The sequence below is a fragment of the Anomaloglossus baeobatrachus genome, chromosome 6 (genome assembly GCF_048569485.1).
Source record: "Anomaloglossus baeobatrachus isolate aAnoBae1 chromosome 6, aAnoBae1.hap1, whole genome shotgun sequence".
NCBI lineage: Eukaryota > Metazoa > Chordata > Amphibia > Anura > Aromobatidae > Anomaloglossus > Anomaloglossus baeobatrachus.
In genome coordinates, this window is record NC_134358.1 from 530,752,955 (window position 1) to 530,825,043 (window position 72,089).

A 72,089-nucleotide genomic window follows, 5' to 3' on the forward strand; every position below is an offset into this window, starting at 1 on the left:
TGTCTCTGTCTCTTTGTCTGTCTCTTTTCCTGTCAGTCTGTCTCTTTGTCTGTGTCGGTCTCTTTGTGTCTGTCTCTTACCCTGTCTATGTCTGCTTCTTACCCTGTCTGTGTCTGCCTCTTTCCCTGTCTGTGTCTGTCTCTTTCCCTGGCTGCATTGTGACACGCCAACATTCCATATAAGGGCGTGGCTGCGCATTCTTCTGAAGTTCTGGCTGCACTGTGGCTCCCAGCTCCATTTGCTTTAATGGAGGCAGGTTTTTTGGTGAATAACTGTAAAGCGCGGGGTTAAAATTTCCCCTTAAAACATTGCCTATGACGCTCTCGGGGTCCAGACGTGTGAGTGTGCAAAATTTTGTGGCTGTAGCTGTGACGGTGCAGATGCCAATCCTGGACATACACACATACACATTCAGCTTTATATATTAGATAGGAATAGATCCCTTAGTGTGTAATGACTCTTTATAATATATAGGAATAGATCACTCTGTGTGTAATGACTCTATATAATATATAGGAATAGGTCCCTCTGTGTGTAATGACTCTATAAAATATATAGGAATAGATCCCTCTGTGTGTAATGACTCTATATAATATATAGGAATAGATCCCTCTGTGTGTAATGACTCTATATAATATATTTGTTTCCCTATTTGTATTGAATTATTGACATAAATTAACTTTTTGATGATATTCTAATTAATTGAGATGCACTTGTATAATATCTGGGAGGACCTATCAGTGAGTGTTCAGATAATTGCAGCACTCCTACAGGTGAAATGAAGCATTACACAATTCCTATTGACGTGACACTGTTATCTATGTAACGCATTGACATGTTGGGTCCTCCAGACTCCTCCAGATAATTTCCTTTTAGAACCCTTTATTCAGTATTCTATGATGGGCCAATAATCCAGAAATGCAATAAAGATTTGGATGGTTCTATATATTTTTTATCCCCATAAATGAGCCCTGGGGCCCCAAACCTCTGATGTGTGACAAATGTAAAAACTAACATTAACCGGTGATACCAATCCACATCCTAATTAACTCTGTACATTTCTCTCATTAAATGAAGTTGTACAGAAAAATGTGACCATCTGTTGTACCGAAATGACTGAGATTCGTTCTCATTTCCCAAGTCGTGATTTCCTGTCTTCAGCATCTGATATCTATTCCTCCAATTACCCATGAAGATGTATGATAGCTCCTACTTACAAATGCATATGTTCTGGGCTTTTTATAGAAGTAGATGGCAAACGACCATTTTTTAAACATAGCCCTGTGCATTGACAATTAGGTACTAAGATTGAAGAGTATAAAGTTGTCAAGAAAGAAACAACAAAAAGGCCAATGACTATATGATGTTATGATGTGACCTCTACATCTGCGCAAGTGTCTTTATGAAGTATCTCATTGGCATAGAAGGTATGGTGCCTTCCGTAATTTCTGTGGACCAATACCCAAACAAACTATTAGCAAAATACCCCTATAAAGGTATTCTTTCACTGTAAAGTGTATTTCAGTTGCCCGTGATTTAAGATTATGGGCCACATTATACATGTCAGTTTTCCTAGAATGTTCACGAAGCTTCCAGAAATATGAACTTCAGAAGAATTGTGACATCTTATGGATGCAAGAAATCTGTAAATATGCATACACCTAACATTCTGTAATACTCGTGGGTACAAGCTGGGAGTGGACCTGCATTCTAGAGGGACTTGACTGAGGTTTCTTACCAGGTTTTCACCAGAGCCTTTAAAGGTGAGGGTGTTGAGCTGAAGGGTGGTAACCAGGTGCTGCTCAGGAAGACTGGTACCGCGACATCTGGTCCCAGGTGTATTGACACAGAGAGTCACTAATATGATAGGAATAGTCGGGATGGCTGCTGAGTGAGGCTCAACCAGAATGGAACGATACAGCAGCATCCGGTGCAGCAGGCTTGACCGATAGGGTAGGACGCAGTAGTGGCCGGTATAAGAGACTTGGCCAATACGTTATGATGAACTGGTGGCTGATATAGCAGGTTTAGCCATCAGGGTACGATGCACCAGCAACGGATTTGTCAAGTACTGCAAAACAGAATGATATTAGGACTGTGGAACACAGCACTAAGCAGCAGTAGCACTAAGGGATCTATACAACATATAGACCACATTGCCCAGGCACCTCCCTTAAGGGGAAGGTGCCTTAAACACCTAATGCCTCTCACCCATAGGCTGTGAGGCACTTTCGGGTTAAGGTATACCAGTCATTTCAGACAACATGCTCGTGCCATAATAGCACTCCCAGGAGGACTGTGTGACATGTGCAGGCAATTGGAAGGGGTGGCAGGTGATAGGGACAGAGCATCCATAGCAGAGCGGCCAAGAATGTGAGAGTGTCTGGCATCCCTGCCGGGAGAGGGCAGCAGGAAAGTGTGGAGATGCCTTTAAGGGCATTACACATTTCTTTCTCTGTGATGCTAAGCACCAGGTTATTAGATGAATGGAGGACAGGAACATGGTAGATGGAGTTAGCATGCTCTGAAAAGGGGCATGATCTATCAAAAGAGAAAGATTTGTGCAAAAAAGTTTGACATTTCACTTCCCGAGCTGCAAATCCAATGTGCCCAGACAACACATTAGAAAAGTTGGTAAATATCTCCAAAACATGATCTGCTCTAGTCTATTCTGATTAAGTGTTTGCTGTATCCAGTGTCGCTGGTCTCATCCACGTAAATTTAGGCCTTGTTCACATCTGCATAGTTGCTTCCATTCTCAATGATACAAATTATCACAATGATGCTTGATGAACCTCATTGACTTATAATGGTTCTGTTGTCCATTATCTTACCAAGCTAGGGTGAAAACCCAACTTAACTGATGACTACAAGCTAGCTAGAAGCAACATATCTTTCTTCCAAAGCGACAACAATATTACCTAATAAAGCTAATTGTTAAATAATCACCATGCACCAAAGTCCTGGGACCACCAGAGTATAAAGACCTAAATGGCAAGACCACATAGACACAAAAAATAAGGGTGAAGGGTTTGGTCAATTTTTATACTTTCTCTCGACATCTACGTAGGATCTTTTTCCAGTTTTTGATAACACATGAAAAATCTTGAGGTCATTTGCCTATAAAATTGCCCTTTTCCTGATGTTGACTCCTACGACACTTTCTCACAACAGATGAGTTTGGCTCTTGCTCATTTTCTATGATTTGCCATCTTCATATTTCATTTTTCCTGTGGTTTCAGTGCCTCTGAGCTGTCACGCAAGGAATAGGAAATGTCCATATATAAAGCGTGACACACGCGTTCAGACCAACGGGCGTCTTACGCACTACAAAAAAAAACACAACAAAGAAGGGTGGAATACCAGGGTCACGATACAATGGAGGTCCCTGCCACTAGGGAGAGGGGTGAGGGGGCACCTCCTGAACTCACCTCCAGCTGACTCCTGAGCTGCCTAGCATCCCTATACAGGGTCTTTCAACCTCTTGGCGAGCAGGATACCGGGGTCTTTCAGCTGGTCCTAAACTCACCCTGTCTAATGAGTAGTGTGACGAATACACTAGACTCCCCACTACACTAATAAACACGGACGGAAAGGAAAGACAGACGGGGGAATAAACAGATGGATAAAAAACATCAAACGTCACAGCAGCAGACAGACTCTAAAGTAGCAGATGGATAGGCACAGGAAAATTCCTCAGCAGCTCCATCCACCAGGCTGGCCAGAGTAGAAATGAATTCTAGCTGCAGCAAAGTCTGCTAGGAAGGCTCCAGTATTTAACCTAAATGGGCATGAGCCCAAAGCAGCTACAGCTAACCTGCCCTGCTATGAGCTGCTGGCAACAAAACTGACATTTAACTCATGAGACGCCAAAGGAAAGGAAATTTTGTTTAAATGAGGATTCAAGATGGAGATGGGAGGCTCCAGTCCTAAGGCTGTCACAAGTCTCAAAACAGCAGGGAGTTCAGGCCAACATGAGTTGGGACCTCGGCACTTTATGGATCTTAAAGATAATATTGGAGATGCCCTTGAATCTCTTGAGCAAAAAAGCAAAATCTGTAAATGGGTCTCCCTGCTAGAATTTCAGGTTCAGCCGGACTTTAGATAAAGTTCGGTTTTGGACCTGGACTTGACCTGAACTCCATTGGAATTCACTGATTGGGCAGTTCGGATCTTCGCCCACATACAGCCAGCCATAAACAGATCACTTCCTGGGGTGGGTGGGTGAGGTTTTTCCATTTTATTTTTTGTTTAGTGCACACTACATCTGATCACTATGTTGTTACCCCACATGCAAACCATTGAGACACTGCAAGAGGCTCTCTCTGGGTTGAGCACCGAGCGCACATCATGCGAGTGGTCAGCATATGTAAAGTTTTGGAACTTCAAACTTGGACACTGATTTTTTTGTAAATACCATGTTTGGTACAAACACTAAACTTTATTGTTCGGGTCCGCTCATCTCTACTCCCTTCCATGTGAGAATTATAATACTAGTGGCATTGTATGTGTGGCGCCCTGGGCAAGCCAGGACGTCACAAGCACTACACCAACACACCCCACACTCCCGGTCAGGCACACCAAAGTCAGACAAAAACCCTTGTTGCCTTCCTCCAGGGGCTGATGTCCACACCAAAGGGTGGGCCAGGTGGTTGGTCCCGCCCACCGAGGAGTTCACAGTCCTGGAGGCGGGAAAAGCAGGCAGATAGAGTTTGGAAGTGAAAGTGGAAGGAGGGAAGTAGCAGTTGAGAGGCCTGAAGTTGGGTGTGTGGCCCGGACGGAACAGCAAGGTTGGCAGACGGTGGTGACCGTCTGCAGGAGTGGCCGTAAGGACCGTGGACGGGTGGTGGCCCGGCGGTACCGGACCAGTACGCAAAGAGAAGCCAGCACCATCCGGCAGGGGCTTACGGACCCCGACAAGGCTAGGAGTCGCGTGAATTTGTCAAATCCGTTAGCGAAGGGAACCTCCTGGGTTTCCCAGCAGCCAAGTCCCGACAGAAGGCAACAGTCCAACCGAGAGAGGGAAACACAGTCACCACCAAGGCTAAAGTTCCCAGGGCCAGAGCCTGCGGGCAAAAGGGGCTCCTTCAGCACCCATCCAAGCTGGGTAGCGGGTTACCGGTGGGAACCAATTGGAACCGTACACACTACACAGGTGCAGGGAAAGGCAGTAACCATCAACCTGCCGGGAAGAGAAACACCGCGGCCGTCTGTGGGACCCGTCCATCCAGCCGTTTGTTTTACCGGAGACTCTGTGTACATCATTGGCTGAGTGAGTACCACCGTGCCGTGCGGCACAGCGCTTCCCTCGCAAAACTGCACCTGGCCAGGTCCCGTAACCCGCCTGCCATCAATCCCTACTCCCTCACCGGGCCCCGGGACAACCAATCCCCCTACCCACGGAGGGGAGGACTAACATCCAAGCTGCTCCCTGTCATCGCTCCCGGGATCCCCGTCCAGAGCAGCGGTGGTGTCACCAATCTCACCACAACCGTGGGTGGCGTCACGGACAATATCTAATCCCCACAATCAAACTCCCCTTTTCACTCACGGGCGAGGAACGCCGCTTGAGTCCCCGGGATCCGGCCCACCGCTCGAGCCACCACCGAGCAGCAGCCGCAGCAGCAGCGGCCGGACCCGAGCAGTGGGAGAGCGCCGCGTCCCCTCCTCCGCCCACGACAACTTGGCGTCACGAATCTTACCGCTCTGCCATCTGGTAGAGGTGCGCCTTGTGACTGCCGGAGGTGTCCGGCCGAAAATTTGGAGAAGCCGCCATCTTGGGCGCGAAAAATTCCCGCTCGAGTGTCTCCTCGAGCAGTGGAGGCGCGAAGGCCTAAACCCCGCCCCTGTAGAGGAGGAGCCGGAAAGAAACTAAGGGGGACTGATGGCGTCTGGCCGCATGTAGCCCGCGGCTATGGAAGCAGGGACGCAAGGACCCTCCGGCCATTTACTGGTTCCTGGAAGAGGCCGCTGCTAAGGATGCTGAGTCCGACCAACAACACCGTGGTCCCCGCGCCTGGCACCGCAGCGTGGGTGGAAGTCCGGACCGTCCAACTAAGCAGCCGTCTGCAGGTCCGCATGCAGCTCCTCCTGGAGGAGTGGGAGGCCGACATGGCGGAAGTGGTGGCGGCCATACGGAGACGCGAGGTGGAGGGAGTCTTGGAAGGGAGGGTAAGTGACCCACGCCCCTGTACCCCTAGTGGGTCGGTCATCGCGGCCGAGGGACCTGGTCCATACCCGCTCGCCCTGCTACCTCCCCCGCTACCCGTGTCGGCTGCTGCTGCCCCGCCACTAGGCCCGCTGCCACCACCACCGGTAGCGGTACCCTGCCAATCCGCCCCGGCGGACCGACCTGCAGCAGAAGCTCGTGACCGCCCTGATCCGCTTCCATGGAAGAAGCCGAAGGCTGAGCCCGTCAGCAAAGATGCACCGAAGGCACGGCAGGGATGCAGCTGCCAGGAGGCAGAGCAGGCCATGTCACAGCGGGGTCCCTCATTACCGAAGGTACCGGTCGTAGCCGGCACAGGGGGACTCCGGCTGGGCCCGTCCCCCACACCGCCTGAACCAGAGCAAGCAGAAAGTGCTCCGCACCGGGAGCGGCAGCAAAGGCAGCTGCGCCGCGGGATTGCTGATTAAGAAAAAAAAGTTAAAGCATGGTAGCGGTTTCCGGTTACCTTGCTGTCGGTCCCCATTGGGACTCTGCTGGCGTTCCAGACGGCCCTCAAGGCTAAGGAGTCCGGTTGGAGGAGCAGTCGTACCCGCATCATCGGCAGCTGAAAATGGAGTCCTGTGGGACAGTGTCACCCCTGTGTGAGGGTGGCGTTGGGGGCTCGTGCTGTTCGGTGGTGGACTGTGGAAAAGCTGCAGGAGGAAGCTGTACTGGAGCCAAGCGTTGTGGATGGCCCCTGGGACCTAGCTGACAGTCCCTGTCGGGACCCTACGGCAAGTCTCCGTTGGGACCCCTTACAAACCACTGCGTATGAACTACTACGGACAAGCCCGAGAACTGGCAGGGCAACCACGAACTTGTGGTCTGTAAATAAAAATGTTGGCTTTACCGTTACCGCCTCCGGAGAGGCTGATTTGGAGAATGGGCCTGGAGGGAAGTGATGGCCCAGGCCCGCCACTACCGCAACCGGTGGCAGTCCTCTGGGGGTTTCAGGGGTTCCCCATGGACGTGGGTCCCCTGAAAAGGACAGAACCCGCTCGGGTAACTTGTGCTGGACAGGGGTCAAGGGGTGCTGCCCATTTGCTTAGGGGCAGCATCAGGGCCAGGTTGCTTGGGTGGGAGAGAGCGGAAGCCGTTACCGTTAGCAACGTTTAAGTAATGTGCCTCCCGATGTGGGAAGAAGTTAATATACTTGTAATACCTGTATACCGTTTTAAATCTTTTCCAGTTTGTGAAAATAAAACCGGTGATGGACGGGCAGCCCGCGGACGGTCTGCATTTTACTAAGGGGGAATGTGGCGCCCTGGGCAAGCCAGGACGTCACAAGCACTACACCAACACACCCCACACTCCCGGTCTGGCACACCAAAGTCAGACAAAAACCCTTGTTGCCTTCCTCCAGGGGCTGATGTCCACACCAGGGGGTGGGCCAGGCGGTTGGTCCCGCCCACCAAGGAGTTCACAGTCCTGGAGGCGGGAAAAGCAGGCAGATAGAGTTTGGAAGTGAAAGTGGAAGGAGGGAAGTAGCAGTTGAGAGGCCTGAAGTTGGTCCGGGTGTGTGGCCCGTACGGAACAGCAAGGTTGGCAGACGGCGGTGACCGTCTGCAGGAGAGGCCTATTGGAGCTAGCCGTAAGGACCGTGGACGGGCGGTGGTCCGGCGGTACCGGACTGGTACGCAAAGAGAAGCCAGCACCATCCGGCAGGGGCTTATGGACCCTGACAAGGCTAGGAGTCACCGTGAATTTGTCAAATCTGTTAGCGAAGGGAACCTCCTGGGTTTCCCAGCAGCCAAGTCCCGACAGAAGGCAACAGTCCAACCGAGAGAGGGAAACACAGTCACCACCAAGGCTAAAGTTCCCAGGGCCAGAGCCTGCGGGAAAAAGGGGCTCCTTCAGCACCCATCCAAGCTGGGGAGCGGGTTACCGGTGGGAACCCATTGGAACCGTACACACTACACAGGTGCAGGGAAAGGCAGTCACCATCAACCTGCCGGGAAGAGAAACACCGCGGTCATCTGTGGGACCCGTCCATCCAGCCGTTTGTTTTACCGGAGACTCTGTGTACATCATTGGCTGAGTGAGTACCACTGTGCCGTGCGGCACAGCGCTTCCCCCGCGACCCTGCACCTGGCCAGGCCCCGTAACCCACCTGCCATCAATCCCTACTCCCTCAACGGGCCCCGGGACAACCAATCCCCCTACCCACGGAGGGGAGGACTAACATCCAAGCTGCTCCCTGTCATCGCTCCCGGGATCCCTGTCCAGAGCAGCGGTGGTGTCACCAATCTCACCACAACTGTGGGTGGCGTCACAGACAATATCTAATCCCCACAATCAAACTCCCCTTTTCACTCACGGGCGAGGAACGCCGCTCGAGTCCCCGGGATCCGGCCCACCGCTCGAGCCACCACCGAGCAGCAGCCGCAGCAGCAGCGGCCGGACCCGAGCAGTGGGAGAGCGCCGCATCCCCTCCTCCGCCCGCGACATATGTGTTGCGGGCGGGGAACAGATCACGGTAGGGGGCTGCTCGAGACGCTCAGATCCGGGAGGTTGCTGTGACTCGAGTGGCAGCCGAGTTTATTTACAGGGGAGAGTTTTGTCAGTGACGCCACCCGTGGGTTGCGGTGATTGTTGGTGACACCGCCACTGCCTTCGTATGGGGTGCTCGGGGCTGATGGAGCGGGGCAGCAGGATGGTATTTCCACTACGGGTAGGGGAGGTGTTGTCCCGGGGCCCAGGTGTAGGTGTAGTGCTGGGACGCAGTTTACAGGGCTGGACCGGATGATACCGTTGTACTATTTTTGAATAAAGTCACACAGAGTGCAGATAGTAAACCAAGTGCCGGATACCAGTAGCCTCCAGAGGGATGTGCTCGGGTCCCGCACACCAGTAGACAGGAAAGGGGCCCTTCTTCCTGCACATCTGTGTTGCTGTCTCGTGTGTTGACTAATCCACATGAAACGGGGTAAGTTCGCTCCCAGTGACTTTTCTGTGGGAGCTGTGGCCCGCGAGATCTGACCCTTGGAATTTTAACAGGCACTTGCAGACGCCCTATCCCCCGCGTTGGGCTTTCATCTTGCTCTATCTGGGCTGGTAGTGGGACAAGACTTGGAATCTTGTCCCCCGTTGGTCAATTCGAAAGGTGCTTGCAGCTGTCCTCGCCCTGGGGTCCAGGTACCCCAGCCTGTGCACGGCCTCCAGACCGGATTCCCGCTGTCGGCACCGGCGGGCTACAACCCTGCCCTGGTCCACTTAAGGTCTCCCGCGACCGGATCTACGTCGCCTGTGGCCCTGCTCTGCCGTCTGCCACCTAGTCAACTCAGGTAGTCCGGGAGCTACAACCCCCGACTACCACTTCACTCCTCTCCCTTCCACTCCTTGACTCAACTCCTCCACTCTACTGACTTGTTCCCTCTCCTTGACACCTCAGGACCCCTAGGTGGGCGTCACCATCTGCCTGGCCCCGCTCACTGGTGTGTCCCTATTGTCCTGGGGGGGTGACTAGGCTTTTGTGGCTGGTGTTTGTACCTATGTGGGGTGGTGTTGGAAGGCCAAGGAGGAGAGAATCCTGCATCTGGAAGATGGATACAGTTTTCTGTGACAACCTGATTTACATATGTAGTAGAGGACTTTCTCCCCTCGGCACCATGTTTCTTGTGGGACTTCTACATCTTCATTCACCTTCGCAAAAATGCGCAAAATGACTGAATAAAATACAGAATTTATGAATGTGTACATATATAAACAATACAAGCAAAAACTAGTACTAATAGTTGTACTAGACAGATCCAGGGTGGGAAAGCCACAATGGGAGTACAGCACTGAAAAAATATCCAAATTACACTCAGGAGGGCACAGAACCAAAAGGGCGAAAAAACCACATGTATTAATAAGTATGTAGAAAAGAGACTATAAAAAGCCCTAGTAATCAGTAATACAAAAAGAATCATATAATTCTGGTAAAATCCTAGGTAAAAACCCTGGTAATCACTAGTATAATATGCAATTGCATTTGCTAGGGCTTTTTATAGTCTCTTTTCTACATACTTATTAATACATGTGGTTTTTTCGCCCTTTTAGTTCTGTGTCCTCCTAAGTGTAATTTGGATAGTTTTTCAGTGCTGTAGTCCCATTATGGCTTTGTCGCCCTGTACCTGTCTAGTACAACTACTATTAATATTTTTTACTTGTATTGTTTATTTATGTTTTATATACACACTAGCTGTAATACCCAGTGTTGCCCGGGACAGTAACTGTCTCTCTGTCTCTGTTCCAGTCTCTGTCTGTCTCTCTCTATTTATTTGTCTGCCTCTCTCTCTGTCTGTCTCTTTCCCTGTCTGTCTCTCTGTCTCTTTGCCTGTCTGTCTCTTTGTGTCTTTCCCTATCTCTTTCCCTGTCTGTCTCTGTCTCTTTCCCTGTCTGTCTCTTTCCCTGTCTCTGTCTCTTTGTCTGTGTCTATCTGTGTCTGTCTGTCTCTATGTCTGTCTGTCTTTATCTTTCACTCTCTGTCTCTTTACCTGTCTGTCTCTTTCCCTGTCTGTCTCTCTATCTCTTTCCCTGTCTCTTTCCCTATCTGTCTCTCTCTCTTTCCCTGTCTGTCTCTTTCCCTATCTGTCTCTCTGTCTCTTTCCCTGTCTATCTCTGTCTGTCTCTTTCCCTATCTGTCTCTCTATCTCTTTCCCTGTCTGTATCTGTCTCTTTCCCTGTCTTTCTCTTTCCCTGTGTCTGTCTCTTTGTCTGTGTCTATCTGTGCCTGTATGTCTCTTTGTCTGTCTCTATCTTTCACTGTCTGTTTGTCTATTTCCTTGTCTGTCTCTGTCTGTCCCTTTCCCTTTCTGTCTCTTGCCGTCTGTCTCTTTCCCTGTCTGTCTCTTTGTCTGTGTCTGTCTCTGTCTCTTTCCCTGGCTGCATTGTGACACGCCAACATTCTTCTGAAGTTCTGGCTGCAATGTGGCTCCCAGCTCCATTGACTTTAATGGAGGCAGTTTTTTCGGCAAATAACTGTAAAGTGCAGGGTTAAAAGTTCCCCTCAAAACATAGTCTATGACGTTCCCTGAATCAAATGGTGTGCCTGTGCAAAATTTTGTGATTGTAAATGCGACGGTGCAAATTCCTTTAGCAGATATAAACAGACACACACACACACACACACACACACATACATACATACATACACTCAGGTTTATATATTAGATTAATAAATAAATTCTGTATTTTATTCAGTCCTTTTGTGCATTTTTTGTATCAGATGAACAGTTCAGTTTTGCGCTGATTTTCAGCATTTTTGCTCTTGTACTCTCAGTACTGTAATGTTGTGGTAGCTTTATTTCTGCCCTGCGCAAAGTCGTTTTTTATCTCCCTAATTACGATATAATTATTCCTCATCTTCTGTGCTTTATCCAGATAATTGTGCTACAATGTTTGTTAGGGGGAAATGTTTTTTTTTCCCTTTCTGTAAATGGAAATATCAGAATAATTATAGCTGTGACCTTTTCTTCATTTCTTATTTTTGACAGAACATTCTTCTAATAAAATTGGAGCATTTCTACATTCTTGTGATTCTGCTGTTCACGGCCGCTTCTCCAGACACTTCTATTTATACTCATGCGATACGTGGATGTCCTTTATTGTCATTCCAGTCTACGTCCTTTGTGTCAACAGAAATATGAATCCTTCTCTGCCACAAAGATAAAGCTGCGGACAGTTCTGAGGAGCCTCACCACCACAGCTGGAGGAAAAGATTACTTCATCCAACTCCAGACATCTTGTAGATATAGAGTCACCCCATACTGTGGGTGCCGGTACCCAGCAAACCCATGCAAGTGCCGGGGCCGACCGCGCTATTGGATCCTTTTGGCACTGTGCACACTGATCCTTTGGATAAGGGTCAGAATTTGAACCTGCCTAATACAGACAAGGTTTCAAACAGTTTTTTATGCTTAAAAGAGACACCAGTCCAGCGTGGAAATGTGTTATAGAATAAAAACCGCTGTATTATAATACAAACTGCATACATTACAAAATATATCACTTGGACCTGGTGAGCCTGGTGTACTTACTGTATAAATCCATGCCAAAATGGCTGTATAATTCTTTTTGAAAGTTTAAACTTAATCTCCTCAATGCCCCTCCTGTGACGCCCTGGGCAAGCCAGGGGTCACAGGTCATCACACCACCACACCCTACACCCCAGTTAGGAACACCAAGGCTACCAAAATCCTTGTTGCCTTCCTCCAGGGGCTGATGTTCACACCAGGGGGTGGGCCAGGCGGTTGGCTCCGCCCACCGAGGAGTACACAGCCCTGGAGGCAGGAGGAACCAGGCAGATTAGCTCAGGGGGAGCTTGAGTGAGGAGCTAAGTGAAGGAGTAAACAGTGGAGTTCAAGTTTAGGAAAGTGAAGTGAAGTTGCAGTACAGCTAAAGAGAGAAGCTGAAGTGACAGTAGTAAAGCCTGAAGTTGGTCTGGCTGTGTGCAGGACAGAGTCAGCAAGGTCAGCAGCGGCGGTGACAGTCTGGAGGGGGACTGCTCGGAGGTTGCTGGAAGGACCGCGGACAGGTAGTGGCCCGGCGGTCTGGAGCAGTATACAAAGACCAGTCAGCACCAGGGCAGGGGCCTCTCGGACCCCGGCAAGGCTAGGAGTCGCCGTAAATTTGCCAAATCCGTCAGTGAAGGGGACGTCTGTCTCCAAACAACCAAGTCCCGATTGAAGGCAACAGTCCAACCATTGAGGAGAGACACCGCCACCGCCAGGGCACCAGTTTCTCAGGGCCAGCGCCTGCGGGCAAAAGTAGGGCTCCTCCGGCCCATATCCAAGCCGGGGAGCGGGTTACCGGTGGGAACCCATCGCTACCAACACAGGAACATTAGGTGCAGGACAAAGGGACATCACCGTCACCTACTGGGAGAGCAAGTGCAGCCATCCGTGGGAACCGTCTTTCCAGCCGTGTGTTTTACCGAGAACTGTGTCATCATCTCAGGCTGAGTGAGTACCACAGTGCCGCAAGGCACAGCGCTGCCGCCCCCCCCGCGTCCCTGCGCCCACCAAGCCCTGCATCTCCCAACTCATCACTGGGCCCCGGGATCACCAACCCCTACCCACGGAGGGGCAACACAACAACTGGCTGCTCCATACCATCCTTCCCGGGATCCCCACACAAGAGCAGCGGTGGTGTTAACAAATCACCACAACCGTGGGTGGCGTCACGGACAATAACCAATCCCCACACCCAAAATCCCCTTTCACTCACGGGCGAGGAGCGCCGCTAGAGTCCCCGGGATCCGGCCCATCGCTCGAGCCACCGAGCAGCGGCAGGCTGCAGCAGCCGCGGCAGCCGGACCCGAGCAGTGGGAGAGCGCGGCGTCCCCTCCTCCGCCCGCGACACTCCTCCCTGCTGCAGTTCAGCACCCACACTTGCGTTGTAGACTAAGACAGCTTGTTTATCATACAAAACTGATTACATTGCAATATATATATATATATATATATATATCTTAGATCTATATAAATCCGTGCCAAAATGGCTTTATAGTACTTTTTGTACGTTTAAACTTAATCTCCTCAATGTCCCTCCTCCCTGCTGCAGTTGAGATCTCACACTGCAGTTGTCAGTCAGACTGGGTACGAAGAGGCTGAACATACTTGGACTCATGATTAGGTGATCACTGAGGCAAATCTAAAATCTACAGTCATTGTACAAATGTTGAAGAGTTTGTTGAAAAGATTTAGCGTCGCTCTGAATCCATGACCATGACTGCTGTTAGCTTGATTATAGAAGTAATAGCACGGCACTTGGTAAGTGACAGAAATAGCTGTGACGTGTCTTAATTCATGAGAAGCAGAATGTTAATCACTGAGAATCTGCAGTCAGACGCACAACCCCGAGCCTGGAGATCCAGCCTTCACTTCCAGCTAAATGCCTCAATCTGTTTAATATCTTATATGAATAGGTATTACCACCAGACAGCTTTCCTAATGGCCTTCATTTTTCAGACATTGAAGCAATAATGAATAATAATCAACATTACATTACTGCGATGATATACTGAAGAATCCAGCTGTAGAAAAATAGAGCAAATACATCAGAAAATATGGCACCTGAATTGTGAGCCATTATTATCTTTCCAAAATATGAGTTGAGCTGCAGGTTTTACCTAATACAACAGAAACATAGTCTGTACCCCTGTACTATGAGATCACTGTGCACATTATCCCTGTACTGTGACATCACTGTGTTTATTATCTATGTACTGTGACCTCCCTGTGTGTATTATCCCCGTACTGTGACATCACTGTGTTTATCCCTGTACTGTGACATCACTGTGTTTATTATCTATGTACTGTGACCTCCCTGTGTGTATTATCCCCGTACTGTGACATCACTGTGTTTATCCCTGTACTGTGACATCACTGTGTTTATCCCTGTACTGTGACATCACTGTGTATTATCCCTGTACTGTGACATCACTGTGTTTATACCTGTACTATGACATCACTGTGTATTATCCCTGTACTGTGACATCACTGTGTTTATACCTGTACTGTGACATCACTGTGTATTATCCCTGTACTGTGACATCACTGTGTTTATCCCTGTACTGTGACATCACTGTGTGTATTATCCCTGTACTGTGACATCACTGTGTGTACCCCTGTACTGTAAAATCACTGTGTGTATTATCCTTGTACTGTGACATCACTGTGTGTATTATCCCTGTACTGTGACATCACTGTTTATCCCTGTACTGTGACATCACTGTGTGTATTGTCCCTGTACTGTGACATCACTGTGTGTATTGTCCCTGTACTGTGACATCACTGTGTGTATTATCCCTGTACTGTGACATCCCTGTGTGTACCCCTGTACTGTGAAATCACTGTGTGTATTATCTCTGCACTGTGACATCACTGTGTGTATTATCCCTGTACTGTGACATCACTGTGTTTATCCCTGTACGGTGACATCACTGTGTGTTTATCCCTGTACTGTGACATAACTGTGTGTATTATCCCTGTACTGTGACATCACTGTGTGTATTATCCCTGTACTGTGACATCACTGTGTGTATTATCCCTGTACTGTGACATCACTGTGTGTATTATCCCTGTACTTTGACATCACTGTGTGTATTATCCCTGTACTGTGACATCACTGTGTATATTATCTCTATACTGTGACATCACTGTGTGTATTATCCCTGTACTGTGACATCACTATGAGTATTATCCCTGTACTGTGACATCACTGTGTGTATTAACCCTGTACTGTGACATCACTGTGTGTATTATCCCTGTACTGTGACATCACTGTGTGTGTTATCTCTGTACTGTGACATCACTGTGTGTATTATCCCTGTACTGTGACATCACTGTATTTATTATCTCTGTACTGTGACATCACTGTGTATATGATTCCTATACTGTGACAACCCTGTATTTATTATCCCTGTACTGACATCACTGTATTATCCTTGTACTGTGACATCTCTGTGTGTATTATCACTGTACTGTGACATCACTGTGTGTATTGTCTCTGTACTGCGACATCACTGAGTTTATTAGCCCTGTACTGTGACATCACTGTGTGTATTATTCCTGTACTGACATCACTGTGTGTATTATCCCCGTACTGTGACATCACTGTGTGTATTATCCCTGTCCTGTGACATCATTGTGTGTGTTATCTCTGTACTGTGACATCACTATGTGTATTATCCCTGTACTGTGACATCACTGTGTGTATTGTCCCTGTACTGTGACATCACTGTGTGTATTATCCCTGTACTGTGACATCACTGTGTTTATTATCCCTGTACTGTGACATCACTGTGTGTATTATCCCTGTACTGTGACATCACTGTGTTTATTATCCCTGTACTGTGACATCACTGTGTGTATTATCCCCGTACTGTGACATCACTGTGTGTATTATCCCTGTTCTGTGACATCACTGTGTTTATTATCTCTGTACTGTGACATCACTGTGTGTATTATCCCTGTACTGTGACATCACTGTATTTATTATCTCTGTACTGTGACATCACTGTGTATATGATTCCTATACTGTGACAACCCTGTATTTATTATCCCTGTACTGACATCACTGTATTATCCTTGTACTGTGACATCCCTGTGTGTATTATCACTGTACTGTGACATCACTGTGTGTATTATCCCCGTACTGTGACATCACTGTGTTTATTAGCCCTGTACTGTGACATCACTGTTTATTATCCCTGTACGGTGACATCACTGTGTGTATTATCCCCGTACTGTGACATCACTGTGTGTATTATCCCTGTTCTGTGACATCACTGTGTTTATTATCTCTGTACTGTGACATCACTGTGTGTATTATCCCTGTACTGTGACATCACTGTATTTATTATCTCTGTACTGTGACATCACTGTGTATATGATTCCTATACTGTGACAACCCTGTATTTATTATCCCTGTACTGACATCACTGTATTATCCCCGTACTGTGACATCACTGTGTGTATTATCACTGTACTGTGACATCACTGTGTGTATTATCCCCGTACTGTGACATCACTGTGTGTATTATCCCTGTACTGTGACATCACTGTGTATATTATCCCTGTTCTGTGACATCACTGTGTATTATTTCTGTACTGTGACATCACTGTGTTTATTATCCCTGTTCTGTGACATCACTGTGTGTATTACCCCTGTACTGTGACATCACTGTGTGTATTACCCCTGTACTGTGACATCACTGTGTGTATTATCCCTGTACTGTGACATCCCTGTATGTATTATCCCTGTACTGTGACATCACTGTGTGTATTATCCCTGTACTGTGACATCACTGTGTGTATTATCCCTGTACTGTGACATCACTGTGTGTATTATCCCTGTACTGTGACATCTTTGTATCATTTTTGTCACTGTTAATAGTTTTCTCTGTAATCTGTGTGGTCTGTGTGCACTCCTCACGCCAATATCAGTTGAGGCAGAGACTCCTGTTCTTTTTAAAAAGTATAATACAGTCGAAGAGGAAATCGGGAATATGCCGCGCTAATACTCCAATGTGATGGTAATATAATATTCCTTTACTGTTGTACAGGTCGACGTGTTTCAGAGACATCCGTCTCCTTCATCAGGACATAAAAGGAACAGAATCAAGATATTTGCCTTCTATATAAGAACGTGTCTTGATTAATAAGCATTTCAGGTAGTGGAATGTGGCTGTGAAATTGTTGACTACCAGGGGGCACGAAATGTAAACTTTTCTGACACCTCTTCCACACGCTGCCTGCTTTTTGAAGTGATCGGTGCCTGCAAGAGCACAGTGAGTGCCTGCCTGGAGATCCTTATGCGAAGTGCAGCAGGTGTGATGAGTGTGTCATTGGTTGCTGTGCTCTGCATAGGCAGTGACCAAAATGTTAAAAGTGAGTAAATGAACTGAGCTTTGTCATGTTCATCGATGACTATGCACAGCACATCAGCTGATGACAAACCCCGACACACAGGTGGGTGACCCCGACACACAGGTGGGTGACCTGATACGAGGGATGCCCAGACCTGTGACAGCCTAATCTGTGTATAGCGACTGTGTATAACATGTTACTTCTACTATGTGTTATGTGCCATGTGATATATATAATTTTCATGGGCTGTATTTGTGTGTGTGTGTGTGTGTGTGTGTGTATGTATGTGTAATATATATATATATATATATATATATATATATATATAAATATATATATATAATATGTATGTGTGTGTAATCACACTTATTTCTATATTGTGTATATTACATGTAAGGATACATGTGTATGTGGTGTATAATATCTGTAATGTAATATGTCACAAACCACCGGGGGGGTCACTCAGAAATCCCCCGCGCTGGCTACCAGTACGTCACAATCGGGGGGTAACAAGTGGGGGGTCACCCCTCCTTTATACCTCCCGACCGACAGACAGAGCACGTGACGCGCTCTCTAGCGCCCCTCTTATAGTCAGGCCAATTATGGAATTGCCCGACAATAAGCAAGGAGGCCGCTATACTACTTATGCCGATTATTGAAGGGTCCCCGGTGAGAGTAGGGTATATATTCCCCCGACCTCCGCGGGCGGAATATATAAAACCTCCCCGAATCTCACTGGCCTCCCCACAATAATCCTTGGCACAACTCGCTGCCACCAACCGATTTACGGTAACTATTAGCCGAACACACAGACGTGGGATTCAAGATCGAGATAACAGAACAGCCCAAGATTAATTATATAATTTAATCAGCCTAACGCACACTAGAAAATACAATATATACAATAGGGGATCTACAGAATATACATATGTCAGAGTACAGTTACAGATAAAGCATGGTTTACAAACAGGTATGCAATTCAATCAGTTACCTTGTGCGTCTGGCCACAGGGGGGCGCTGTAGACCAGGTTTCCAGGAACTCCCACAGATGTTTCCTACACGTGACCCCCAGCGAAAGAACACTGGAAAATGGCCGAAGTAGGGTTATCAACCTGGGCAACTCCAGGTCCCCTCCTACCTTAGTGACCTCAGAGGGAGCACTGCTCCACCCCTGGCTGGAGTTATGGACAAAATCCACAACATGGAATATGGCCATAACTTGGCCTGGGAGCGTCGTAGGCGGACGCCGACGCTCTCACTGTGACAGCTATGAATTTAGCTACAGAACAAGCCTACAACCTACAATAGCCCTCAGCCCAGTAGACCACTGCGCAACCAGCTCTGTCCTCACCTATTGTACCATCACCCATTCCCTGTAGACTGTGAGCCCTCGCGGGCAGGGTCCTCTCTCCTCCTGTACCAGTCTGTCTTGTACTGTTAATGATTGTTGTACGTATACCCTCTTTCACTTGTAAAGCGCCATGGAATAAATGGCGCTATAATAATAAATAATAATAATAATAATAATAATAATAATAATAATAATAATAACTCACCTCCACTGCTGTGCTCTGTATGAGCAGTGGTGAAGAGGACAGAAGATTAGCATGTAATGAATTAAGTCAGAATTGAATCCAGTGCAGCGCACATCATTCAATACTTTCTTCATTCATTACTAAGACTTTTTCTAAACCTAATTAGGTTATGGTTAGTGATAAGGTTAGGGCTAATATTAGGCATGGAGCTAGGGTTAAGGTGGTGTCACACATAGCGACGCAGCAGTGATCATGACCAGCAATCTGACCTTATCAGGATCGCTGCTGCGTCGTTACATGGTCGCTGGTGAGCTGTCAAACAGGCAGATCTCACCAGCGACCAGTGACCAGCCCCCAGCCAGCAGTGACGCGTGGAAGCGTAACTAAGGTAAATATCGGGTAACCAAGGAAAGCACTTCTCTTGGTTACCCGATATTTACCTTAGTTACTAGCATCCGCCGCTCTCACGCTGCCAGTGCCGGCTCCCTGTTCCCTGCACTCCTAGCCAGAGTACACATCGGGTTAATTACCCGATATATACTCCAGCTATGTGTGCAGAGAGCAGGGAGCCGGCACTGGCAGCCTGAGAGCACACTGCTTAGCGCTGGCTCCCTGCACTCCTAGCCAGAGTACACATCGGGTTAATTACCCGATGTGCACTACAGCTACTTGTGCAGGGCAGCGTGAGAGCGGCAGACGCTAGTAACTAAGGTAAATATCGGGTAACCAAGGACAGGGCTTCTTGGTTACCTAATGTTTACCGTGGTTACAGCTTACCGCAGCTGCCAGACGCCAGCTCCCTGCTCCCTGCTCGCTTCAGTTTGTCGCTCTCTCGCTGTCACACACATCAATGTGTGCGTCACAGCGGGAGAGCAACGTCCAAAAAATGAAGCAGGACATTCAGCAACGACCGGTGACCTCACAGCAGGGGCCAGGTCGTTGCTGGATGTCACACACAGCGACAGCGACGGGACGTCGCTGCTACGTCACAGAAAATGGTGACTTAGCAGCGACGTCGTTGTCGTCGTCACTATGTGTGACACCACCTTTAGGCTTATGCATATGGCTAGGATAATGTTTTGGGATAGGGTTAAGGCTAGTGTTAGGCTTGGGGCTAGGATCAGGCTTATGGGATACAATAATGGTTCGGTATAAGGTTAGAGCTAGTGTTAGGCTTGGAGCTAACGTTAGGCTTATGCTTAGGGCTAGGATAATGTTTAAGGATAGGGTTAAGGCTAGTGTCAGGCATAGGATTAGGATTAAGATAATGGTTAGGTATAGCGTTAGGGCTAGTGTTAGGTTTGGAGATAGGGTTAAGCTTATGCTTATAGCTAAGATAATATTTAGGTATAGAGTTAGGGCTAGTGTTAGGGGCACTTTGCACGCTGCACCATCGGTAACAATGTGTTACCGACACTGCAGTGATAGTCCCCACCCCCGTCGCACGTGCGATATCTTGTGATTGCTGCCGTAGCGAACATTATCACTATGGCAGCTTCACATGCACTCACCTGCCCTGCGATGTTGCTCTGGCCGGCGAACCACCTTCTTACTAAGGGGGTGGGTCGTGCGGCATCATAGCGACGTCACACGGCAGGTAGCCAATAGAAGCGGAGGGGCGGAGATGATCGGGACGTAAACATCCCGCCTACCTTCGTCCTTCCGCATAGTCGGCCGGGACGCAGGTAAAGAGATGTTCCTCGCTCCAGCGGCTTCACACACAGCGATGTGTGCTGCTGCAGGAACGAGGAACAACATCGTACCGTCGCAGCAGCGGCATTATGGAAATGTTGGACCCTACACCGATCATACGATAACGACGCTTTTGCGCTCGTTAATCGTATGTAAAAGGCTTTACACACTACGATGTCGACAGCGACGCCGGATGTGCGTCACTTTCGATTTGATCCCACCGACATCGCACCCGCGATGTTGTAGTGTGTAAAGTACCCCTTAGGCTTGGGGCTAGGGTCAGGCTTATGCTTAGGGCTATGAAAATTTTAAGGGATAACAATAGGGCAAGTGTTAAGCTTGGGGTTAGGGTTAGGCTTATACTTCAGACTAGGATTATGGTTAGGGATAACGTTAGGGCTGGTATTAAATTTGGTGCTAGGGTTAGGCTTATACTTAGAGCTAGGATAATGTTAAGGGATAACCTTAAGGCTAGTGTTAGATCTGGGGCTAGGGTTAGTCTTATACTTCATATTATGATTATGGTTAGGGATAACATTAGTGCTAGTGTTAGGCTTGGGGTTAGGGTTAGGCTTATACTTCAGACTAGGATTATGGTTAGAGATATGGTTAGGGTTAGTGTTAGTCTTGGGTCTAGGATTAGACTTATACTTAGGACAAGGATAATGGTTAGGGATAACATTAGGGCTAGTGTTAGGCTTGGGGTTATTGTTAGGCTTATACTTCGGACTAGGATTATGATTAGGGATAACATTAGGGGTAGTGTTAGGCTTGAGACTAGGGTTAGGTTTATACTTCAGACTAGGATTATGGTTAGGGATAACATTAGGGGTAGTGTTAGGCTTGAGACTAGGGTTAGGTTTATACTTCAGACTAGGATTATGGTTAGGGTTAGTGCTAGATTTGAGGCTAGGGTTAAGCTTATACTTAGGGCAAGGATAATGGTTAGGCATAACATTAGGGCTAGTGTTAGGCTTGAGACTAGGGTTAGGTTTATACTTCAGACTAGGATTATGGTTAGGGTTAGTGCTAGACTTGAGGCTATGGTTAAGCTTATACTTAGAGCAAGGATAACGGTTAGGGATATAGTTAGTGTTAGGCTTGAACCTAAAGTTAGGCTTATGCTTCTGACTAGGATTATGGTTAGGGATAATACTAGGGCTAGTATTAGGCTTGGGGCTAGGGTTAGGTTAACACTTAGGGCTAACTAGGGTTAAGTCTAGGGTAAGAAAATTGTTCCATAAAAAAAGGGACCAAAAAAACAAAACAAGACAATATTAATTTATTAAAAATATATATTAGAAAAATAAAGCATAACTTTCTTCAGATAAAATATTATCAAAAAGCTGAAAAAAACCCCTAAGAAGTCAAAGCGCAAACTATAATCACATTAGTATTTTCTCACATTGCAATACATCTGTGTATAAGGAATTCAATACTAGATTGGTGGAAGGATCTTCGGGAGAACTAACGGTTCATGGTTTAGGGGGCACAAAATACTTTCCTTGCTCCGGACGCTGACAATCGACGCTGTACCCCTGATTTTAGGAAACATAATCTATCATTATTCATACCCCGCTCGCCATCTTTTATACACTGGTTATAAAGTCTCATGGATTATGAACCAGAATGTGAAAAATGTTAAACTAATTCACATTTTCTTTAATTACATTTCCCTATTATCCTGGGCTTATTATTAATTAAGTGACTAGAAGAGAGGCATTGATTTGTCTTTCGCAGCATATCCTGCCCTTTATTCCTTGGTAATGTAGTAGAAATTCATTCTTTCCTTTTTTTTTTTTATTCCCCCGGTGCTGAAATGTTAATACTTGATCTCATCGTCTCTCGTTTTGACTCCTTTCACCTCTGTCTCGGCATCTTTTCCGGCGCTCACGCGGCTCCTCTTCATTTTGCTCCTTCTGCCGCATTGTCCCTTCAATCAGTTTGTTTTCCTTGAGTTAAAAGCTGTTCCCTGACACCTCCTAAATGTTGCAGTAAATAGGATCAACAGGTCATTTTGTCAGGCTTCGGCATATCTATGGTAGCTAATAAATGTTTCAAACCACTATCTGCTGCAGATGTGTTCTCTGTAAGCTGTGTGCTCCGGAAAGGGTTAACGTAACCACTTTTGCAGATGTGAACACAGCGTTAACCGTTAAGGCTGTGTTCACATCTGCCTTCTTCAAAGTGGAATCTGAATACTGTGCTGGAGCTGCCACTCAACGGACCTAATGGCGCCCATTGGTGTGTTCTATCATGCGCCCCATTATTTTGATAGGAATGCTTATGATAATTCCGAAGCGTATGATCCCTGAGGATCCAAATACCCAACCCAGTGGCCACCATAGTTTATTCTGAACTTGGCAAGTTATCACTTGTCAAAAAGATGGGGCTCTAAAATGCCTCCTTTAAAATGATGCAGGGGCTGCACATGCAACTCCATTTATTGTTTATTGGTATCATGGGTGACAAACAGTTCTGTGGTGTCCAGCTATAGAAGGTCACAACATTTGGCTGTGCAAACTGCTCCCTGATCTACTATTATTTATGCTTGGTGTATTTGGTATCCCATGTATCTCCTTTGCTTGATTTTCTTTCCTTTCCCTTTAGGACCCTGTGGAGATCCTCACCCTTTCAGCTACTTTGTATCACCACTTCCCTTGGTGTCTTTCTATACCTGTGTTCCCCAACTCCAGTCCTCAGGAGCCACCAACAGTGCATGTTTTGGATTTCCTTAGTATTGCACAGGTGACAATTTAATCACCAGCACAAGTGATTATTCCAACACCAGTCCAATGCTAAGGAAACCCTGAAAACATGTACTGTTGGTGGCTCCTGAGGACTGGAGTTGGGGAACACTGTTAGATACCCTCATTCCCCCTTACACTATGCTGCTGATAGGTCTAATTCCCTTGAGAAGTCTTTGGTGCAAGCAGTCGGCTTGCATACATCTGGAGAAAGTTTGTTGTTGCAGTTCCTCTCCCTGAGTCATCTGTAGATAGGTTATTTCTTTACTTTCCCCCCTCTTTGTTATCCCTGTGTCTTCTTTAGAACTTACTGGGATTGACTAAGCGCTCATACCATCCTCTCCCTACCTAGGGCCTAATTCAGGGTCAGCCAGGGTCAGGTATCCTGCTTGGCGCATAGGTGTGGAACCTATCTAGGGTGGTGAGGGAACCAGACCCCAGCGGTAGGCTTAGTCAAGGGTCACCATCTCCCTCTTCCCTAGACACACGGTTTCCCTTCCCTTTCACCATTCACTTGGTAGTTCCCCATACATAGCGTGAAATTGGGGTTGTCTAAACCAGGCAAGCTGTGTGGATTGACGATAACTTGCCAAATTAGTAATAACCCTTTAACCTCTTCCAAACTCTTATGTACAAGGGTGGAATTATCATTAGTGCAATTTTTTTCAGCCGAATAGGGACTCAAGAGTTAAGGGGGCACATTTCCACCTAAAAGAAAGGTGGAATTGTACATCATGAGGGACTATTTACCTGGAAAGGGGCCCCGTATACGGTTCTTCCATAGGGGCCCTTTTTTGTTTGTGTCTGCCAGTGCTTGTGTACATGTATCTGGTAGTAGTCTGTTGATTGAAAGCCACTCTCAGGTGGGCTTTGCACGTTGCGACATCGCAAGCCGATGCTGCGATTGCGCACGCGATAGTCCCCGCCCCGTTGCAGGTACGATATCTTGTGATAGCTGGCGTAGCGAAAATTATCGCTACGCCAGCTTCACATGCACTCATCTGCCCTGCGACCGTCGCTCTGGCCGGCGACCCGCCTCCTTCCTAAGGGGGCGTGTCGTGCGGCGTCATAGCGACGTCACACGTCAGGTGGCCAATAGCGGCGGAGGGGCGGAGATGAGCAGGATGTAAACATCCCGCCCACCTCCTTCCTTCCATATAGCCGCCGGAGGCAGGTAAGGTGAAGTTCCTCGCTCCTGCAGTGTCACACACAGCGATGTGTGCTGCCGCAAGAACAAGGAACAACATCGTACCTGTCGCGGCAGCATAATTATGGAAAAGTCGGAGCCTGCAACGATGATACAATAACGACGCTTTTGCGCTCGTTAATCGTATCATCTAGAATTTACACACAACGATGTCGAAAGTGACGCCGGATGTGCGTCACTTTAGATTTGACCCCACCGACATCGCACGTGCGATGTTGCAACGTGCAAAGCCGCCCTCATAGTAATGATTGGATCCATCATGGGCGGACATATCATTGGGGTAACCTGTGCAGCCTTTCAGAGGCACAAATGACAAAGGGGCCCATTTATATCTCCAAAACAGATGGAATTGTGCATTATGAAAAACTCTTGAGCTATAAGGGACCCATATATTGTTCTTGTACATGGGCCCTTTTCTGTCTGGTCCTTGTAGCATCTTCAGATAGCTGTCGCTCGCGGCTCTGATGAAGTGCAGGAGGGTGTTGCTCAAGTTTGCACCAAGGGTCATGAGGTCATAATTTCATGGCATATGCCATGACCTTGGACGCTCATGCACAGAACTTTCCCAGCCTAATCAAGAGCAGAAGCCCAAGCCCAGAAGGGTCAATATGAGCAGCGGAGATCTAAAGATGCAACGCGGACTGTGACGGGTGAAGATGAGGAGTGGAGGGGCCAAAGAGGTTAGGGGTGAGGTGAGTATACGCACATTATGTTACAGTTTTATGGTTTTTTATGGTTTAGAAGACTGCCGCCATTTTGCAAAATCCTTGCAGAAGTGAATTAAAAAAAATCTGCATTTTGCTGAGTGTGTATGTTTATAAAATAAAGTAGAATTCAATTCCGCTCAAAATTATTTGCTCGTCTCTATTAGCAGTCCCTTCACTCCTATTGTAAAATCATCAATAGTTGCAGTTGGGAGGCAAGAATCTCAGTGCTGAAATGTCCTAGTGTCACTTGTCCTAGTGTCATTTTACTAATTTCTCCGATTGTCATCACAGCGTAGGGATCTGTTCAGATTACTAATTATGATGTGAAGCCCCGCCGGTGTTGTATCAGTGCATACCTTCAGGGACTCCACGTAGCTGGTGCTGGTCACAGGTAGGGAATCTTCAGTTTTGATCGTGACGCCACTCTCAGATTTGCGGTCAGAGGGGACCGCCACTGCAGATTAGGAGGCACCTGGGGCTGATGGTGGGTGCAGTCGGGTGTAGTAGCCTCCTGAGAGTGAGGCAAGCCCCAGGGCCCTTTGTAAAGCTGTAGTACCACAAGTCGCAGAATGACCACACACAGGCAGAGTGTCTTTCAGGGTTTTTACTCACTTCAGGTGGCAGGGTGAGTAACCCGGGCGTAGCTGGGATGAACCAGGTGGGAACCAGGTATCCTTCCGGCTGACTGTATGAGGGTGACTACAAACTCGCCTTCCTTAGCCCTTGGTGGTTTGGGGTGACCCCGACTTTGAGTCCCTATGGGGGTCACCCAGGGAAGATGCTCCAAGCCTCTCTCCCCTTGTTGTTTTGCCGTGTGCTTGTTCCCCGGACCAGGCCACTCCAGCCTCTTGCCTCCTGTGACCTATGGGCCCAATCTTGCGGTTACGTGGCTGCGGCTTTTGTAGTGTTGTGGTGTGGGCTTTAAGAGCCCCACACCGGCAGGTTTAGCAGGGAAAGGTAAATCTATCCTCGCTTCGGGATCTGCCGCCCGGTTGGGCCTGGTGCTCTCTAGAAGTCTCCTTACTTCCCACTCCGTGCACTCTCTAGCTGAAGCTGGCTTTCAGGCAGCACTTCTAGTTGACCGTTCTCCCCCGTCTGTAGTCACTGCGCGGGCGCTGTTAGACAGCATCAGCCCCACAGGTCTGCTCCTCACTGAGCCCTCTGGAGTTCTCCTTCTAACTGACTCACTGCTCCTCCTCTCCTGTTCTTGCCTACGCCACCTAGCAACCAGACTCTCCACCACACCCCTTGAGAGGAGATGGAGGCTTTTTAACCCCCTGCCACTATTCCAGTGGAGGTATAGGCTTTGCCCCCTCCTGGGATCCCCAGGGGTCCTCTCATGGGTACATGTGTGAGACCTGATCACTATGCGCCTGTGTTCCACACCCCTGTCAGCCTTCTGGATTACCTGTATTGTGCTGTTCCCAGCATGGGTGCAGTACTCAGTGGTGCCTGACCAGGTCAGGGGCGCCACATTCCCCCTTAGTTATCACCAGCACGTCCTCGGGCTGCAAGACAACATTTTAAAATGCATAAAACATTAAAACATGTAAAACATTTAAAAGCACCAGGTATCAGACATCACCACCCTCCACCCACAAGTCCGTTAACCCACCCAAAACCCTCTCACGTTGGCCGCGGCTTCAGCCACTTCTGGCAGGATGTAGAGGCGGCTTACATGGGCTGGTGGTTTCAGGGTATACCTGGCCTGGTGGATCCGCGCCGTCAGCCTCTTCTGGCAGGATTCAGAGGCGGCCTCCACAGTTGGTGCTGACCAGGTACCCTCTTTGTGGTGGTGAGCCAAGGCCCCATAAACAGGCGTGCTCTCTGGTCGCAGGTGAGCCAAGGCCCTTTTCTACGGACGGGCCCCCCCTGGTTGCAGACGAGCCAAGCCCCTAAACAGGCTGGCCCTGGTGGTGGTGCCACTGGTGTAACTATTTACACTGCGAGAGTTTGTGGCTATAGCAAGTTCATAGCCTTAAAGTTTGTTTCTCACAATAGTTTTTGTGGGCGCATTTCTTAAACGTTGCAAACAAAACTTTCAAAACTTTAACTGGTCAAATCTTCTTACTTTACTTTACTTTTCTTTACTCCTCTTTTTCACTAGGGCGAGGGCACGTTGGGCACTGGCACCTGTGACTTTCTTGCTCTTTGTCTCTTTCTTCATCTGTAGGATCTTTATCTTTCCGTTCTTGGTCTTCATCTGTTTCTACATCTGGTTCTTTATCTCCATCTTGTCTTTCTTGTCTTTCTTGTCTTTCTTGTCTTTCTTGTCTTTCTTGTCTTTCTTGTCTTTCTTGTCTTTCTTGTCTTTCTTGTGGCATGGGATGGCTGTAGGGTTTGCTGGGACATAGCGCTACATCCAGAGCATACAATCCTCTTTCGCCTTGATGCAGGGTGAACTGAACGGAATCTCCCATCTTTAGATTTCTGCAAGGGTGTCCTCTTGGCAGATGAGCGTTCACATCTCTGCGGTTTACAAATATCCCTTCTTTTATTCCTGGTGCTACAATAAATCCATAGCCGCTTTTCAGATTAAAGTCTTCCACTACGCCATAACACAGGGGTCCTCTAGCCTGGGCTTTGGACTCTCTCAACATACGCTTCTCCTTTAGGTCTCTGGCGGTGACTGCTCTCTGTTCAGGAGACTGTGGTGCTGGAGCAAACTGTGTTCTTCTGCGCCGTGTCTTGCGGGCTGGATCCATGCCTGTGGGCTCCCAGGTGAAGCTCTTAGGCAGCTCTTCTTCTGCAGAGGGGGTCAGGTCCTCCTCGTCCCAGCGGGAGTATGGCAGCATTTCCGGCTCTGAATACACATCTGCTACTGGTGGCACTGGAGTCGGAGTCAACCCTTCTGCTTCCTGGCCTCCTCTCCCCCTTAGTTCTTCCTGGCACTCCAGCTGTGGCAGTGCCGGGGATGGATGCTCTTCAGCCGGCCCAGGTGAGGGACTCCTTGGTGTAGCTGCTGCAGGAGTTAGCAGGAGACTCTTTGGGGTATGCGGAGGGGGTATGTATTGGCTCACCAACCATTGTGGAAATTTGGCCTCCAGGTCAGCCTTCATCTGCCAATATGCAGGGTCTTCACCCACCGTGGGCTGCCTATCAGGGACCTCTGTGGACCGGGGAGCGGTGTCTGCTCTGGCCTTACAGGCCGGGGTAAATGCTGAGGTAGTCTTTTCTTGGCGGGCCGCGCCTGGCATGGCGGCGGCCTGGTCTTGGCGGGCCGCGCCCTGTATGGCGGCGGCCTGGTCTTGGCGGGCCGCGCCTGGCATGGCGGCGGCCTGGTCTTGGCGGGCCGCGCCTGGCATGGCGGCGGCCTGGTCTTGGCGGGCCGCGCCCTGTATGGCGGCGGCCTGGTCTTGGCGGGCCGCGCCTGGCATGGCGGCGGCCTGGTCTTGGCGGGCCGCGCCTGGCATGGCGGCGGCCTCGATCAGTGTCGCTGTTGCAGGGGGCCCTGTGCAGGCTGGGCTGGACGTCGCTGCAGCAGTCTGGGCTTGGCGGGCCGCGCCCTGTATGGCGGCGGCCTGGTCTTGGCGGGCCGCGCCCAGGATGGCGGCGGCCTGGTCCTGGCGGGCCGGGCAGGGCATCGCTGCAGGGACTGGGTCTTGGTGGGCCGAGCAGGGCATCGCTGCAGCCGCTGGGGCTTGGAGGGCCGCACCTGGCGTGGCTGCGGCCTGCTTCAGCGTCGCCGCACCGGACGCCTCTTCAGGGACCGCGGACGTGGCAGCAGGGGTCGGGGCACTTGCGCGGGCCGGGGCATCATTCGACTCACCCGTTGTTGGTAGCACTGGGGTCTGCGTCGTCGCCGTCCCGCCTGACACCCGGCGCGCAGCTCTCCCTTCATAGGCCCGAACCGCCGCGGTCATCTCCTGCAGTTCCATCCGTTCCTCCCGAATCTGCTCCACGACCCGGGTCTCCAGCCGGTTGCAAAACTGGGCCAGCTCTCGGTACCACCAGGCAGCGGAGCCTGGTTCTGGGTTCCTGCGGTCAGACGCCATTTCTTCTGCGCCGTCTTCTGCACGGTCTCCCAGCAGTGGACTCTTCGCTGCCTCCTGTAACAAGCTGTCCAGTTGCTGCTCTGCCTCTTTCAGCAGCTCCTCTCCCAGCAGCAGGCTTGTGGCTTCCTTTCCTTCCCGCCGTCTCTCGACGCTTCCACTCTCATAGCTGGCAAGGTCAGAACTCTGCAGAGGATCTCTGGGTAGCCACGCCTCTTCGTGGGCGGTAACTTCTTCCAGCGCGGGCTGCTGTTGTTTTTCAGCGCGCTTTTCATGGTGGCAATATGGCGGCGCTTCCAATTTTTCAAGCGGACCGCCCAGGCACATGGTCACCTGTCTGAACAGGTCTAGTCCTTATCCTGTTCGTGACGCCAGATGTGAAGCCCCGCCGGTGTTGTATCAGTGCATACCTTCAGGGACTCCACGTAGCTGGTGCTGGTCACAGGTAGGGAATCTTCAGTTTTGATCGTGACGCCACTCTCAGATTTGCGGTCAGAGGGGACCGCCACTGCAGATTAGGAGGCACCTGGGGCTGATGGTGGGTGCAGTCGGGTGTAGTAGCCTCCTGAGAGTGAGGCAAGCCCCAGGGCCCTTTGTAAAGCTGTAGTACCACAAGTCGCAGAATGACCACACACAGGCAGAGTGTCTTTCAGGGTTTTTACTCACTTCAGGTGGCAGGGTGAGTAACCCGGGCGTAGCTGGGATGAACCAGGTGGGAACCAGGTATCCTTCCGGCTGACTGTATGAGGGTGACTACAAACTCGCCTTCCTTAGCCCTTGGTGGTTTGGGGTGACCCCGACTTTGAGTCCCTATGGGGGTCACCCAGGGAAGATGCTCCAAGCCTCTCTCCCCTTGTTGTTTTGCCGTGTGCTTGTTCCCCGGACCAGGCCACTCCAGCCTCTTGCCTCCTGTGACCTATGGGCCCAATCTTGCGGTTACGTGGCTGCGGCTTTTGTAGTGTTGTGGTGTGGGCTTTAAGAGCCCCACACCGGCAGGTTTAGCAGGGAAAGGTAAATCTATCCTCGCTTCGGGATCTGCCGCCCGGTTGGGCCTGGTGCTCTCTAGAAGTCTCCTTACTTCCCACTCCGTGCACTCTCTAGCTGAAGCTGGCTTTCAGGCAGCACTTCTAGTTGACCGTTCTCCCCCGTCTGTAGTCACTGCGCGGGCGCTGTTAGACAGCATCAGCCCCACAGGTCTGCTCCTCACTGAGCCCTCTGGAGTTCTCCTTCTAACTGACTCACTGCTCCTCCTCTCCTGTTCTTGCCTACGCCACCTAGCAACCAGACTCTCCACCACACCCCTTGAGAGGAGATGGAGGCTTTTTAACCCCCTGCCACTATTCCAGTGGAGGTATAGGCTTTGCCCCCTCCTGGGATCCCCAGGGGTCCTCTCATGGGTACATGTGTGAGACCTGATCACTATGCGCCTGTGTTCCACACCCCTGTCAGCCTTCTGGATTACCTGTATTGTGCTGTTCCCAGCATGGGTGCAGTACTCAGTGGTGCCTGACCAGGTCAGGGGCGCCACAATGACACTCCACCTGATAACTTCTCTGCGGTCTGTAATCAGTGCAGCCTGACTCGGGAGTCAACCAACAGATTGGTAGTTCATAAGTAGGAAAACCACAAAAAACTATATCAAAAAAACACCAAAAAGGAGCCAAGACAAATGATATGTGCACACACAGAATGTGGTGAGCCTTCCTCATAAAGATGGCTGCAGCCGAGGTGCAAGATGCTGATGTCACAGCCACTCAACCTCCACACTAGGGGGGAGGGGCGGCTGCTTAGCATAAGACATGCACACTAATAAGGCTTGCACTGGGAGCCCATCATATAATGAGTGAAATGCACAGTGTCTGAACTGTGACCTATAAATGACGCCAGAAACCCAGGTCAGGCGGGCAAAACAGCACTATATAGGTGCATCTCGCACGGATACACGAGACGCACAGTGTCTGAATAATGGCCTATAAATGACGCACAACACCAGGTCCAGGCGGGTCAGTTAGCACTATGAGTACATAACACATGACAGGCTCACCATTTAACCACCAGAATTCAAAAGGTCCACACACATCCTGCAAAAATGGATAAAATGTGCCATACCTCAAATAGTGAGATATTAGTTTATATTTTGGCCCAAAATATGTAAGCTCGCAATCCGTTCGTCAAGGATTCTCACACTTGCGAGTCCCTACACTGAATTAGTTAGAAAAACCACAAAAAACTATATCAAAACTCGGGAGTCAACCAACAGATTGGTAGTTCATAAGTAGGCTAGCAAGAGTTAATCTCTGTTGGTCTGCTTGTGAGTCATCTTTGGTTACATGTTGTGGGGGAGCCAATCACATCTGCTTCCCTCAAATATATGCTGACTGGAAACTTCCATTAGTGCCAGGTGTAGTTTATCTTAGCTGGTCTGGTGAGGTGTTGAGATCTAGACTAACAAGTGGTGGTAGTATTTGTTGCTGTGTGTGGTTGTGGAGTTAACCCTTGTTGTTTTTTGTCACTACCTTCCTGCTCTTGCCTTTCTCCTGAGTTTCTCATTGTTTGTTCCTGTGTGTTTGCAGTGTGTCAGAGTTTTGGTTTTCCCTGTCTGTCTTTATCTGTGTTTCCATCTCACTCCTGCCTCTTTCTTCCATGGTGGGAGGGGGGAATTAGATCAGTTCTGGATAGGTACGGGACTCAGGAATTTCCACTATTAGGGGTAACCCTGAGGTTAGGGATTGCCTAGGGACCCTCAGCGTGAGGAACAACATAGGTGTGCCTGTCCCTCTCTTTCCTTCATTCAAATGGTGATGCCTAGATATCACAAAATCCAAAACAACTTTTTCACATATCATAGCACCATCCTGCAAAACTGTATCTCTACCTTCCTGCTCTTGATTTTCTCCTGAGTCTCACATTGTTGGTTTCTGTTTGTTTGCAGTGTGTCAAAGTTTTGTTTTTTCCCTGTCTGTCTTTATCTGTGTTTCCATCTCACTCCTGCCTCTTCCTTCCCTGGTGGGAGTTGGGAATTAGATGAGTTCTGGTTAGGAGTTTAGCTAGGCACGGGACTCAGGCATCTCCACCATTAGATGTAACCCTGAGGTTAGGGATAGCCTAGGGACCCCTAGGAACAGCATTGTCCCTGTCCCTCACGTGAGGAACCCCTGTCCCTCGCTTGAGGAACCCCTGTCCCTTGCGTGAGGAACCCATGTCCCTCGCTTTCCTAAAGTTACATTGTCACATCTAGAAATCACAAAATCCAAAACAACTTTTCTTTTTAACATATCATCATAGCACCATCCCGCGACACTGTGCCACTAAATATTAGATTGCATTGTGTACATCACAATACCTACAGTCTTCTGAATTGCCGCCACTTGTAATTCTATTTACAAACCCATTGCCAAGCGGCCCTGCAGGCCTCGGGAGTGCACTCGCTGGTTTATCCAAGTGAAATATTGATAAAGTACAGCAGATTTCCCCTCGCCTTTAATCACCTTCCAATCCTGGTTTTCTCATGAGGAAAATGGAAAGACGGTTTTCACGGAGCAGATGGTACGAGATTATCTGTGGACATCATTTGTGTGTGAGATCTTCTGAAAGCCGCCGAGTGCTAGAACAGCTGAGAGCTTTAAAGAAACTGTGAAAATGACAACATTTATTGAAGTCCCAAAAAGTTTCAAAACTTTACCATATTGTTATTTTTATAAGGATCAGCGATATTACGACTTATTTTACTATGTAAAATGTTGCTTTATTGAGAAACTTGAAAGTTTTTGAAGAATATATTCAGACGTGCTGAGAATTGCAAATTGGGTTACTCCTTATGGGATCTGTGGGATGAGACAGCAAACGACCTCTCATCATTCACATTGATTGACGAGGCGGCAGAATGTAGAGTATATTGTATCATATATGTACACAGAAGACATAAATGTAACTCAAAAATAGGTACATCACCTCTTGTAATCCAGACTCAGGGATTTTAGGACCGCAATGCCGGCCTGTGTGCATGATGTAGGACGCGTCATGCACCCCGGCTTCAGAAGAAGGAGGACAAGGATTGCCGAAAGAGGAGGCGCAAGTAACAGAGAATGGAGACACCCATCCGACCAGTCTGCACCGCACTGCCCCATAGGTGAGTATTATAAAGTGATTTTTACATCATACACAGTGGCCTGGGCTCTTATATACAGCATATTAGAATGCTGTATATAAGAGCCCACTGGTGGTGGCCGCAGCTTATAGGCCCCAAATGTGGTGACAGGTTCCCTTTAAGCATATAGCACATGTGCATCTCTGCTTTTAATTACATTGATTCTTAATGTTTCTCATTGCACACACAGGACATATTATCATTAAGATCTTTTAGGTTATTTGAGAATCATCCTATAAAAAATAGACACTATCGAAAACTGTGTTATGTCTCACCTGGAGAGCTGGATCCTCAAAGCCCTGAAAAATTGGACTGCAGATCAGCTGTCAGCAGTGGCTGTTTGGCGGCTGGAGATTCAATATAGTAGAATTGTTGAAGAGAAGAAGCAGAGTTGATGACATAGATGACATTGTCTCTGATCGGAGTAGTGTTCTTTCTTTTTTTTTGATCTCGTCCAGAAGTCATGAGCACTTTTTATATTCACAGTTCATCCCTGCAGACTTCCATCTTCTCTGGTCTTCTGCAGCACATCCCAATATGATACCTTTAAAAATAGCAGTGTCATTATAATGCCCCTGAATAAAAAATCTGTTCTACGCTGGGCGCCTGAATAAATATTGCTTGTCACTGTGTTCGCTGCAAAAAATCTGACACTCTGTCCCTCTTATAGTACATGCCGTGAACACTGCTCTATCCTTTCCATACTGTGCCCCCTCTTCACACTGTGTCCACCTATACTGCCCAGTCTTTATACTGTGCCCCCTTATCACACTCCCCCTCCTCGGCGTACTGTCCCCTCTTGGCTGTGCCCTCTACACTCTCCCCCAAGCTGTTCCTTCTCTATACTGCCCCACCAACACACTATCCAGTTTCTTGCCCATTCTGTCTCCTCACACTATTGCCCACAAAAAAGGCTCCAGACACAATTTCCCCCCTCCTTATATAGTCTTCCCTCACATCCCCCACCAACCATTCTGTCTCCTTATATATTTATCCTCTCACTCTCCAAACTGTCTATTTACACAAACCCCTTACTCCCCATACTGTGTCCGCACACATCACATCCCTGCTGCTCCCCATAATGTGTACACATACATCCACCCTCTCATACTGTTTCCTTATACATGCCCCCCTTGATCCCCATACTGTGTCTACATCCATCCCACTCTCATACTGTTTCATCTTACATCTCCCCTTTGCTCCTCATAATGTGTCCTCAAAATTCCTCTACCCTCGCTCAACATACCATTTCTGCACCCATCCTCCTGGTTCCCCAATACTGTGTTCGCATACATTCATCCCCTTGCTCCCCATTCTGTGTCTGCACCATTTCCCTATGCTCCGCATACTGTCTGCACTTATCCCCTCCTCACTTCACTTTCCATACTGTCTGCTCCCATCTCCTCCCCAGCTTCCCAAAATGTGTCCTTATTTCCACCTCGCTCACTGGAAGCTGGTGCTGTACATTCTCTGAGCCAGTTGTCAGCTTGATATCTGACTCAGAGAAGAGTTGACTCCCGCTACAGTTAACAGAAAAATGCAATCGCCAGGGAGATACCACGGACCACAGCATCAGGCGGCTCGGTGGCACCCTCCTGACGGCTGTATCTGGGACAAAGGCCTTACCTACCCCCCCGGATATGCTGCTATATGGTGGTGTAGACCATACACTTACTTCTGACCCTGACCACATTAAAATTACATTCCTACCTATAAAGTTATGTGTCCATGAGACAATGTACCCGCGGACTTTGCTGCAGGTCTGTCCGCAGGTTTAACGCAGCTGCTCCTCGGAATCCGCAGCTAACCATTGCTGTGGTATTTCTGCAGAGTTGTTGTGGTAAACCTGCGGAAACAGTGCCGATTTCGTGCAGAATTCCTGTGGAATTCCCGCCCTGTATCTCCATAGTGGAGGAGCGGGAATTCCGCAGATATTTCCACATCAATAATTGACATGCAGTTACGTGCGGCTGCGGGAAATCCGCAGCATTTTCCACCGCAGCATTGATACAGCACTCCCCAAATCCCATAGGGTAATATGGGGAGTGTCTGTACTTGCTATAAAATGTATCTAGAAAATCCAGATAAATCTGCTGGTTTTCCGCGGCAAAATCCGCGGGTACATTGTCCCGTGGGCACATAGCCTTATATATTGCTACCAGGAAGAAATCCAGACAAATCCATAAAGAATATACAAACTCCATGGATGTATAGTCATTGATTAAATGTCTCTAAACTTGACTTATGGAGAGAGGTTGTCTATACCAGACAGCACCTTTAATTTGGGGGGAAAAAAAAAATGCTACAGAAAAATTAAACTTTCATAAGGTAGACTCAATGTTAACACAATCCACAACTTTACCCATAGCAGGTAACACGCACATTCCTATATAATGACATTCAAGCTTCCAGTTTGGGTTACACAATTGATTACAATTATAATCCTTTAAAGAGACATCGATCACCTTACGCCTGCAGTTCTCTACATCAACATTTTGTCCACATAACTTGTTTTATAGATCAGAAAATTGCATTTTATCTGCAGAATTGATTTTCACACGCTTTAAACACAATAACATTTTCTTCTTTAAGCTGAGGGCATCCAAATAATTTCTTACATTTTATAGAAAAATATGTTATTTTAGGTTAAACAAGCAAAAGTTAGACATTGATCAAAATAATCATAACTTACATTTCAATGTCCATATTACAAAGACAATATCCAAAATTTACGGTATATTTTTTAATCTATGCACACAAAAAAAATTTGAATAAATACAATGATAATTCTGCCACTCATTGTTACATTTCTGATGCACTTACAGTAATTTGGTATATGTAGATTTACTCCAAGAAAGTGTTTTGTAACTGTAGAAGTTAGTAAAAACTTCTAACAATTATTACCAGGAACCCAGACCACTATCTGTTCTACTAGCTCTCGCTGGAGACTTTACAGTAATACCCTGTTTCCCCAAAAATAAGACCTACCCGAAAAATAAGTAGGATTTTGGGGGCATTTTTGAGTATGCTTAAAATATAAGCCTTAGGGCGGCTTTGCACGTTGCGACATTGCACGTGCGATGTCGATGGGGTCAAATCGAAAGTGACGCACATCCGGCGTCGCAGTCGATATCGCAACGTGCAAATCCTTTTTGATACGATGAACGAGCGCAAAAGCGTCGTTATCGTATCATCGCTGCAGCCTCCGACATTTCCATGATGCCGGTGCAGCGACAGGTGCGATGTTGTTCCTCGTTCCTGCGGCAGCACACATCGCTGTGTATGAAGCCGCAGGAGCGAGGAACTTCACCTTACCTGCCGCCGGCTGCAATGAGAAGGACGGAGGTGGGCGGGATGTTTACATCCTGCTCATCTCCGCCCCTCCACTTCAATTGGCCGCCTGCCATGTGACGTCGCTGTGACGCCGCACGACCCGCCCCCTTAGGAAGGAGGCGGGTCGCCGGCCAGAGTGACGTCGCACGGCAGGTATGTGCGTGTGAAACTGCCGTAGCGATAATAATCGCTACGGCAGCTTTCACTAGATATTGCACGTGCGACGGGGGCGGGACTATCGCTACAACATCGGTAACACATTGTTACCGATGTCGCAGCGTGCAAAGCCCGCCTTACTCCAAAAATAAGTCCGAATTGGGGTTACATAGGGAAGTGTCCAAGCAGCTAAAACAGTTAAAGAATACAGCAAGACTCTGTATCACAGAAAGCATACATCCGCAAAAGAAAGCAGACATCCCCAGAAGTGAGGAGACACCCCCAGAAGAAAGGAGACACCCCCAGAAGAAGGGAGACACCCCCAGAAGAAAGGAGACACCCCAAAAGAAAGGAGACACCCCCAGAAGAAAGGAAACACCCCCAAAAGAAAGCAGACACCCCAAAAGAAAGGAGACATCCCCAGAAGAAAGCAGACATCCCCAGAACAAAGGAGACACCCCCAGAAGAAAGGAGACACCCCCAGAAGAAAGGAGACACCCCAAAAGAACAGAGACACCCCAAAAGAAAGGCGACACCCCCAGAAGAAAGGAGACAAGCCCAGAAGAAAGGAGACACCCCCAGAAGAAGGGAGACACCCCCAAAAGAAACCATACAACCCCAGAAGAAAGGAGACACCCCCAGAAGATAGGAGACACCCCTAAAAGAAAGCAGACCACCCCCAAAAAAAAATCGAGCTCACCAGACTTTAAACAATAAGAGTTGGCAGGTGCTGATGGTGGATGGGCTCTCACACAGATATCTGCGTCACTGTCAGGTCCCTCGCTGTTCCAGTTGTATTGCACAGCATCACTCCACTGTTTCTAGTCACCAGGGAGAGGCAACTGCTGTAGAACACCAGAGTACCTGACAGCGACACAGATTTGTATGTGAGAGCCCATTCACTTGTCAATTTTAATTATTTGGGATTTGGTAAATGCGATTCTTTTAGGGGTTGTCTGCTTCCTTTTGCAGGTAAACTTAGCAGTACACAGAGAATAATATACTGTATTTAAGCAGGTAATTTATACCTACCACTATAGCACGGGTTCTGCACCACGATAATAGGAGGTCAGAGAAGAAAGTGTGCATCTGAACCAGTAATGGAATTAACACAAAATGTTGATGTTCCAGGATGTAATCACATGGTTATATTTGAATATATGATGAAATGTGGATTGTTATTCATGGGAAAATATAAGACATCCCCTGAAAATAAGCCCTTGTGTATTTTTCAAAGCAAAAAATTATATAAGACCCTGTCTTATTTTCGGTGAAAAATAGCAGTAAAACTTTACAGGGTTGCTGTGAAGCTGATGGGGGGGGGGGGGGGGTGACAGCCACCCTAATGAAGCAAGGAGGCAGCACTATCTTCCTGGCAGCATCTGCCCCATAGCCTGCAAGACATCATTTACATAGAAGGATACAAAATTATTTTTACCACAACAAGGCATCTGATATGTAGAAGACAGGTATGATTATTTTCAGCACTTTATTACCTGTATGCCCATATTAATAGGTTGGATATGTCAAATGGGGCGACAGATTCGCTTTAAATGGGTGATTTTTTTAAAGTTACTTTTCTGTCTTTTATTTTTGCGATTGCTGATTTTGCACCGAATTTATCAAATTAGGCGCACAATGGCTGATGAATTTGTGCAAAATTAAAAATGTTAATTTTATTCCCTATTTTAACCCCTTAACGACCTTTGACGTACTGGGTATGTCATGGTGACATGGTGCTAAACGACCCATGACGTACCCAGTACGTCATGGCGAAATCGGGGTCCCGGAGCTCCGTGGAGTGAAATTTGTTTAATTAAACTGTAGATTCGGGAAGGAGGGGACCTCTGCCTGACCTCAGGAGGGGTGGTGCCTCCTCCCCGAACCTACAGAGGCTGTGATTGGCTGACGAACGCCGCTCAGCCAATTACAGTCACTGTAATGTTCCAGCCATTGAAAATGGCTGGAACATTGAAATCCAGCCCTGATCAGTGCTGCTGTAGCATTGGCCATTGGCTGGAGCTGGGTGATCGGTGCTTCACCCGCCCCCAGCTCTGATTGGAGAGACCGGTCTTGTGACCGATCTCTCCAATTACCGTGGATCTGGTGCCGGTGACCTGTGTCCGTCCCTGAAAGCCGAGGAGAGCGGTCTCTGCGGGTGCCCATCGGTAAGTTGCTGCCCCCGCCGCCCGCCCCTGTCCCCGATCGCCCTGCCAACCCCGCCGCTGTCTCCTATCGCCCCGCCCGCCACCGCCAGCCCCGCCAGCCCCGCCGCTGTCTCCGATCGCCCCGCCCGCCACCCGCCAGCCCCGCCGCTGTCTCCGATCACCCCGCCCGCCAGCGCCAGCCCCGCCGCTGTCTCCGATCGCCCCGCCCGCCACCACCAGCCCCGCCGCTGTCTCCGATCGCCCCACCCGCCACCGCCAGCCCTGCCGCTGTCTCCGATCGCCCCGCCAGCCCCGCCGCTGTCTCCGATCGCCCCATCCACCAGCCCCAGCCCCGCCGCTGTCGCCGATCGCCCCCGCCAGCCCCGCCGCTGTCGCCGATTGCCCCGCCCGCCACCGCCAGCCCCACCGCTGTCTCCGATCGCCTCCGCCAGCCCCACCGCTGTCCCCGATCGCCCCGCCCGCCACTGTCCCCGCCGCCACGTTCGCCACTGTCCCCGCCACCACGTTCGCCACTGTCCCCGCCGCCACGTTCGCCACTGTCCCCGCCGCTGTCGCACCCACCTTTTTCAGCCGCTGCTGCCCTCGAATCGGCCCCCACTGTTCCCGATCGGCCGCCGCCGCCTCCTTCATCGGCTGCCCCTTCTCCATCGCCACTACACCTCCTCCCCCCTCCATGTGCTGCAAGCCACCCTCCCCCCACATGTGCTGCAAGCCACCCTCCCCCCTCCATGTTCTGGGGGCCCCCCCTCCCCCCGGGGCTCCCCCTCCTCCATGTGCTATCTCTCTCTCCCATCAGACTCTGCCCCCCCTCCCCGATCTGCTGCCTGCTCTCGCCCATCCTCTTCATCTACTGCCCCCTCTCACACTCCTCAATCTGTTGCCTTCTTCATCTGCTGCCTCTTCTGTCTGCTGTGATCCTGCTGCCTAGATCCATCCTGTAAGGTAGGTATCCCCATCTCACCTCCCTCCCCCCCATCCTCCGCCGCTCCTCCATCCGCTGCGCCATTTCCCATCATCCGTCCGCTGCGCCCTTTCCCATCCTCTGCCGCTCCTCCATCCGCTGCGCCCTTTCCCATCCTCTGCCGCTCCTTCATCCGCTGCGCCCTTTCCCATCTTCCATCCGCTGCGCCCTTTCCCATCCTCTGCCGCTCCTCCATCCGCTGCGCCCTTTCCCATCATCTGTCCGCTGCGCCCTTTCCCATCCTCTGCCGCTCCTCCATCCGCTGCGCCCTTTCCCATCTTCCGTCCGCTGCACCCCTTTCCCATCCTCTGCCGCTCCTCCATCCGCTGCGCCCTTTCCCATCTTCCATCCGCTGCGCCCTTTCCCATCCTCTGCCGCTCCTCCATCCGCTGCGCCCTTTCCCATCTTCCATCCGCTGCGCCCTTTCCCATCCTCTGCCGCTCCTCCATCCGCTGCGCCCTTTCCCATCTTCCATCCGCTGCGCCCTTTCCCATCCTCTGCCGCTCCTCCATCCGCTGCGCCCTTTCCCATCTTCCATCCGCTGCGCCCTTTCCTATCCTCTGCCGCTCTTCCATCCGCTGCGCCCTTTCCCATGTCCCATCCGCTGCGCCCTTTCCCATCCTCTGCCGCTCCTCCATCCGCTGCGCACTTTCCCATCTTCCATCCGCTGCGCCCTTTCTCATCTGCCGCCCCGCCCTCTCGCAACGCATTATCCAGCGCAGTTGCTCGCTTCCAGACTGGAGTGGATGATGCGATGCGAGACTCGTGCATTGCTCTCACATTTAGCACTGGTCTTAGTGGCAGGCGCTCATATTTTTTTTTTTATTCATTTTTTTTTTTTTACTGATGTCTGTATTTTTTATTTCGCCAAACTAATTTTTTTGTATGGGGGGGGGGGTCTAGTTTCCAAAATGGGATCACATGTGGGAGAGCTCCATTGTTTAGGCACCTCAGGGGGTCTCCAAATGCAACATGGCGTCTGCTAATAATTCCAATCAATTTTACTGTGAAATGGCGCTCCTTCTCTTCTGAGCCCCGCCGTACGCCCAAACAATTGATTTCCACCACATATGAGGTACCTGTGTACTCAGGAGACATTGCACAATACATTTTATGGTGCATTTTTTCCTGATACCCTTGTGAAAAAAAAGCTACCTGTTTGAAAAAACAATTTTGTGGTAAAAAAAAGAATGAAATATTTTCACGGCTGAACATTACAAACGTTTGTGAAGCCTCCAGGGGTTCAAAGTGCTCATTAAACAGCTAGATAAATTCCATGAGGGGTCTAGTTTCCAAAATGGGGTCAATTATGGGGGAGCTCCATTGTTTAGGCACTTCAGGGGGGTCTCCAAACGCAACATGGCGTCCGCTAATAATTCCAACCAAATTTTGCTGTGAAATGGCGCTCCTTGCCTTCCGAGTCCTGCTGTGTGCCCAAACATTTGATTTCCACCACATATGAGGTATCTGCGTACTCAGGAGAAAATGCACAATACATTTTATGGTGCATTTTTTCCTTATACCCTTGTGATAAAAAAAGCTACCTGGTTGAAGCAACAGTTTTGTGGTAAAAAAAAAAATTTTTCTTTTCACGGCTCAACGTTATAAACTTCTATGAAGGCCCCAGGGGTTCAAAGTGCACATCAAACATCTAGAAAAAATATTTGAGAGCTCTAGTTTCCAAAATGGGGTCACTTATGGGGAAGCTCTATTGTTTAGGCACCTCAGGGAGTCTTCAAACCCGACATGGCGTCCGCTAATGAGTGCAGCTAATTTTGCACTCAAAAATTCAAATGGCGCTCCTTGCCTTCCGAGTCCTGCCGTGTGCCCAAACATTTGATTTCCACCACATATGGGGTATCTGCGTACTCAGGAGAAAATGTACAATACATTTTATGGTGCATTTTTTCCTGATACCCTTGTGATAAAAAAAAGCTACCTGGTTGAAGCAACAGTTTTGTGGTAAAAAAATTTTTTTTTCTTTTCACGGCTCAACGTTATAAACTTCTGTGAAGCCCCCAGGGGTTCAAAGTGCACATCAAACATCTAGAAAAAATATTTGAGGGCTTTAGTTTCCAAAATGGGGTCATTTATGGGGGAGCTCCATTGTTTAGGCACCTCAGGGAGTCTTCAAACCCGACATGGTGTCCGCTAATGAGTGCAGCTAATTTTGCACTCAAAAATTCAAATGGCGCTCTTTGCCTTCCGAGTCCTGCCGTGTGCCCAAACATTTGATTTCCACCATATATGAGGTATCTGCGTACTCAGGAGAAAATGCACAATACATTTTATGATGCATTTTTCCTGATACCCTTGTGAAAATACTCATTTTTATGGCTAAAGTAACATTTTTGTGTTAAAAAAGTAAAATTTTCATTTTTTCTTCTACATTGCTTTGGTTGCTGTGAAGCTCCTAAAGGGTTAATAAACTTCTTGGATGTGGTTTTGAGCAGAGTGAGGGGTGCAGTTTTTAGAATGGGGTCACTTTTGGGTATTTTCTTTCGCCTAGGTTTCTCAAATCACTCCAAATGTGATGTGGTACCTAAAAAATTTTTTTTTGTAAATTTTGTTGGAAAAATGAAAAATTGCTGATGAACTTTGAACCCTTCTAACTTCCTAACGGAATTTTTTTTTTTTCAAAAATTGCGCTGGTGTAAAGCAGACAAGTGGGAAATGTTATTTAGTAACTATTTTGTGTGACATATCTCTCAGATTTATGGGCATAAAATTTCAAATTTTGAAAATTGCAAAATTTTCAAAATTTTTGCCAAATTTCCGAAATTTTCACAAATAAACGTAAAACATATTGGCCTAAATTTACCACTGACATGAAGTACAATACGTCATGAAAAAACAATGTCAGAATCGTCAGGATCCGTTGAAGTGTTCTAGAGTTACAACCTGTCAAAGTGACACTGGTCAAAATTGCAAAAAATGGCCGGGTCTTTAAGGTGAAAACAGGCTGGGGGCTGAAGGGGTTAATGACTTTTTAGAATACAAAGTCGCTCAATTCTTTCAGTTAAGGCCCTGTCACACACAGAGATAAGGGCACTTTACATGCTGCGATATCGCTAGCGTGTGTACCCGCCCCCGTCGGTTGTGCGACACGGGCAAATCGCTGCCCGTGGCGCACAACATCGCTTACACCCATCACACGGACTTACCTTCCCTGCGACGTTGCTGTGGCCGGCGAACCGCCTCCTTTCTAAGGGGGCGGTTTGTGCGGCGTCACAGCAACGTCACACGGCAGCCGTCCAATAGAAGCGGAGGGGTGGAGATGAGCGGCCAGAACATCCCGCCCACCTCCTTCCTTCCTCATTGCCGGTGGACGCAGGTAAGGAGATGTTCGTCGTTCCTGCGGTGTCACACAGTGATGTGTGCTGCCGCAGGAACGACGAACAACCAGCGGCATGCACCACCAACGATATTATGAAAAGGAGCGACGTGTCAACGATCAACGTTTTTTAACGTTTTTGCAATCGTTGATCGTCGCTCCTAGCTGTCACACGCTGCGATGTCGCTAACAACGCCGGATGTGCGTCACAAACACCGTGACCCCGACGATATATCATTAGCGATGTCGCAGTGTGTAAAGCCCCCTATAAATCTGCGGTAGATCTGTGGTTGCAGTGAAATTGTGGACAATCAGTGCCAGGTTTTTGGCAGTGTACAAATGGAACAATATGTCCATGATTTCACTGCAACCACAGATCTGCCAAAGATTTATCTCTATGTGTGACCGGGCCTTAAGCATTAAAATGTTGCACATTAGTCTTCATTTGCACAAAAGAAAATAGACAGTTGTTAAAAAATGAATTAGTGATGAATTAATTGAAACATGTAATTGGCTAACTAAACACAAATTGATAAACAGAAAAGAAAAATGGTAATGAGTTTTAAAGGGGTATTCTGATGTTAGTAAATTGCTTTACTTAATTAGGCAGCGTGAAAATAAGCAAGTTTGCAACTGACTTGCTTCTTCTATCTGCTGTCATTCTCTTGCTATCAGAGCTTTTATCTTATATAGTGTACAACTTGTTTTTAAGGTACTTGGCCACCAGCGTCCAACCCAGTATATTGCAAAATAAAAGATTATACGGGTTCTCTTTAAAATTAGAAGTAACCACACAAAATATTGACACTTTGGGCACTATTTGGTCATTTTCATTTGAGAATACCCCTTGTAAAAAGGAGCAGAGAGAGGAATGAAACAGATAATGAATTAGGCAGGAGTAAAGAAGTAGAAAAGGTAAATTGACTCAAAAAAAGGGAAAAAGTCAATGAGTCCTTAAATGTATTAGTTCTAGCCCAACCTAACGCAACTCAATTTCTTTACCACTGGTGCCTTGCATCAGTAAAGAAAGCTGCAGCAGATCATGCTTTTCTGTTCCAGTAAACATGTAAGGGGTGGGCAGACCCCTTACAAAGAAGCACAGTCTACCCGGAACGTTGTTATTAATAAAAATGTTTTTATTGTTATGATATTGTCTTAGTGGGTCCCCCTAGTGGCCGGGTGGGACGGCTGTCTCACAGAAACAGGTGGTAGGAGGAGCCGGCAGCAGAAAGGGGAGGGTGGAGTAGTGTTGTGGAGGAAAGTGTGTGATCGAGAAGGCAGTTGTGTCCGGGACGGGAGAAAGGAAGCAGAGAAGGGGCAGAGTGTGGGAGCTGGAAGAATAGGGAAGCCGGAGAGAAAAGGAGCGGGCAGAACCTCAAAGTGCGAAGCAGTACCGGTGTGGGTCCGGTCTGTGGGTAGCCGTAGTGGGAGCCGGGTGAAGCAGAGTAGCCGGGCACATCCCCACTGGAGGAGACGTCAGGACAGGTTTTCCCCCCCAGCTAATGAAAGCGTGAAGTCATCTGTAACTGCCGGTTGTGTGAAGAGCTGTACAATAAAGAATGTCTTTTATTTGCACCGAATCATGCCTGGAGAGTGTTCATACGTCGGACGACATCTGCACCACCACACTCTGCCCCACCAAGACATCTCCTGTCCCGATAGTGACGGCGGAACCAGGGGTAAGGCTGATAGGAGGTGCCACGACTACAAGCCCCGAGGCACCCCTGGCACCCCGTTACATGTGGCGTAGTCGGCAGGATCCGGATCGTATGCAAGGGGTCCCGACCCAAGAAGACGGAGACCAAGTGGTGCCTAGGGCACAGGATCCGGATTATTGGAGAAGAGTCCCGATCCCTTGGTGGGAAGAAGAAGTAGTGCCTGAGGCGTTGGACCGGGCACAAGATGGCGGCAAGATGGTCGTCGTCTTCAAGGACACAGAAAGCGCGCGAAAAGTTGGCGCCAAAAGAAGAGCCTGGGGCTGGCCGGTGCCAAAAAAGAGGTTCGGAGTACTCCGCCCAAAGAGGGGAGGTGCCGGTCCCAGGGCACGGATGAAGACATGTGAAGTGGGCGGTGTTCCAGAGAAAAAGAAGAACCGCCGCGGAGGGGTCGACCTGATGTGTGAGACTGGGGGTGGAGTATACCCAAGAGCGGGAAAAGCAAGCCCGCCTCCACTTCCTCCAGCATCTCCACCGACCCTGACGCCCATACTAGTGACTCGTACTGCAGGCAAGATGGAGAACCCCGAGGGACAACAAGCTGCGGTGGTCGCGCCTGGTCTGGACCGAAGACACCAGAAGCAGATTGCGTCTGCGTCTGCGGAGGGATTTCCCTCTCACTTGCCGGCTGTACCCGGAGGACCGGGACGGGCCACAAAAGTGACCTGGGTGACGACGTGGGACGCTGTGACCGGAGAGACCACGACCGAGGTCCGAGCGACGTACACCGCTCAGCTGCCGTCGGGGAACCGGCCTTTGGGAACCCCATACCCATACCTGGAGACACCCCCGCCAGTCGCGGTGGGCTCTTTGACACATGTTCCAGTTCCGGCTCCGGAAGAATCACACGCCCGGAAGCTAGAAAGGGACAATTGGGGCTTCTTTTGGGACCCAGTACAGCCGTCACCCCTGCCTCAACGGAAGTCCCCGTCCCCAGAACCGGACCCGGTACAGGAGAGGCTGCTGGCCGAGACCGTGGCCCGGGAAATGATGGCTGGTCCCCGGAGTGCGGAGTTCGAGCAACAGTGTACCACAGGAACGGTGGTAAAATTTAACCAGAAGGAGGGGTATGGTTTTATCGAAGATGAGGAAACCGGCGACCACTACTTCTATAACAGGGTGAACCTGGACATTGAAGGCCTGCCGCAACGTTTGCACACTTTATATCCGGGAGAAAAGGTCCGGTTTATGCGAGAGGTGGGATGCCGACGCCTCTTTGCAGTCAGAGTAACCCGGATGCCTACTACTCAAGAGGCTGCTCAATGGCAGCAAGAACTGGAGTGGGAGGAATGCCAGTACCGGCGGCGGGCACAACAAAGACCGGTACTAGCCGAGCTCTCCCACCCGAGATGCACACTGGCCGTAGCCCCGGAAGTCCTGCCCGGACCGATCACTGACCCGGAGAAGGGAACCCCGGCGGTGCTGGCTATCCACCAAAACCTAACTACTCATCCGGTCATCGTCATGGGCAGCCCCCAGCCGTCCCGGGCAGCGACCCTCTCACCCCCGGCGGGGGTAGAAGAGACCAAGCCGGAGACTGAGACAGCGGAGCAACCCGCCAATTACGAACCTTTCCGGAGGCTGCGCCGGTTGCCCGGGCAGTCCCTGTCGGAGTACGTGAAGGCCCAACGAGCCGAATGGCAACGTGCCTATCATCCGGAGTGACTTTTCAAGATGGCGGGCCTGTTTTTGTTAAACACCGGCGTTGTTTTGAGCCGGAAGAAGGTGTGCTGTTTGTAACCGTTCAAGTTGCTGAGCCCGGAGAGCGCCTAATGCTGGACTGAGCCAGGGGCTCCCTCCGCGTCGTTAAGAAGAAGAAGTTTTTTTCGAGTTGTGTTCCTGCCGTTTAACATCTAAGACCGGGAGTGCTGCAAAAGCCTCCGGGCAGAAACTCCACTAAGACCGGGAGTGCCTGCCAACGGCCTCCGGGCACGACTAAGACCGGGAGCTTCCAGGAGGAACTCCGGGCGCCGGACTGGTGCGCCCCTTGCGGTCGCCCAAAGGTGAACATTCTCGTAGTTTTATTGAAATAACTTTATTTAGTTAAAATGTAGTTTTAGATTTATGCCTTGCCAGGAGGCTTAGGCTTAAAGAGGGGAGGTGTGTAAGGGGTGGGCAGACCCCTTACAAAGAAACACAGTCTACCCGGAACATTTTTATTAATAAAAATGTTTTTATTGTTATGATATTGTTTTAGTGGGTCCCCCTAGTGGCCGGGTGGGACGGCTGTCTCACAGAAACAGGTGGTAGGAAGAGCCGGCAGCAGAAAGGGGAGGGAAGAGTAGTGTTGTGGAGGAAAGTGTGTGATCGAGAAGGCAGTTGTGTCCGGGACGGGAGAAAGGAAGCAGAGAAGGGGCAGAGTGTGGGAGCTGGAAGAATAGGGAAGCCGGAGAGAAAAGGAGCGGGCGGAACCTCAAAGTGCGAAGCAGTACCGGTGTGGGTCCGGTCTGTGGGTAGCCGTAGTGGGAGCCGGGTGAAGCAGAGTAGCCGGGCACATCCCCACTGGAGGAGACGTCAGGACAGGTTTTCCCCCCCAGCTAATGAAAGCGTGAAGTCATCTGTAACTGCCGGTTGTGTGAAGAGCTGTACAATAAAGAATGTCTTTTATTTGCACCGAATCATGCCTGGAGAGTGTTCATACATCGGACGACATCTGCACCACCACACTCTGCCCCACCAAGACATCTCCTGTCCCGATAGTGACGGCGGAACCAGGGGTAAGCCTGATAGGAGGTGCCACGACTACAAGCCCCGAGGCACCCCTGGCACTCTGTTACAAACACATATTCAAATTGTCTTTTCACGGAGGAAGGAGACAAACTCTAGCGCCACCTATTGGAAGTAGCAATCCTAAAAGTCAAAAGTGGCCCTTTAATGAGCCTTTACATGCTTAGGATTTATGCCAGATCAGAACTTCAATTTGCAGACATGGTGTTTTGGGGTGATTGCTCCTCGTCAGTGCAAAGTATGAGATATGATCTGGCAGTATGAGAAGCTATAGTGGGGTCTAAGGGGAAAACTTTTCTCCTTGCGGAGATAGGTGGCACTAGAGTTTGTCTCCTTCCTCCCCGAAGAAACAATTTGCATTTTTCCCAGAGGAGCATTGCAGCTATAAGACTCCTCACTGGAAGCCACACTGGTTTGTCAGGTCTCCGCAAGGAGAAAAGTTTTCCCCTTAGATCCCACTATAGCCTCTCATACAGCCAGATCATATCTCATACTTTGCACTGACGACGGACAATCACCCCAAAACACCGTGTCTGCAAATTTAGGTTCTGGTCTGGCATAAAGCCTAAGGCCCGCTTTACACGCTGCGATATTGTTACCGATATCGCTAGCGTGGGTACCCGCCCCCATCGGTTGTGCGACACGGGCATATTGCTGCCCGTGGCGCACAACATCGCTAGGAACAGTCACACTACTTACCTGCCTAGCATCGTCACTGTGACCGGCAAATCGCCTCCTTTCTAAGGGGGCGGTTCGTGCGGCGTCACAGGCGACGTCACTAAGCGGGCGCCCAATCAAAGCGGAGGGGTGGAGATGAGCAGGACGAACATCCCGCCCACCTCCTTCCTTCCTCATTGCTGGCGGGAGGCAGGTAAGGAGAGGTTCCTCATTCCTGCGGTGTCACACATAGCGATGTATGCTGCCGCAGGAACGACGAAAAACATCATTACTGCATCAGCAACAATAATTGGGAATAGGGGGGCATGTCACCGATTAGCATTTTTGAACGTTTTTGCGACGATTCAAAATCGCTCATAGGTGTCACACACAACGACATCGCTAAAACGTCCAGATGTGCGTCATAAATTCCGTGAGCCCAACGAGATCGCTTTAGCGATATCGTAGCGTGTAAAGCCACCTTAAGTCTTATGAAAAGACTCGTTAAAGGGTCACTTTTGACTTTTAGGATTGCTACCTCCAGTAGGTGGCACTAGAGTTTGTCTCCTTCCTCCCTGAAGAGACAATTTGAATGTTTCCCAGAGGAGCACTGCAGCTATAAGTCTCCTCATTGGAAGCCAGACTGGTTTGTCAGTCTCCGCAACGTTTTCCCCCGAATAAACACATACTGACACTTACAGATGTAGACTGTTTTAAATTGCTAAAGCTATCATGATGTAACAAAGTGTAACTCAATACCTAACTATACAGATTCAATGTTTTTTTTGTTGTGTTAAGGGTTGACTTTCTGCATTTTGATATCTTTCTTGTGTGTTAATTTAAGAAAAGCTACCAGCACAATAAATTCCATAAGGACCCTCTTTTGGTCTAAGTCAGGTGATTGGATATTAATTTGTCACAGCTTGCACCATATCAATTATTCGTTTTAGAGACTTTGTCTCTTGTTGGACAAAGGGGTGTGGCCTTGCCAATATGAAGTTTGGCTTCTCAGAAAAGTGGTTTTGTCTAAAGTGTGATCCTGTGCATTAAAGAATTGTGCCGCATATTTCTGCCACAACGTAAGACAACTAATGGCAGGTACCAATATTAGACTTTTTTGGCCATGAATAAGTGGGGATTATAATGCATTGACCACCCAACACATCACCACAGCTTTACCCACTGTCAGCGCAACCGAAAAACTGGATTGGTGGCGTCCATCAGCAGAGGCAGCATGTGTCTGAATGGAGACAGATGAGTATTATGTACACTAAAGTGCACATATGGAAAATAACAAAAGATAGGGTCTTACTTAAAATTCCTACATCTGACCAGCCCGGTTCTTGTACATACTAAAAGTCCTAGCTGTGCAGTCCCTAATGGCCCCTGTGCAGACTGAAACAACCCTAACTAGATGACTCAGATGACCCCCTCGGATGTTTGCTTCCTAAACGGCCATCAAGGGTTCCATTTATCTCCTAAAGAATCCGGGGAAGGTGCGGAGTAAAATCAAGTGAACAAAAAGTTATCATCTACCAGGAGAAACACTAGAAAAACAAGCCGTATTTCCAAGCAGGATCCACTTCAGAAATATCACCATCAGGAAATGGAAGACCGGGGAGGCTTTAGGCTATGTTCACACACTGCGTTTTTTACCTGCGTTTTTGGTCCGTTTTTGCTGCAGAAATTTCTTGAGAAATTCTTGTAATCTTTCTGCAGACATTCCCCAGCAAAACCTATGGGAAAAAAAATTAGCTATGCGCACACTGCGTTTTTTTCTTAAGAAAATTCTTTCAGTAGATTTTCTTAAGAAAAAGAATGAGCATGTCACTTCTTTTCTGCAGCTAACTGCGTTATTTCACTCCACTGACTGTAATGTAATCATGAAATAGCACAGGAATAACGCAGGTAGCAAGTGATGTGCGTTATTCCTGTGTTATTCCTGCGTTATACCTGCGTTATTCCTGCGTTATACCTGCGTTTTACCTGCGTTATTCCCGCGTTATTTTGCGTTTTCGGGACATAGTGTACTTCCCTGCACTGTGTTTTGCAGGGAAGTGATGTCACTAAGACAGGAAGAGGAAGGAGAAGAGAAAAAAAAAGCGTGTGCTCCGCTGTATTTTTACCTTCCAGCCGGGTAAACACACAGCGGTGGCCCGGTATTCTCAGGCTGGGGAGAGCGAGGGACAGGGTTAATGCCCCCTCCCCCTCCCGCAGCCGAGAATATCAGCCGCAGCTGCCCCGGGACTGTCGCATCCATTATGCAGCAGTCCCAGCGTGTTACCGGCTCCTCCAGATGCCGTGATGCTGGGGCAATCCAGGTAATATGGAGTTAACGGCAACTAATAGCTGCCGCTAAGTCCAAGATTAGTGATGGCAGTGTCTATGACACGCCGTCACTAATCTATAAGTGAAAGTAAAGAAACACACACCGAAAAATCCTTTATTTTGAATAAAAGACAAAAAGCCCCTCTTTCTCCAGTGTATTAACCCCTCCCAGACACAGCTCCGACGTAATCCACAGCGATGTCCCACGGCGCTTCCAGCCCTGCTCCAGCCGCGTCTGACAGTTCTCCACGGGTAAGTGAGCGAGTGCTGAATGCGGCTCCTGAGCGAGGTGCAGAAGTCACTCCAGGACATTTCTCACGGCCGCTGATGTGAACACATTACCGGCCGCGAGAAGTGCAGTGTGTGGGGGGAAATATCATAAATAAAGCTGGAATATCTATCCCTCTATTATCTATCTATGTATCTATCTATCTATTATTTATCTATCTTTCTATATTATCTATCTATCTATCTTTCTATATTATCTATCTATCTATACCCTAAATATCTATTATCTATCTATCTATCTATCCCTCTATTATCTATCTATATTATCTATCTATCTATCTATACCCCTAAATATCTATTATTATCTATCTATATCTATCTTTCTATTATCTATCTTTCTATATTATCTATCTATTATCTATCTTTCTATATTATCTATCTATTATCTATCTTTCTATATTATCTATCTATTATCTATCTTTCTATATTATCTATCTATCTTTCTATATTATCTATCCTTCTGTCGATCTATCATCAATCTGTCTGTCTGTCTGTCTATCTATCTATCTATCTATCTATCTATCCCTCTATCTATCTATCTATCCATCCATCTATCTTATCTATCTATACCCCTAAATATCTATCTATTATCTATCTATTATCTATCTATTATCTAGCTATCTATTTTCTATCTATACCCCTAAATATCTATTATCTATCTATATCCCTCTATCTATTATCTATATCTATCCCTCTATAATCTATTTATATATTTTCCCCTAAATATCTATTATCTATCTATATCTATCTATCTACCTATCCCTCTATCTATCATATATCTATCTCTGTATTATCTATTTTTTTTTATTTATTTTCAATGTGCTTTATTGCTGTAAAGGCATTAAAAAACGCAGGGACCAACATGAAAGAAAACGCACCAAAAACGCACCGAAAACACATCAAAAACGCACCAAAAACGCACCTGCGTTATTGGTGCGTTTTTTAACGCAGGTGCGCTAATCCTTCACTCTCAAGAAATTTCTTAAGAAATTTCTTAAGAAAAATCATTTTTCTAGTGTGAACATAGCTTTATATAGTTACACCGCCAGGTGTAAATTACATAATAGGAAACACTTGTTGACAGAAAAGCAATGAGTGTCTACACAGAGAAAAAGTGTTCAGAACCAGGACAGCAACTTAACCTGACTGTGGCTCAATGTAGAGGGAAACAGACCACAGCACAGGAGACTGACGGATCAAATCTGAGGCATGACATTGATTTTGTAAGAATATGCTTGAATATACCAATGTGTTCACTTAGGATCTGACCTGTGGAACCCATGTTGATTACGGTCAAAGGTCCCTTCCAAATTACTCCAGAAAAATAGAGGGAATTGTAATACAATTTCAATCAAGTATATGGGACAGTGTTGTAGTTCCTTGAACAGCGAGTGGCACAACTATGGTGTGTTCAAGGGATGGCAGTAGCATCAGATCCTCAAGGCTTTAAAAAGTCCAAGAGGGTCATAGAAAAGACCAATATCATTAAACACCTGTATTAGTTGGGGGCCTTCTTGGAGATTTTGAATTGAAGACCACACGTTTCAGGTTACACCATTGGTGGCCATGTTGCTTTGCTGGGTAAATTTGTAAAGAAGCAGCAGTCCAATCCTTTCCGGACTTGATGGCATATCCAAGCAATATGTCATTTCTTACTATAGTGATAAAAACTCTTTAATTTGAGTACTGCCCCCCTTTCCCGAAGTCTCATTGTACATTAGGCAGCTGCTGAATTTTCTTGACCCTCAACCGCATCTTGTAAAGTAAAAAAATGGACTCCAATTACAAAATATGTCCTGATTCCAATCTCCCCACAAAGTCTTAGGCTACATCAGCAAATTATTGCACTGAAAGCTAATTTAGGTTGGCTCTAAGAAGGACAAATAATTATGTATAGGCTGCAACAGTTGTCTTTTCATGAAGAACCCTGGAGCATCGAAATCCAATAAAGAGCAGCACAGGTAGAAGCTTGAAAGACCTTGGAAATTGAATCACCAAAAAAAAAAAAAACTCATAATGTTACTTTCCGGAATTACTTCAGCAGTCATTCTGCGGGGGGATTTTGCACTGGAAGATGAATATCCATAATTATCTATATTACACAACACATTTAGGAAATGTTCTGTACCTCCGCTGTGTATCTCCAAGGCAAATTCTTAGTGAAACAAGGGTGCACATACATTTTCCATTATAGTTATTGAATGTAAGGAATGAAGCTATCTACGCCTTCATATTTTTCATTTCAGAAATTAGACTTGTAGTCTCCTACAGGGCATTTCCCGGAAGTAATGCCTAGAAAACCGTAAAAAGTTCTCCGGACCTGTCTAACCGTGTTCCTGTTAAAACTGCAAACTCAAGGTCCGATCTGAAAAGTACAAGTTCCTTTTGTGATGTGCCAATGGTAAAGGAAGCCCACTAATCAGTCTGTTGATGGAAATCTCATGACTTGTTACATGTTTTATGACCCCACATCCCATAATACGACTATATCCTATGAGATGTTGCACATAGGTATTAAGCATAATCACCCCGGCAAGATAAATATATTCCCCAACTTTCAAAGGCTCAAATATTCGTTAAGTGTCTGGAATAAAAAATATGCTGTTACCTTTAATTCAGCACTCCAAATATTTTTTTTTTCCGCCTGTATATTGTGGCGCCCCTGAGGCTTCAGTCGCCACAGAGGTACTGCTCCTCAGCCAGAGGTGTGGTAATCCCTTCCTGGGTACGGAGGAGGTCATCCACCAGTATGCACACAAAACACACAACACCCAAATTAGCAGCTTCCCACCAGGTCAGGGTTGGAGCTTGGTGCTATTAATGATATGTATAGCCACCACTGGTGATGGTTCCTCCATCCCCCTGATCTGACAGGGCCTGGGGGTGGAGTCTAGTGAGTTGGGGACACTGTATTGTGAGAGAGTCGAGAAGAAGCAGTGGAGGAGTGAAGACCCGTGGTCTGGAGCTGGTGCAGCTCAACCCAGGCACAAGACAGAAGGGGTCCTAGAGCCCACGGGAAGTGCGCCATACTCCCGTGGCCTCGTTCCACAAACAGCAACGGATTGGAAGGACTTGGCCGCAGAACGGGGACTGGTCCCTAGGCTAGAGAAGAACCAACATGCTCCGCTAGTGAATCCAGAGGCTGAGGACACATTTAGTACCAAAGCCAACCCCACACACGAATCCGCTGGAAGGTGACTACATTGGGCCAAGGGATAGAGCTTCAAGCCACCCAACAGGGCCCGTGGACACCGACTCAGGGCACTGTGTGAGTATGCGTGGGACAGGCAGGATAGAAGTTAGCGCAGGAAGACGACCAGGGAAGGAACATAAGAAAGGTGCACCGGACTTGACCTCCGAACTTGACCTCCGAACTACCCGGGATCGGTTGGAATCCTTCACAGTGGAACCCAGCACTCCAAAGGTGGTCACTGACATGTCGTGTTACCTTGAAACCTGCTATAGTGAGTAAAATCCTTGACACTGCATCTCTGTGTCACTCCATTATTCGCCAGCGCCTCCGGCACCTACTACTACCCCCATTCGCCCGTGGCCCAGCTCTGCCGTGGAGAGCTACACCAATCAAGCTGCATCACCATCTGCCCCGGGGGTCCCCATCCCGCAGCGGTGGCACCTAACTTGCTGCATACCACATGTGGCGTCACAAACTATTATCTTATCTCCCATTTAACTGACACTGCCGGAGTCACGGAAGCAAGCTTTGCTGCCATCGCAGCGTCCCAGAAACGGAAACCGTGGCCTGGTGACGAGTGACCCTCACGGCCCCGGCGCAGGCTAGTCATTATGTAGGTTAATATTAAAGAATAATTTAGAGGCTCATGTTTCCCCCAAAAATAAGACCTAACCCAAAAATAAGCTCTGGCATGATTTTCTTGACTTTTCATCTGACGATGATGAAGTTTACTTAACAGAAACGTGTATTCCCCTCCCCCACGTTTGTCTCATATTCTTATACTGGTTTTTCTATAACTTTTTAAAGCTAATTAATAAAGACATGTTTTAATAATTTTTTTAACACTTTTTTTCCTCGCTGGAAAACCCTTCTCTCTCCTTCCTTGTCTTATAATTTGGTGCATCTTCTAAAATGAAAAATACGGTATAGTTTGTTTTATTTCATAAGCAGCTCCTTGATAAATTTAAACTACTTAAAGGGAACCTGTCAGGTGCAATATGCACTCAGAACCACGAGCCGTTCTGGGTGTATATTTCTAATCCCTGCCTAACCGTCCCTGTATATACTAGCACAGATAAAGGGATCTTTAGAAAAGGTATTTCTAAAGATCTTTTATCTTATGCTAATGAGCATGGTGACTAGTCCCCTGGGCGTTACTTCCTCTGATTAGTCCGCCCTTTTAGCATGTTAGTACGCCCACAGGGGTGTACGAACATGCTATTAAATGCAATGACACCAGCGGTGATGCACTCTCTCTGTGTCCACTCTTCTGAATTTTCGGCACTTCCAGTCATGCGCAGTAGACCTCTCTGAAGCCGGGATGCGTACACCCGGCTTCATACTGCGCATGACCGGAAGTGCCCGACATTCAGAAGTGCGGTCACAACGAACACAGGTGCACGCACAGCACCGCTGGTGACGCTAAGTTGAATAGCATGTTAGTACACCCCTGTGGGCGTACTAACATTATAATGTGTCGGCCAGGGATAGGGGGTACTCAGTGCGGGGCCAATGGGGTCGCTTCTAGAGGTATCACGGTGGCGTGACCCGGTCTGTGATCCCAGGCTCCACAACAAAAGGGGAATATGTAAAGGGGGATTGTCTGTGATGCCACATAGCAAATACAAAATGGATACAGGTGCACACTAAATGCCATCAATTTATAAGGGAACTTTGGTACTGCATTATGTATTTGCTAGGTTTTTTCAGCTGGCACCTATACACACTTGTAGGATGTGCGGGTCAGTTTTTTTAAATATTTGTAGTGAGTTTCTTTCTGACTGAGCACTCCGCCCTATAAACCAGGCTGTGTTCATGATCCCTATACCAGGAGTCCTAGCTGCCCAGACATGGAGGTTAGTCCAGATAGAGGAATTTAAAGTTAGATTTTTTTAGTCTAGCTGCCCAGGCACGGATGTTTTTAACCTAGATAGTGGCATTTTAGTTAGGCACCCGGAATATTGAGATTTACCTTGCCGTTGGTTTTCCGAGCTTACATGCATTGGCCGATTCATAAACTAAAAATCTAATTTTTTCACATAGCAGTAATGCAGTACCAGAGTTCCCTTATACATTGATGGCATTTAGTGTGCAGCTGTATCCATTTTGTATGGTTAGTGTTTTGAACTGGAGTCGTTGGGCAATGGGAAGCCAGTGAAGGGATTGGCAGAGAGGAGAGGTCTGTGAGTAGTGGGGGGACAGGTGGATTAGCCGAGCAGCATAGTTTAGAATAGATTGTAGAGACTGTTAAGGGGGCTTTACACACTACGATATCGTTAATGTTTTATCGTCGGGGTCACGTTGTTAGTGACGCACATCCGGCGTCATTAACGATATCGCAGCGTGTGACACTTACCAGCGACCTTAAGCGACCTCAATAATGGTGAAAATCGTTCACCATGGAGAGGTCGTCCCAAAACTAAAAATCGGTAATGGTTGATTATTGATGTGGTTCATCGCTCCTGCGGCAGCACACATCGCTGTGTGTGACACTGCAGGAGCGAGGAACGTCTCCTTACCTGCCGCCGGCCCCAATGCAGAAGGAAGGAGGTGGGCGGGATGTTACGTCCAGCCCATCTCTGCCCCTCCGCTTTGATTGGCTGGCTGCTTAGTGACGTTGCGGTGACGTCGCTGTGATGCCGAACGTCCCTCCCCCTTGAGGGAGGGATTGTTCGGCAGTCACAGCGCCGACGCCGACCAGGTAAGTGCGTGTGACGCTGCTGTAGCGATAATGTTCGCTACGGCAACGATCACACGAAATCGCATGCACGACGGGGGCGGGTGCTTTTGCGTACGATATCGCTAGCAATTGCTAGAAATATCGTAGCGTGTAAAGCCCGCTTTAGAAGTGAGGCCACAGAGATCTTGTCACGCTCCCCGGGTCCTCTGCTCCGCTCCCCGGCTCACCTGCCACGCTCCCCGCTCCCCAGCCTCCAGTGCCCGCGCTTCCCAGGCCTCCTGGTCCCCGCTCCCGGCGCCCGTCGGCTTCCCAGTCCCTGGTCGGCTCTGCTGCGTCCTCCTCTCAGCTTCCTGCCCTGGCTTCTGGCACCCGGGCCGCGCGCATGCGCGTTAGGGCGCGCGCGCGGTCACTGACCCTTTCTTAAAGGGCCAGTGTCCACTGACAGGAAATGATGCATGCAGGTACAGGGTATAAAGGGGGTTAATGTCCAAGGGAGCGGGGCCTGTTCTTCGTGTTTTCCCAAGCTAGGAGTCAGGTCTCCTTGTGTTCTGTGAGATACTTACCTCTCTGTCTTCTAGAGCCGATCCTGCATCGCCATCCGGTCCTGCTGTATCTCGAACCCCGAACGCTGCCCTTCTGCCATCCTGACAGTCCGTACCATCTCGGTTCCCTGCGGTGACCCGTCATCTCGCTCCAACGGTTCCGGACCCCGCCAGACATCATCACGGCTTCCGAACCTGAGCTCCGTCACCCGGACCACCATCAGTGACCCCGTGGTCCCAGGGACTTCTCCATTGTGTTCCAGTGCACGGACTGTCCTGCTACCTAAAGTGCTCCGGCTACCGGACTCCTTTTCTCATCGGGGAGTTCGGCCCAGTGGATCCACCTCCCGGGTCTGCCCGTCCATCTGGCTCTAACAGTAAGAACAGGCCATGGATCCCGCCGAAGCACTAGCGGCCTTGCAAGAGGAACTCCAACGCCAGCGTGAAGTCCAGACCCGCATGCTGAACTTTATGACCTCCGTGGACGCCCGCTTGAACACGCTACAAGCCTCGGTCACATCTTCAGCGCTCCGGGTCTCCACTAGTTAATCCACGGCCCCCGCTCCTGTGGCAGTCTCCTCGGATGCTTCCAGACTGCGTTTGGCCTCACCACCCCGGTACGCCGGAGATCCCAAGACCTGCAGGGGGTTTATAAACCAATGCTCCCTCCATTTCACGGAGCTGCCACATTTGTTTGCCTCCGACCAAGTCAAGGTCGCCTTCATCATGTCTCACCTAGAGGGCGAGGCACTGGCGTGGATGAACCCTTTTTGGGAGAAGGAGGACCCTATGACCAAGAACCTCCAGGAGTTCCTGCAGGCCTTTCGCAGCACCTTTGACGAACCCGGACGCGCCTCCGCGTCTGCTTCATCTCTTCTCCGGTTACGTCAGGGGACTCTGACGGTGGGTCAATACGCCATCCGTTTCCGCACCTTGGCTTCAGAACTCGGGTGGAATAACGAGGCCCTAACCGCCGCCTTCTGGGAAGGACTCTCGGGTCGAATCAAAGATGAGCTAGCTGGACGTGACGTACCGTCCACCCTGGACGCCCTGATTACCCTAGCGACTCGAGTGGACATACGCTTTCAGGAGCGGTCCAAAGAGGTGTCCCGTGAGAGACGTCCGGTAAGGCATTCCTCTCCTCCACAGAAGCCCGCCGTACTCCAGTCAACGGCCTCTGGTGTCTCCATCCATGAGCCCATGCAGATCGACCGTGTGCGACAGTCAGAACAACGCCGAGCAGAGCGGCTCGCCAAGGGTCTCTGCTTCTACTGCGGAGAGGGCACACACCTGCTACGCTCCTGTCCAGAGAGGCCGGGAAACTCCAAAGCCTAGGGTTGGTAGGAGAGGCCACCCTAGGTGCTGGGACTCTCTCAGACCCAGTTACATGGACTGTGCAAGTAACAACAGGAGAGACGCGGTTTACGGCTGAGGCGTACCTCGATTCTGGGGCAGCAGGCAATTTTATCCAGCAGGCCACGGTGGACAAATACCAGGTGCCTGTTACTCCACTCGCCAAACCTCTTGTGATTGCCTCTGTTAATGGGAGACCCCTCTCTGACACCATCTCCTGGATCACCAAGCCGCTTGAACTGCGTATCGGTGCTCTGCACACCGAGAACATTGCTCTCTACGTCCTCCCACATATGTCACATCAAATCCTGCTGGGCCTTCCTTGGTTGCGGACACACGAGCCTTCAGTCAGCTGGGGCACTGGCGATATCACTCGATGGGGGTCTTCTTGCCATGAGAACTGTCTGAAGACCATGCAACCTATCCGGCGACCTCCGGTTCCCGAGTCCCTACCGGGACTGCCCTCAGCCTATTGGTCCTTCGTGGACGTCTTTGATAAGAAGGAGTCCGAAGTACTTCCGCCACATCGTCCTTACGATTGTGCCATTGATCTGCTCCCGGGAACTACACCACCTCGAGGACGGATATATCCACTGTCTCCAGCCGAAACAAGGGCCATGTCTACGTACATCACAGAGAGCCTGGCTAAGGGATTCATTCGGAGATCCTCCTCTCCTGCTGGAGCAGGCTTCTTCTTCGTAAAGAAGAAAGAGGGCGACCTACGCCCATGTATAGACTACCGGGGATTGAACCTAATCACCGTAAAAAACAAGTACCCCCTGCCGCTCATCCCCGAATTGTTTGATCGGCTCAGAGGAGCTCGTGTGTTCACCAAGTTGGATCTTCGGGGTGCCTACAACCTGGTCCGCATCCGCTCAGGGGATGAATGGAAGACCGCGTTCAACACTCGCGATGGGCACTATGAATACTGCGTGATGCCCTTCGGCCTGTGTAACGCACCCGCAGTCTTCCAAGAATTAGTGAACGATGTCTTCCGGGACCTTCTCTACGTTTGTGTGGTGGTATATCTGGATGACATCCTTGTCTTCTCTCCGGACCTCCAGACCCACCGAGAGAACGTGCAACTGGTTCTACAAAGACTGAGAGAGAATCGTCTGTACGCCAAGTACGAGAAGTGCGTCTTCGAACAGTCTTCTCTCCCCTTCCTGGGTTACCTCATCACCGATACCGGACTGCAGATGGATCCAAAGAAGGTCTCTTCCGTTCTCAACTGGCCTCCTCCTTCTGGACTGAAGGCAATCCAACGCTTTCTGGGATTCGCCAACTATTACCGCCAGTTTATTCCTCACTTCTCGGCTCTGACTGCTCCTCTTTCCGCCTTGACCAAGAGGGGGGCTAATCCAAAGGACTGGTCATCTGCGGCCGACGTCGCGTTTGGCTCTCTAAAGCGAGCCTTTGCCTCCTCTCCTGTACTCCATCGTCCAGAGTTAAACCGCCAGTTCACCTTGGAGGTGGATGCCTCCTCCTCGGGAGCCGGAGCAGTGCTCATGCAGAAGTCCTCCTCCGGGAAGATGGTGACTTGCGGTTTTTTCTCCAAGAGCTTCTCAGCGCCTGAACGCAACTACACCATCGGTGACCGAGAGCTGTTGGCAGTCAAACTGGCTCTGGAGGAATGGCGCTATCTTCTGGAAGGAGCAGTGTACCCCGTCAGTATTTACACGGACCACAAAAACCTGGAATACCTGCGGACGGCTCAGCGACTGAACCCACGGCAAGCCAGGTGGTCCTTGTTCTTTGCCCGGTTCGATTTCCAGCTCCATTTCCGACCCGCGAACAAGAATGTACGCGCTGATGCCTTGTCCAGGTCATTCATGCCCATGGAGCAGGAGGAGGAGACATCCCAGCCCATCATCTGCCCTAGTAAGATCATTCCAGTGGCTCCTGTCACTCTGGCCCAGATACCGCCTGGGAAGACCTATGTCTCTGAGACTGACAGGCAAAGAGTGTTACACTGGGGCCATGCCTCGAAAACAGCCGGTCATGCAGGTCAGAAGAGAACATGGAGTGCGATTGCACGTCATTACTGGTGGCCATCTCTTCGCACGGACGTCGCCTCTTTTGTCTCTGCCTGCTCCTCCTGTGCCAGGAACAAGACTCCCAAACACCTGCCATATGGCCGTCTTCTGCCTCTGCCCATACCCTCAGTTCCCTGGCAACACATAGCGATGGACTTTATTACGGACTTGCCATTGTCCTCCGGACACACGGTCATATGGGTCGTGGTGGATCGGTTCTCTAAAATGGCCCATTTCGTTCCTATGGCTGGACTACCCTCTGCCCAGGAACTCGCGGACGCCTATATACATCACATCTTCCGCTTGCATGGCTTTCCATCACACATAGTGTCCGACAGAGGAACTCAGTTCACCTCCCGCTTCTGGAGGGCTCTCTGTAAACATCTGGGAGTGACTCTGGACTTTTCTTCGGCCTACCATCCTCAGTCAAACGGCCAAGTGGAACGGGTCAATCAGATATTGACCTCTTTCTTACGTCACTACGTCAACGCCCATCATGACGATTGGTCCACGCTTCTTCCTTGGGCTGAATTCTCCCATAATCACCACGTCAGTGAGTCCTCCTCCAGTTCTCCCTTCCATGTCGTCTACGGACTTCAGCCGTCTGTCCCATTGCCTGTATCCTCTTCCTCGGACATCCCTGCTGCTGATGCGGTACTCCGGGACTTTACAACCATTTGGGACTCAGTTAAGGCCTCCCTTGCACGTGCATCCCTGCGGATGAAGAGACACGCGGACAAGAGACGTCTGGATCCTCCGTGTTTCTCTCCGGGAGATCTCGTCTGGCTTGCTTCCAAATACATCCGACTGAAGATACCATCCTACAAGCTGGGACCTCGCTACATCGGACCGTTTAAAATCCTCGGCAAGATCAATGAGGTCTCCTACAAACTACAGCTCCCGGCCACGATGAGGATACCCAACTCCTTCCACGTGTCTCTGCTCAAGCCGGTTGTCCTTGGTCCCTTCTCCGCTGCCGCCAGTCCGGCTCCCCCTCCTATTGCTGAGGACGACATCTATGCGGTAAGGGATATCGTGGCCATGAAGACCGTTCGAGGCCGACAGTTCTTCCTGGTGGACTGGGAAGGGTATGGTCCTGAGGATAGGTCCTGGGAGCCCAGGGAGAACGTGGGCACTCCTCTGATCCGTGCCTTCCTGTCCCGGTTGCGGGGAGGGGGGCGTGGGGGGGGGGTACTGTCACGCTCCCCGGGTCCTCTGCTCCGCTCCCCGACTCACCTGCCACGCTCCCCGCTCCCCAGCCTCCAGTGCCCGCGCTTCCCAGGCCTCCTGGTCCCCGCTCCCGGCGCCCGTCGGCTTCCCAGTCCCTGGTCGGCTCTGCTGCGTCCTCCTCTTAGCTTCCTGCCCTGGCTTCTGGCACCCGGGCCGCGCGCATGCGCGTTAGGGCGCGCGCGCGGTCACTGACCCTTTCTTAAAGGGCCAGTGTCCACTGACAGGAAATGATGCATGCAGGTACAGGGTATAAAGGGGGTTAATGTCCAAGGGAGCGGGGCCTGTTCTTCGTGTTTTCCCAAGCTAGGAGTCAGGTCTCCTTGTGTTCTGTGAGATACTTACCTCTCTGTCTTCTAGAGCCGATCCTGCATCGCCATCCGGTCCTGCTGTATCTCGAACCCCGAACGCTGCCCTTCTGCCATCCTGACAGTCCGTACCATCTCGGTTCCCTGCGGTGACCCGTCATCTCGCTCCAACGGTTCCGGACCCCGCCAGACATCATCACGGCTTCCGAACCTGAGCTCCGTCACCCGGACCACCATCAGTGACCTCGTGGTCCCAGGGACTTCTCCATTGTGTTCCAGTGCACGGACTGTCCTGCTACCTAAAGTGCTCCGGCTACCGGACTCCTTTTCTCATCGGGGAGTTCGGCCCAGTGGATCCACCTCCCGGGTCTGCCCGTCCATCTGGTTCTAACAGATCTCTTAATCTATGCTACTAGATACAGGGACAGTTAAGCAGGGATTAGAAATATGCACCCAGAACTGCTTGTGGTCATATATTGTGGGGTGTATATCGGACCTGACAGGTTCCCTTTAATAAGAATTCAATTTCTATGAGGACAGCTAGTAAATCTGACAGTATTATCTACTCTAGTAGCCAAGACCCTATTACCAGTATAGGAAAAATGGCCAAAGGTTTCACAGAAAATGCAGTAATAACATTAAGGAAACGTCCTCTCAAGAGGAAAGTAATATGATTGAATGTAAACAATACAGAATAAAACGGGGATCTGGGGAATTAAAGGACAAGCAAAAAACAATTACTGTATTAGTAGTGGAAATAGCAAAAAATGCTTTAGATAGATAAAAGTATTGTTTGTCCTTGTGGAATATTTCCTCTTTCATTCAGCAATAGTAAAAATTACACCCTTTAGGCAACATCATGTATAAAGAATAAGCATCAGACTAGTGATTGATGATCCAGAATACATCAGAATACATTTAGGAAAAGCTCGGAAAATAATAAAATAAAGGTATTGCAAAATGTGAAATATTCATAAGTCTGACGTTTACTGTAATTCATTTTATTAGATAATTGAAGCGTTTAGTTTGTTCCCAAAAAGTCATGAATTTCCTCTGGAAAAGGATCTGGCAGGCAGCAGACATTAGTCTAGACACCCGTCATGCCGCAGAAAAGGTTGATCTATGGTGTGCCTCCTTGTAATGACTTGTAATTGTATAATATAATATATAATTGCATCGGGGATAAATACCTTTTATGTATGTTGACTTGAGATGAAATCCATTTACATCACACGGGACGCAGCCGGTGACAGCGACATAGATCATAGTCAGAATTAATATCTCATAATAGCCACTGAAATAATGTGATTTATATTGTGTCCTGGACGCAGTGGATACTATCTATGAATTACTGGCAGGGTATTATAAGTTCCTTGGTCGGAGCAATAAAACAATAGGACGAGGAGAAGTAGAGAAAAACTTTTTGCATCAGATGTTTTTCGGTAGAACTTCTTTTTTATAGGTAAAGGAATTACAGGTGTAGAAGCGATTCCTACTACCCTGGGGTCTTAATTAGGGAACATGTACTATAAGCACCATGAATAGATAAAAAATGAACACTGGAATTGTGTTTTTTTCTCTGACGCAATAAAAAGTGATCAATACATTGTATGTAGCCTGAAATGGTAAAAATGAAAACAACAGCGCTTAATAAATAAATCAGTCCATAGATGGACCACGACTGTTGTGTATGCTGACACCTCCTATATACCATATGAGCCCACACACAGCCTCCGATATAGAGTATGAGTCAACACATACAGTGCTGGCCTAAAGTATTGGCACCCCTGCAATTCTGGCAGAGAATACTCAGTTTCTTCCTGAAAATGATTGCAATCACAAATTCTTTGGTATTATTATCTTCATTTAATTTGTCTTCAATGAAAAAAAAAAAATTGTCATAAATCCAAATTGGATATAATTCCACACCAAACATAAAAAAGGGGGTGGACAAAAGTAATGGCACTGTTTTAAAAATCATGTGATGCTTCTCTAATTTGTGTAATAACAGCACCTGTAACTTACCTGTGGCACCTAACAGGGGTTGGCAATAACCTAAATCACACTTGCAGCCAGTTCACATGGATTAAAGTTGACTCAACCTCTGTCCGGTGTCCTTGTGTGTACTACATTGAGCATGGAGAAAAGAAAGAAGACCAAAGAAACTGTCTGAGGACTTGAGAATCCAAATTGTGAGGAAGCGTGAGCAATCTCAAGGCTACAAGACCATCTCCAAAGACCTGAAAGTTCCTGTGTCTACGGTGCGCAGTGTCATCAAGAAGTGTAAAGCCCATGGCACTGTGGCTAACCTCCCTAGATATGGAAGGATAAGAACAATTGACGAGAGATTTCAACGCAAGATTGTGCGGATGGTGGATAAAGAACCTCGACTAACATCTAAACAAGTTCAAGCTGCCCTGCAGTCCGAGGGTGCAACAGTGTCCACCCGTACTATCCGTCGTCGTCTGAATGAAAAGGGACTGTATGGTAAGATACCCAGGAAGACTCCACTTCTTACCCTGAGACAGGCTGGAGTTTGCCAAAACTTACCTGAGAAAGCCTAAAACGTTTTGTTAGAATGTTCTCTGGTCAGATGAGACAAAAGTAGAGCTTTTTGGGAAAAGCCATCAACATAGAGTTTACAGGAAAAAAAAAAGAGGCATTCAAAGAAAAGAACACGATCCCTACAGTCAAACATGGCGGAGGTTCCCTGATGTTTTGGGGTTGCTCTGCTGCCTCTGGCACTGGACTGCTTGACTGTGTGCATGGCATTATGAAGTCTAAAGGCTACCAACAAATTTTGCAGCATAATGTAGGGCCCAGTGTGAGAAAGCTGGGTCTTCCTCAGAGGTCATGGGTCTTCCAGCAGGACAATGACCCAAAACACAGTACAAAAAGCACTAGAAAATGGTTTAATAGAAAGCACTGGAGACTACTAAAGTGGCCAGCAATGAGTCCAGACCTGAATCCCATAGAACACTTGTGGAGAGATCTCAAAATGGCAGTTTGCAGAAGGCACCTTCACATCTCAGGGACCTGGAGCAGTTTGCCAAAGAAGAATGGTCCAAAATTCCAGCAGAGCATTGTAAGACACTCATTGATGTTACCGGAAGCGGTTGCCAATACTTTTGTCTGGCCCATTTTTGGAGTTTTCAATCATTTTCAAGAAGAAACTGAGTATTATCTGACAGAATTGCAGGGGTGCCAATACTTTTGGCCAGCACTGTAGCTTCCTATATACACTATGAGTCCACACATAGTCCTCTATATACACTATGAGTCCACATATTGTCCCTATATACAGTATGAGTCCACAAATAGCCCCTATATACAGTATAAGTACACACATAACCCCTATATACAGTATAAGTCCAAACACAGCCCCTATGTACAGTATGAGTCCATACATAGCCCCCAATATACAGTATGAGTCCACACATAGTACCCTATAGACACTATGAGTCCACGCATAGCCCCCTATATACACTATGAGTCCACACATAGTCCCCTATATACACTATGAGTCCACATATTGTCCCTATATATAGTATGAGTCCACAAATAACCCCTAGATACAGTATAAGTACACACATAGCCCTCTTATACAGTATAAGTCCACACATAGCCGCTATGTACAGTATGAGTCCATACATAGCCTCCTATATACAGTATGAGTACACACATAGCCCTCAGTCCCCACACAGGCTCCTAGATACAAATGAGCTGACATACTGCCCTTTACATACAGACATACAGTATCAGCCCCCATATAGCTCTCTATATACAGTATAACCTCCCAAATAGCTCCCTATATACAGTATGAGTCCCCACATACCCCCTATATACAGTATGATCCTCCACAAAGTCCTCCTATATATATAGTATGAGCCCCCATACAGTCCCCCTACACACAGTATAAGCACCCACATAACCCCTTATATACAGTGGTATGAACCCTCACACAGTGCACCAATTTACAGTATGAGCCCCTTGCATAGCCCTCTTTATACAATGAGCTCCCACATAATACAACTATATACAGTTTGAGCCTCCACATAACCCCTTATATGCAGTATGAGCCTCCACATAGCTTCTTATATACAGTATGAGCTCCCACGTAGCCTTCAATATATAGTATGATCCACCACATAGCCCCTATATACAGTCTGAGCTTCTATATAGTCTCCTATACACAGTGGGAGCCCCCACATAGTCACCTATTTACAGCATAGGCCCCTATATAGGTTCCCTATATTCAGTTTGAGTCCTCAAATAGCCTCCTATATACAGGCACACATCCCATATCTATCTATCTATATATATATATATATATATATATATATATATGTGACGCCCTGGGCAAGCCAGGGGTCACAGGTCATAACACCACCACACCCTACACCCCAGTTAGGAACACCAAGGCTAACCTAAAATCCTTGTTGCCTTCCTCCAGGGGCTGATGTCCACACCAGGGGGTGGGCCAGGCGGTTGGCTCCGCCCACCGAGGAGTTCACAGCCCTGGAGGCGGGAGAACCAGGCAGATAGAGTTTGGAGGAGGAAGTGGAAGGAGTTGAAGTTGAAGTCAGACTAGAGTCTGAGAAGGAGTTCAAGCTAGGGGAGTGAAGTAGGAGGAAGTGGTAGAGGAGCTTGAGAGAGGAGTTAAAGTGGAAGACTAAGTGAGAGTAGTGACAGAAAAAGGAACAGTTAAGCAAGCCTGAAGTTGGTCCGGGTGTGTGCCCCGAACTGAGACAGCAAGGTCAGCAGACAGCGGTGACTGTCTGCAGGGGTGACTGCTTGGAGGTTGCTGGAAGGACCGCGGACGGGTGGTGGCCCGGCGGTACCGGAGCGGTATACGAAGAGCAGTCAGCACCAGTGGCAGGGGCCATTCGGATCCCGGCAAGGCTAGGAGTCGCTGTGAATTTGCCAAATCCGTTAGTGAAGGGGACCTCTGGGTCTCCCAACAAGCAAGTCCCGATTGAAGGCAACAGTCCAACCGTTACAGAGAGACACCGCCACCGCCAGGGCACCAGTTTCTCAGGGCCAGCGCTTGCGGGCAAAGTAGGGCTCCTCCGGCCCATATCCAAGCCGGGGAGCGGGTTACCGGTGGGAACCCATCGAAACCATCATCATCTTAGGTGCAGGAAAAGGGACCGTCACCGTCAACTACTGGGGAAAAGCAAGTGCAGCCGTCTGTGGGAACCGTCTTTCCAGCCGTGTGTTTTACCGAGAACTGTGTCATCGTCTCAGGCTAAGTGAGTACCACAGTGCCGTGCAGCACAGCGCTGCCCCCGCATCCCTGCACCCCACCAAGCCCTGCATCACCCACCTCATCACTGGGCCCCGGGACAACCAACCCCCTACCCACGGAGGGGAGGACTAACATCTAGCTGCTCCATACCATCACTCCCGGGATCCCCATACAGAGCAGCGGTGGTGTCAACAAATCACCACAACCGTGGGTGGCGTCACGGACAATAAACTATCCCAAAAACCAATCCCCTTTCACTCACGGGCGAGGAGCGCCGCTCGAGTCCCCGGGATCCGGCCCATCGCTCGAGCCACCGAGCAGCAGCAGCAGGCAGCGGCAGCCGGACCCGAGCAGTGGGAGAGCGCGTAGCGTATATATATATATAGTATATCACAAAAGTGACTGCACCTTTTACATTTTTGCAAATATTTTATTGTGTCTTTTCATGGCACAACACTGAAGATCTGACCCTGTGGTACAATGTACAGTGTCAGTGTGCAGCTTGTATAACAGTGTACATTTGGTGTCCTCTAAATAACTCAACACACAGCCATTAAAGGGAACTTGTCACCAGATTTTTCATGTATAAACCAAAACTACCACCTTCATCAGCGCCTGTGCTGCATTCCATATAGGTGCTTATTATCCCCTGACTCCCCTTGTGAACCCCTCAAATACCTTTTAAAAACCTCCCACACTGTATGTAAATCTTTCTATCCAGTCTGATGGGCGTGCTTGCTGTGGCGTCTGTCCATCCTCTCCACTCTGATCGCCGTCCTTTTAGTATGATTGACATAGATGATGGCTACTGCAACATCCACATAGCCAGGTGAAATCTTTGACTTTGCCTGGGTCTGGTCTACAGTGGTGTAATTCAACATTACAATTTGTCTCCCCAAAAATCAAACCGTTATACAGCTATGTCAATGTAAAACTAAAAAGGATATGGTGCTTGGAAGAAGGGGAGGAAAAAAGGAGAGTGAAAAAACAGCCGGGGTAGGAAGGTGTTAAAGGGAACCTGTCAGCAGAAATTTTGCACAAAACCTAATCCCCTTCTGCAGCTCCTGGGCTGCATTCTGGAAATTTTCCTGTTATTGTGCCTCCTTTTAGACCAAAATAAATACTTTAAAGTGGTACCTTTTTGTATGCAAATCTTGTTAATCGTACACGGGGGCGGGCTGTCTGGTGTCCATTATTCTGCCTCCTGCTGCTTTACGCCGCCCCCCATCGCTCAATTTCATACCTCAGGACGCCACCCACTGCGCCCGAGGTCTCGCGCATGCGCCGTGCCACTCTAGCGGGACTGTGCACAGTGTGACCGCTGGTGACATGTTCCGCAGGCGTGAGATTATGGGCGGCGCTTTGATTTTCATCAGCAAGTACCCACCCATAATCTCGTGCCCTCCACTCCTCCTCCACAGTTACACAGTTATGCTGCTCCGCTCCTCCCATCTATTTCCTGCTCTAGGGCAAGATAGGAAAGAGGTGACGTGGGGTCATCTGGTCAGCGCTTGCGCAGAACGGTGGAGGCAGAGGGGAAAGCGCGGGCACGAGATTATGGGCGGGTACTTGCTGAGGAAAATCACAGCGCCGCCCATAATCTCACGCCTGCGCAACACGTCACCAGCGATCACACTGTGCACAGTGCACAGTCCCGCTAGAGTGGCATGGCGCATGCGCGAGACCTCGGGCGGCGTCCTGAGGTATGAAATTGAGTGATGGGGGACAGCTTAAAGCAGCAGGAGGCAGAATAACGGACAACAGACAGTCCGCCCCCGTGTACGATTAACAAGATTAGCAAACAAAAAGGTACCACTTTATAAAGTATTTATTTTGGTCTAAAAGGGGGCACAATAACAACAGGAACCTTGCTAGAATGCAGCCCAGGAGCTGCAGAAGGGGAATCTTTTAGGTTTAGTGCGAAATTTCTGCTGACAGGTTCCCTTTAAGTAAAGTCATTTTAGCAGCCCTTTGTGGACAGTTTGTATGGCGTAAACTCTTCTCTGCTGCAGGGCAGAATAATTCTGCACGTCAACCGCATGCGAAAAAAGTGAATATTTATATGATAAAGTGGAATTTTAAGCGAAATAAAAAAAGAGAAAATGCAAATAAACCATTATAAATTAAAGCCTGAGCGGAAAAGAGAAATGTATTTAGAAGGCCGAGATCAGCCAAAGGCGTTCTGTCCTTCTTAGTAAACAGAGCACTGACAATATGAAACGGGACAAGAACTGTATAATAACATAAATCAGTTCGGCGGCAAAGGACATATTAATTAAGCAATTTGTTTGCACATGTTTCATCTGATTATGTGCTTCCCCCGGTGTGCTGCTCCATCTACTGCCAGAATCCAACTCACTGCAGAGAAGAGGCTGAAATATCAAGAGAGCGCGGCACAGCGACATCAAGGAGAATCCTCTGACCTGGAAACGCGTTACACAAGAGCATATTCTACATCCAGACAGTTATCATGCTCTATACATACTGGCCGATCGTTTATCAAAGAACATTTCCAGCCACAATTATCACTCTCTGTGGAAACATGAAATATAACATAGATGGGGGGGTTGGCTATTATATCAGATATCACAGAGTAACACATGGCTCAACAATTCAAATAATAGGAGAGAAGTCACCTGCTCCCAAGAGCTTGCAATCTATAAGGATAAGGAACATAAAAATGTGTGTATTGAACAGCCAATTTTATAATAAACTAGCTGTAGTATCCGGCATTGCCCGGGATTGTAACTGTCTCTCTGTTTCTCTCCCAATCCCCATCTGTCTCCCTCTCTGTCTGTTTGTCTCTCTCTGTCTGTCTCTCTCTCTCTCTCTCTCTTTGTCTGTCTGTCTCTTTCCCTGTCTGTCTCTTTCTGTCTCTTTGTCTGTGTCTGTTTGTGTGTGTCCGTCTGTCTCTCTCTCTTTGTCTGTCTGTCTCTGTCTGTCTGTCTCTTTCCCTGTCTGTCTTTGTCTGTCTCTCTGTCTCTTCCCCTATCGTCTCCCTATCTCTTTCCCTGTCTGTCTCTCTCTTTGTCTGTCTGTTTCTTTCCCTGTCTGTCTGTCTCTTTCTGTGTCTTTGTCTGTGTCTGTTTGTGTGTGTCTGTCTGTCTCTGTCTCTCTCTTTCTCTTTGTCTGTCTGTCTGTCTGTCTCTTTCCCTGTCTGTCTTTGTCTGTCTCTCTGTCTCTTCCCCTATCGTCTCCCTATCTCTTTCCCTGTCTGTCTGTCTCTCTATCTGTGTTTGTCTGTCTCTTTCCCTGTCCGTCTGTCTCTCTGTCTGTGTTTGTCTGTCTCTTTCCCTGTCTGTCTGTCTCTCTATCTGTGTTTGTCTGTCTCTTTCCCTGTCTGTCTCTTTCCCTGTCTTTCCCTGTATGAATTGGTCACTAGCCAGTCAGTATCTTTGAATGTACAGATACAAAGTGCTTCTGAAAGCATGGAGTGTGTGGGAACAGATGATAGAACTAAAGATGGGTGAACCCGCAGATGTTCAGGTTAGAAAATAGTCCGGTTGAGGACTGGACTTGAGCTCGAACATCTGCCAGGATGCTGAACCCCATAAATGTCTATGGGGACCCAAACATCAGCTGTAAAATGGTGGTAGAAAAGGCTAGGGGGCTACAAACTAGGACTGTTATACTTACAGCGGCTGTCACACTGCTTCCGGGTCCGTTCATTAACTTTCATACATTTTGTATAAATTACTGTATAAATTCCAGCACCAAATCTGCATCTCTTGCCAAAAAAAATACATGCAGGTGAGGTCACCAAGTTCAATGTGGTCACCTGAGGTGAGTTTACTTGTCGTCGCAGGGGGGTACCGTGGAAATCTCAAGCTATAACTGCAGGTAAACTCAGTGACATCACCGCTTACAGCTGCAGCTCAGTCAGTGTCTGCCTGAAGGTGCAGCGGACGGTCATCTTCTGTAATGTGCCCGGGCGCTGTGACTTCAGTATGTAGCAGAGCCAGGATCATCATAGGACCTCATGTGGATTACATCGGACCTAGGTGTTTGGTGGGTTAGTAAATTGGAGAAAGGGGGGGGGTTGTATTTTATTTCAAAGGATTTTTTCAGTGTTTGTGTTTATTTCATTTCACTTACAAAATTAGTAATGGGGGGTCTCATAGACCCGTACCCATGACTAATCTAGGGCTAAGTGGCAGCCATGAGCTGTCATTAACCCTTATATTACCCTGATTGCCACTGCACCAGGGCAATAGGGATGAGGTGGTTAAAGTGCCGGAATTGTCAC